The sequence below is a fragment of the Pleurodeles waltl genome, chromosome 8, assembly GCF_031143425.1.
Source record: "Pleurodeles waltl isolate 20211129_DDA chromosome 8, aPleWal1.hap1.20221129, whole genome shotgun sequence".
Taxonomy (NCBI): Eukaryota; Metazoa; Chordata; class Amphibia; order Caudata; family Salamandridae; genus Pleurodeles; species Pleurodeles waltl.
The window spans coordinates 1,091,287,846-1,091,359,934 of record NC_090447.1 but is presented as its reverse complement, the minus strand read 5'-3'; the positions used below and the strand labels follow the sequence as shown (position 1 = coordinate 1,091,359,934).

At 43.1% G+C, this 72,089-nt stretch overlaps 1 protein-coding gene across 1 annotated transcript; it reads right to left on the bottom strand.

Annotated features, from left to right (window-relative positions):
- Positions 1 to 34,131: 34,131 nt before the first annotated feature.
- On the bottom strand, positions 34,132 to 59,667 carry LOC138249188 (E3 ubiquitin-protein ligase TRIM56-like). The gene is made up of 2 exons (XM_069203180.1): positions 59,594 to 59,667; positions 34,132 to 37,144 (listed from the first exon to the last, which is right to left on the bottom strand). Exon 2 carries the CDS (start codon positions 37,138 to 37,140, stop codon positions 34,732 to 34,734), a length of 2,409 nt encoding a protein of 802 aa, XP_069059281.1. The 5' UTR covers positions 37,141 to 37,144; positions 59,594 to 59,667; the 3' UTR covers positions 34,132 to 34,731.
- Positions 59,668 to 72,089: the final 12,422 nt, after the last annotated feature.

The window sequence follows — 72,089 nt, the reverse complement described above, 5'->3', positions numbered from 1 at the left end:
TCATAAAACAGAACTATACTAAGACATTACTGTAAAATTAACTCTGAATGGACAGCTTAGACAGTAGCAAAGAACTACCATACACATACATTAGCAAGAGACATGTATCAGTGTAGAGGCTAGTCTACTGATAAATAGTACATCTGCTTTAAAAACAATTCTAGATCAGATGGCATATGTCAGAAACAGTAATGCTCAGTAAAACAGAAAGAATAGTAATTTAACTTGTGCATTAGCTTAGTGTATATCTTTAAGGCTCTGAAACTTTTACAAAACACTCAATCGATGATGACATCAACGAAGTCACTGACCATGTCACGACTTATATAAAATGTGAGGTCATAAGCAGTGCATTGCGGGGGCATAAGTTACAGTTAGCTTAGATAGTTATAACTGCTGAATTTCTATGATTTTATATGTGTGAAATCTGAGCCTAAGTATAACTTCCCTGTAACCTTTGTTTTTTTTCAGTGCATTTATAAAATATATATATCCCAACTGCACAAAACAAATGCTCACTCAGAACACAGATCAGTAGTCAAAAGATGATTGGGTTTCGAGTTTTGAGCAGTAAAACTATCACCTACCGATCTGTGCCCTGAGCAAGCATTTCTTTTGTGCAGTTGGAATTGACCCACTGCCATGGTCAGCCAGCATCATGTGCCACCCCTCACGGGTCCAGGGCATCAGTAGGAGCTTCTTTTGTTTTGGATAGAGATATATATGTATATGAACACATACATAAAAAAGCCATAAACTTACCTTACCTGTGATCATGATGTTGTTTGAAAGAAAGAAAAAAAAACTAGAATTTTTAGAAAACAAAAATATTATTTACTCACAAGTCCCACAACCTTAATCCCAGTCAGTCGAGCAGGTCTTGCTCCCGGTTTATGGCATCTGCCCAGTGGTGCATCATCTGCTGCTGGGTGCCCGTGATTCCAGTGTGATAGCGCACACAGCTCCACACTCGCCCCCAGAGGACCTGATGCTCCCACAAGGAATAATCCTTGCTAGCCCTCCTGCCAGGGTGCAGGGGAGGTGGTACTGCACTCAGAAATTGAGTGTGGCCGCCTCCACCTCACTGAACATTTAGTAGAGTCTCACTGCATAACCTGCATAGGCTGCTGGTGGCATTCCTGCTGCCTGATTCTGCCATCAGAAGGAGAAAGACTGGAGTCAAGGGGGAATTAAGAAAAAACAGGAGAAGGTCTGATAGAAGACAGGCCAGGAAAGGAAAACAAAAAAACCTAATAAAAAAGTCACCAAAATACAAAATACCCACAAAAATAAAAACAGAGAAAATAACACACTTAGTACAAAAACGATGGGATTGGAAATAGGGGGTTGGATAGATGAAAAAGGCAGTCAGCAAGAAGAGTGAAACAGAAGCAGGCACAACAAAATGGTCACACCCCTGTGCACCATGTGGTGCCATCCACACTGATTCTTCTGTGTGGAATGCACTACTGGCCTGAAAAAACAGCACAAAAAGCTAGTCAAGCATTTTTACACCTCTTCGCAAAGTTCTGCAGAATTTTGATGAGTTTTGTTTTTTTTAAACTCTGATATTCTGGGGAGTAAACTCTGCGAGTTCCGTCCAGGCCTACTAATGTGTTGCTCCAATGTCACACTTTACAAATCCAAATTCCATGATTATCTATCTAAAAACTTAGACAGACTTAGAAAAACTTACAACCAGATAGGACCAGAGTACGTACAAAGAATGTAAATGTGGGGGAAAAAAAAAACAACTTACATCAAACAATTGGAAAGCTCTCCTGCAGAATAATAACAAACCCCTGCAGGCTAGACTTCTTTTCGCACTTTGTATATTATATTAACTTTTTCTAGGTTTAGAGTACACTAAGCATGTCAATATTTTAATAGAAAATACGTTGATTAACTTTGTTAATTGTATAGTTTTTTTTAGAAGAGCTTAAGAAATGTTACATTTACAAATATGTGATAGTTATTGTGTTATGCACGTTTAGCAGTTACAGAACTGACGAAGCAGTTGTTGTGCAAAAAAACACGTGTTGGCTGCATCTACTTATCAAGAATAAATTAATGCTGTGGATTTATTGTTTTATCACAATTTTATTCATAAGACCTAAATTTTTGGTTCTAAGAGAAGGTATTTTTGCTCTTTAAAGGACCAAACGGTTTTCAATGTAAAGTATTTTTGTGTATGCAATTAGCTGGTTTGAAAACCATAAAGAAGTTCTTTGAAGGAATATTGGATTTGAAGAAATATTTCATAATAAAGGAAAATGGAAAACTAGTGAAGCTATATGTATGAATTAATGTGTAGTAAGCAGGCTGTGACTTTTCCGTTGAGATGTTAAATTGATTTATATAAATTACCTGTCAATTGGGTTACTGATACAGTGGGTAGTAGCCTAGATCATAGCCATTTAGCAATTTAACCTGTAAGAGAAGGGTGAAAAAAGTGTATTGTGTCTTTATTTTTATGTCAAAACACTACCCAAGTTAATGTGAAGTAGTGGTATAAATCCACATTTGGATCAATCTGGGTCCCTCGGTGGTTCACTTTAGTGACACAGTGTCCTACATTTAAAAGACATGTCTGACGCTGTACTTCTTTCTCTTATTAGCCTGCATATGCCTGAGCATCAAGGAAAGGCTTCTTTACCCACAAACAGGGAAGATTATAATGAGGGGGAGGGGATTTTGTAAATATTGAGGTACAAGAAGACTTTTGTCTTATATGGATGGTTCTCAAAGTATTTTTTTTCCACCATGTCATCAGGTATTAATTATAGAGTTTTGCATTTTGTACAGTGGACAAAGCCATGGGAATTCCCTAAACTTGAGGGATGGATCATTTATGACTAATTTCAGAACTATGGTGCTATTAAATGTGATGGGAGTCAGATTATAGTATATAATACACATGCTGTATTAAATATTTCAGACACAACGGCCCCTCCCAGGGTAAATCTGGTGGGTGAATTCAGAGAAGAAAATACTTTAAATGGCTTTTCAACACAATATTCTTTTTTAAAAGAAAGTGAGCAAGTAAAGTCAGGTTGATGTTTAAGAGCTAGATATAAAAATGTGCATTTAGTAAAACACTAATTTATTTGCATTAGTTTGGTGAGCACACTATTTATATTTTTCTCCAGAGCATGAACGACCTTGGGATGAAGTCAGCTGTGTGAAATGATAAAGGTAATGACATTAATACATATGACTATATACATACTGTTAAGGAGTCCCTATCAACACTCTGTTTAAGAACTAAACCATAGCAAGAGTTTGCTTAGTGTTTGGATAAAAATGTTAATAGCCATAACATGAATGATTATACATATGCATAAAAGAGTCTCTTTGAAGAAGAGTCATGAGATGTAAAGATATGATTTAAGATGTGTATGCTGGGGGCTCTTTTATGACTAAATCACAAAGAACCTTGTCAACTGGTGCATAAAGTTTTCTTTAGAAGTTTGTTAGAAATGTTTGAACATTTTTATAGAGTTGTTTAAAAGTTTTGTAGCTGCATTTCAAGATACCTACACATATGTGTGAAAACAAATGGGTAGTAGAGTCCTGCCATATGAGCCCTTGTAGTTTAATGACTATTTTACCCAAATTAGACTTAATTAAGAGGGCAGGGGTATTTTGCGTCCTTTCCTTGATCTACTCATATTTTTTGCATGTGCAACCTACAGTAGGGAATGTAGGACCATAGTGTTAAATGTGCAAAATGTGTTTGTATGCAAATACATTGATGTAGGTAATGTAGATTTGTAGTTTGTCATATTTCTGTTTTCTTTTAGACACGTGTATGCCCTTCGATCATTGTACGTATTTAGAAATGTGAGTAAGAATTTTAATATGGGTGTCCAAAAGAAGGCTGTATTAAGTATATCTACCTAAACGCTTTGACAAGAATTGTGGACTCAGTTCTTGCTGCATATTAAGATCTTGGAATGACACATCAATACTCTTCTATTGCAATCAGATGAAGAATAACAAAGTAATAAAACAATATAGAAGCATGTTTTTTGTCTGTAATCTTCCAACTGTTTATTTATTGTTTTTATTCATGTAGAATTTTTAATTAAAGAATTTAATTGATTTATTAAATGATATACTTATATATAGATTTAATTTATGCACAACAGATCATCTAGTTTTTGATATTACAAGGGAATTCATACTTTCCTTTCTCTAACAGGCACTGTCCTCCTGGTTTTGAGGCATTATTCTCTCTATTTTAGTGTATTTAAACTATGTGCCAACAAGACTATTAATTGAATAGCACTCTCTGAAAAGGGCCCAGAATCAACAATGGAACAGCAAAGAGCTACAAGATGAGCCCTCTACTTTGAGAAGCCTAATCTTTTTTGTAGAGCCTCACATTTTTAATGTATGCCTTGGTCAGCTAGGGCATCGAAGCAGGTGCCAGCAGAATGTTTTCTTCCCCAAAAACCTTTGCATTTCCATATTTGACACTTCTGTAAGAGTATTACAGACACATTGTTCCTCGGAGCTCAAACAGCTGATGCCTGTCAGTTTTGATTTTAGGAAATTCTTATAAAGCACCTCTGAGTCATGGTGTTTTCAATTGTGAACAGTTGGTTTGGGTTACGGAACAGAATGTTTGTTCTTTGTAACATCCATGTCACACTGGATGCACAGTAGCACCCTCAAGCAATTCTACATTTAGGACACTGAACACACTTTAGTTAGCATTATTACAACATACTTGCATCCTGCCCAGCATTACTCACTTTTCTTTACCCTTATTTGAGTAGTCCATTGTTCTTTATTCCACATAAAAATGCTACAACTTCAAATTCCTAGCACATGGGTAAATATATATGACATAAAATAAATAAAAAAGTAATAGATGTGTTACTAAAACTTGCCCTTACTGCAGGGTCATGTGTGTTTGTCTTTTAATTGAACTCCAATTTTGATGGCTGTAGCACTGTACTATTGCTTATTAGTGGTAAAAGGCTGCACTCTTCCTGCTAAACAGGTTAAAATTGACATGTTCATAAGGGCAAAACGTAATTTACTTGTAAATCCTCATGAATGGTACCACATGTGCCCAGGGCCTGTAAATTAAATGCTACTAGTGGCACAACAAAACAGTTCTCTGGTTGTGCAACTGCACCCATGATGTACAAATTTAAAAAGCCATTCTGACCTGGCATAATAAACCTTTTATCAAGCCTAAACCATCAGTATTTATGCTTACAAGTCACCAATAAGCCAGACCTTAAACACTCATAGGACAGGGTGCATGATAAAAATAAGAAGTGTTTTTTACGTTTTAAATGTGCTGGCAATATAACATTTCAAAGCCATTTTTCACTGTGGAGATTGTGGCTCTCCTATAGTTTAATCACTGGTTTTCCCAATTACTGGTTCACACAATTACCTTCAATAAGTACTAAATTCAGTTTGTGACTAGCTAGAAAATAGTTCAAAACTCAGTTAACAATTTAGAATTGAACCCAATGGTCAAGTTGGATTCTCTATTACTATTGTGGAAACAACAATTTTAGAAAATGGTAATTTTCCTGCCTAAAACTAAAAGGCTTTCCTGTCAGTCTCAAAATATCACTGGACCCCTGATGGTTTTTTAGTGGGGATATGTTTATTGCTTGCAGATAAGGGGAAGCTCTGGGTATTGGGAGGGGTACTCCTCTCTTGACAGATTAGCCTAAGGAATCTGTGCACTGCCCCTTACTTAGCTTGAAAGGCTGCCTAACTTTTTACTGGCAGATGAAGCTCACTCCTAGGCCTGTCTCCTATCTGTCTTTCTGCCCAGGTTGGCACTAATTCCAGAGATAGTAGAGAAACTGATCAGAACTGGTTTAATGGGTTTCTAAACATTTACCCTGCAGGCTGACGTAGGACCTCATCTTAGAATACTGCTAGACCTGTTAATATCAGGAAGACTATGCTGCAGTCTGAAACCTGAAGGAAGATTGAACTCACTTGTCTTGAACATAGGACATGAGTTGACTCCAAAGGTCAGTTGGCTGGCCTCCTGTTTGAGCTACAGGAACACAATAAGCATCCACAATCATCTATCCCTGCTACTGCTCAGCTGACCAGTTTCAGATGGACATGCCCTGGACCATGCTTCTGGCCTCCATTGGAGAGCATCCTAAACCCCAACTGGTGACCCCCCCACCCCAAAGTTCAGGACCTTTGGATGATGTTAGAATGTACTATTCATGTCCCACAAAGCACAAGAAGTGGGACTTAGAAACTTTTAGTCAACTTTCTGCCGAGAGAACTGATAGAGACCAGGATTGCCATAGCCGTCAACATCAATTTGGTGCCTTGCCCTTCTGATGGAGATCCGACTGCCAGGAAAGTTTCCAAGTCTGAACGTCGAGGGCTTTATCAGGACTGGACACAAAGTAGCATTCAGTTGATATTCAAGCCTTCCATGGCACGGATTTGACCCACTCTAAGCTTTCCCACCTTAATCTGGGAGTGTGCCAGGACCCCGCTCTCCTACAGCCTGTCATCATTGAACCCCAAATTCGGATCCAGCTTGTCCTGCCGATGACTTGTCAATGACTACTTTTTCTCCATAGAACATTTTAAGTCCTTAGGTTAACTATCCATGGGGATAAACCTGGTGCCTATAACTGACAGCTCACCCATCACAGTAAGTCTCAACTTTGGGCTTAGACCCAGTGTAGTGCAACAGATACATGCAGGTAGCACTTTGTGCTTTTTGGTACTAGAAATATATAAATCTTTGTAAAATCATATCTCCAGTTTCTTATATTTGATCTGTCACTTTAGTATCTATTTTTTTAATTACAAATGCTCTCTATTTTTATAAGTTGGGATTTTTTTATTTTATTTGTATTGCATTTTTAACTTGCAAGAAATAGGGCTACTGTTTGAGAGAGGTGGAAATCTCACTCAAACAATCCTTGTCAGGGTGAACCACAAAAATTCACTAAATTAACTTGTGCTTAACCCTCTAATAGAGGCAATGTGTGAAATATTTATGCAGCACACAAACAAAAATACAGTGATAACAGAAGAAAAATCTCACACCACGTTCTCCACTGATACAGTGAAAAGCAGCACACACCTGGCAATGCTTGGAGAAATTCTAAGCACAAGTTGCTTGTGAAACTTATTTTTCACCCTCAAAGGACACCTTTTGGAACGATACTTTAAAGCCATTTAAATGGGTTCCTGACATTATCAAAGAGCATTTCCTTTTAAGCATTTGTGGTATCAGACCCTCAATGCACCTGAACAATTATCTGCAGCAGTAGTCCTTGTTAAGCGACACTTCTGTAAAGGAGTTTGCGATGAAAAAGAGCATTCAAACATACTAAATACCAGGTTTACCATAGCATTCATTCTTTACCACACTGAACAAACTGCTTTTCCTTTTGGCATTCATTGCTTTAGGTCTTGGACAGTGTAAAATTTTCACTCAGTTTCCTGGGTTATATCATATGGCTATCTTCAGGAAATCTACTGCACTGTCAGGAAATTAATCACAAATGCCAAAAACTATATGCTTCCAGTTGGTAACATATCAGCCAGTGACTTAGCAAGGATGAATGGAATCAGTAAGTCTTTCATACCTCTCATTGCTCAACTACCTATCAGCGTGAGTGATGCATGATTATGGCTGCTCCATTTTTTGTGTCCATAAAGAAACCAATCAAATGTGCAGCTGAAAACATGAGAAACCACACTTCAAATGAAAGACTGAAAGAATTCTCATCTGCATGTGTGATAGTAAGTATTTCTGAAAGATAAAAATGACTCTATATGCAGAGGTAACTGCTCAAACACAAATAAATCTAACATGGACTACTGTGATGCATATCAGTGGTCCATTTAGATGCCAATCTTAAGAACGCATACCATAAAAAGGATGACAGTTTTCCACTGGCGGAGCACCCGGACAGATTCAAAACTTCTGCACCCCTAAGTCACCATGTTGGTGCTGTGAAGCAGCAGCAGACCAACTATGAAACAATGTACATGTACTCACACGTTAAAGTGAGTTCAATTGTGCACAGTCACACTGAGTGAAACTATAACAAGCTCATATGCTCGTAAACAACTGCTATATATAAGTGACTGCTTGCTCAGATGGGTCTCAAGTGAAGTGACAGTTTGTTGTCCCAGTTAAGAAACAGTGAATGTACGCATTTGCATCACTACACCCAAATTCTGGAAAGTGAAGTAAAGCTCAGTAAATAAAGGGAATTTTATATGATTTCCTATATCAATAGAGGTTTGATCAAATTGACCGGACAATACCAAAAGGCTGAAAATATGAACAAGAAAAAACACACACACATACACACACCTTACAAGACATCTTTTGTGCCTTGAGTAAACCACAAGTTATTTTGTAAGAGACACAATTGTGAAAGAGGAGTAATCGAGATCTAGATTCAAACCAGAGAGACTTTAGCTCATTGACAGGGCCTTGCTGTATCTTTAATCTGAGGAGTTTTGAGTTTGTGAGCTGAATAAATATATATATATATATATATATATATTCACAATTGTACTAGAAGCTATTTATATTGTACATTTCATAACAGATTATAAGTAGAATTTAGGTTTAAACCTATACTAACTGAAAACTTTACCAAAAGGGAAAATAACCCTATTCCTTGTGAGCATATACACACATACCCAAACTAAAATACCATTTGGAAGGAGAATGAAGCAGCCAACCCAATACAAGAGAGCAGTTAGAAAGATTGGTTGAAGATTATTTGATTTTTATTGTGTATTAATAATTAATAATTAATATTAATGTCACTAAAATATTGTTTCTGTCTCCTACTTCCTCCAGTTTAGTGTGCTTTGATTTAAGGTGCAGGATGTAAAAGCATAATTTATGTCTGTTCATATTTTTACATACATGGATAATATCTGGTAACATGAAAATCATTTTTGATCTTTTGGCAGCGTTGAATTTTTTCATTGATTGGTGAAATGGTGGGTTTATAAGAATCTTTGCCAATATAAGCTACCACATTTACCCACAGATAAAAAATGGGTGAAGCCCTTTCATAATTCACCCTCCTTTTCTAACATGTCAGTATTGATAGTAGGTCACCTGCTAAATATCACAAGCCTAAAACTTTAAATGCAAGCTTAAGTGGTAGGTACCTGCTAAAATAATTCCATTACGATCAACATAGGCTAGTTTTGAAATCATGCCAAGGCTTTTCACATACCATACAATTCATAACTGCAATGTGCCCCATCGCTATGTGTGATGCCTTTTTGCTATTCCTGGTTACTCAACTGCTGGGGGTTTTGAGGTCATACTTACAATGTTATCAGCAATATTACTGGTTCCAGGATGCTAGGTGATGTACGTTAACAGGACTGTCCTAAAGAGAGGTATTTGCCATGGTGGTACTTGGCAGCTATGGCTGCCAGCACAACAGCAACACTCCCTCAATGCAGTCAGGTAAACAGTGGTGAGAAAGCCTAAAACATCACATTTCATGTACCTTAAATGCAGGGTTAAAACTTAAACTGGTAATTCAAAGTTCTAACTGTTTCACACGGTACTATGCTGTTGGGAGGGTTGAACACCCTACAATGTCATAATATCCAGTAAGGAGTAGGTGACCGATCCCTTAACGTGTTGAAGACTTTGTTTATTATAACATTTGAATATAACACTCTTACAAACCATTAATATTCCTCTAAACCAGAGTCTGACATAGGGAGTGTGAGAAGTGAAGAGATTTTAGAGACGGTGATGTGAGTGTGTATAATTCACCAACATTATACTTAAAACGGTCCAACATAAGCCCACTGGACACACCACCAATGAGAGGACCTTACATACACTGCATTACCTCCTTGGAAATAAATATGTGTAATATAGTAATCAGTTTAAAAAAGCAACTTGCTTTATAGACAAGGTTTTTGTCTATTTTGGAAGGTAGGCAGCTGAATAAACAGATTTGAAACAGTTTGGAAACTACCACTTAAATACACAAAAAAAAACTGAAAACAGGACATGGAAATAATATACTTATGATCACAAATTATTAAGGATACCAATTGTGCCTTAGAGACACTATTTAAATCTATCCAAGTACATATTAAAAAGTGGGTCTCCATAGGGGTCTGATAAAATTATTATTCAAGTTGATATAGTAGCCCCTAGACGTAGTGTAAGCTTGTGGTCACTTAGTTGATGCTTGTGTTTATTTCAAACAGAGATTGTAGTGTGCGTCCAGCCATACTTTGTAAGCACTCACAGAACTTTCTACCATATTTCCCCTGTACGCCACCCTCAATCTGGATATTTCAGGATGGGAACCACTTTGTACCCATCAGGATGTTGGGAAAATAGGACATGACCATTTAATTATTAAAGTAAACTATACATGTGAAACTTGTCATGTAGCTGCTTTTTTTTTTTTTTTTTTAAATACAATTATTATTTCTCCTCATCAAAATAAGAGCTATTCTCCAATGCATTTCAAGTTTGAATGAACTATTCTTCAGGAGATATTGAATCTTCAAAGAAGGCAAGCAGTCATATCACAGAATATGTACAGTCTGTTATGGTAAATGGACTCACTGAGAGTTAGCCTTTTAGGATAAGGCTACTGCTTCACAGCTAGGGTGAGAGGCTCTCGGCTGGTTATTTGTTAACAAGTATGTGACTGTGCATGTGAGAATACAGTCTTGTGCAGCCCAGTATCTGTGCACCGGTAGCCTGTCGCAAAGACATTCAGTGCTCCTTGAGTCTTTGCAAAAGCCCAGATAAACTGAATCGCCATATTGTTCACGATTTTAAACCAGTAATCATCAAATTTAAGGGGGGGGACAAATAAATAAATCACCTTTATGATATTGCTATGGTTGTGCCAGCAACTGTAAGCCGGAAGTATAATTCTGGTTTTAAGGACAGGAACATATTTGGGCCAGAGAGGCCGTATAAAGCCCAGTCTGCCAATCATGTTAAGGGCCTTCGGGGGACTATTGGTACCCAGGTGCAGGCTGGAACAACTATCTCCTCTACTGATTTTATTAAGCTATCTGATGATGCTTTATATCGGGCTGGAACGAGTCGACCTGTTGTTAAGAACCAGGGTCGAGGTTTGTGGAGCAAAGGAGGTACTATTTACATGGTGGGGGGAACCAAAGCTGCCCATTGGCTCTCTGGAAACCCAGGATTCCCTCATAAATAAGGTCATCTATTGGTTACGAGTCCAGCGAAACTGCCTCTCTGTTATCCGTGCAGATATTCTTGAGGTGGGCAGACACAGTCAGCTTGGTTCAAACTTTGATTTAATCTTTATTTGTTTTGTAGACAGGCTGCTGGGAGATAACCTCATTGATTTCAAACTGCGCACTTGTTTTCTCAGGAATTCCAGAGGGGTTGGTATTAGATTTAAACTCTACCCACTCTCTGGTAGGTCACCAATTTTATGTGATGGCCCAGTGGGTGGGGAATGTGATGCTGGTCAAAAGTGTGCTTTGGTCCCGCTAGCAAATCATTTTCATACACTATCGGAAGTAGATTGAGTACTTACTGAGCCTCACCTAATGTCCCCAACTGAGACTCCTGGGACTAGTTTTGGAGAGGGGTCCGGAAATCATAGGAAAGCCCAGTGCTCTAGGCCTAGTGTTTTGATAACCAGTTCAGAACTTTCTATCATGTCTTGGAATCTGGCTGGGTTAGGCAGAAAGTTGGGAGACCCCGAGTGGGTCAATTATATAAATAAGCAGGGCATATGCCTATTCCAGGAAACTTGGGCTGAGGACCCAGTTTACCTGGTTGGGTTTCTGACATATTTTTCCATGGCCCAGCCAGCAGTGGGAGGCTTTGGCCATGCTAAGGGGGGGGGATCATGATACTGTTAAACAAGAAATTACAGTGTGATCATTTTGCATTAAATATAGACTCCCCCGACCTATTGGGTGTCCAGCTTGTATTTGACCACGATTTTAAGATGATTATAATTAACGTATATGCCAGGTCTGTCTCCCGGGGATTAGAGTCTCAGACACTGGCTCAGCTGTCCGAATATATGGACACCCTGCATTCTTCAACCAAATTAGTGGTTGTAGGGGATATGAATTGTACTTTTGAACCTCTATGTTTAAGTACTGATCTGACGGCCGAAGAGGATGAATTCTGGGGCATTCCTCAATTGATGAATAAGCCACAGTGTATTCGCTCACGTGCTGCCTTACAGTTGACTTCCCTATACTTTAAATATGGACTTAGGGCCTGCAATGGATGCACCTGTTCTGATTTGAATATTGCACCTACTTTTAAGCGAGGTTTGTTCTCCAGCGTTATCGACTATTTTTTAGTGGATGTTAGGCTTTGGTCATTATTAAAAGACATGAAGGTGGATTTTCATCACAAGAGTGACCATAATCCCCTGCTTCTTACCATACATAGTAACGTATTTAGGAGATCGCAGAACATCCATCTCACTGTGGTTCCAGGGCCTCTTTTGAACAATAGTCATACTCGTGTCAGCTGGCCAAAAGTAATCCTTATTTGATCAACAAAATGTATCAACTGTTTATTGATGTTATGGCTGACTATGAGGAAGGAGAGGTCAGTGACATTCCAATCCTCAGCATTCATGAAGAAAGATGAGGAATCTACAGGATATTTTCCATAGGAACTCTACTACTAAGCAATCTCTTGATAATTACAAAACTATGGAGTGGTTTATTAAGGATTGTTCTAACGCCAAATCAGCTCTAAAATCAGCCATTTTGACTCGCTCACAGGGGGTGATTAGAACAGCTAGATTTGCCTATAATAAAACCCTAGTAGAGGTAAAGAAAAGCTGGGAAGACATAATGTGGCAGAAATTGCTTGATGCTATTAAATACAATGATAATGTGACATTCTGGAAGCTGTTGTCCAATAGACAGAAGGGGCAAAGGCATAATCCACACTTATATCCAACCCAAACGTTGGGTGGAAAATTTTCCAAACTTTATGCCCCACCTAGTACTTTCGTGATGCAGGAGTCCCCCCCCCCCGCAGCCGGCTAAAACGTGCTATCTGCCCAACGTCAAGGAAAGGACATTTCTAGTTATGATTATTTTATTGTTTTTACGCTGACGGAAACCACAGCTGCTATTAACTCTCTAAACTTTGCCAAAGCACCAGGCCCTGACAAGATACCAGGGGATCTTTCTAAATCTGAACCAGTAATTTGGTCCAGGTACATAAATATGATCTCAAATGCCATAGCTGCAGGAGGCTAAATTCCTAACACCTGGAAAGGGGCCGAAATAATCCCCATTTTCAAAAAGGGGGACTCGAGCTCCTCTGCCAACTACAGACCAATTAGCCTTATTGACAACCTTCAGAAAATCTTTGCCAAACAGCTTTTGTATAGGCTATTGGACTGGGCACAAGACCGTCAGGTGCTATCGCCACTTCAGGAGGGCTTTCGCCCGAAAACCAGAACGGTGGACCAGGTTTTTAGGCTGGCCCTCCTATATTGGAAATATGTAGTCCTGGCGAAGCAAAACTTATATGTTGTTTTTGTGGATCTTCGGTCTGTCTTCGACATGGTCCCAAGAGAAAGCCTATGGGATGTTCTGCACAGAATAGGTGCCCCTGCCAACATAATTTATCTACTACAACGGTTGCATGAGAACACATATGCCCATGTGAGATGGGTTAGTCTGGGAGAATTAACTGACCATATAGCCATTCAGAGGGGGTTCGTCAAGGATGTGCTCTTGCACCAACTATTTACTTAATTTATAAATGAGGTGGTGCATGCTGTGTCCTCCTGTCAAAATGACGCCCCCTCCCTTAATGTGCAGAAAATTCCCATATTACTTTTTGCAGATGACTCCCTCCTCATCTCTAAAACCTCTATGGGTCTTCAGATTCTTGTTGACAGGTTCAATGCTTTCTGTGTAGGCTCTGGCCTGGAACTCAATGTTAGTAAAACCAAACTGATGGTACTTAGTTCAGGACCAGTTAGGAGATGTACCATTACTTTAGACGGGGCCCCCTTCAGTAAGGTTTGCTCAATAGAATATTTTGGAGTAATAATTACAAACAACTTACCTTGGGAGGATCAGATCAGTAAAAGTGTGTCACTTCTTCAGCATAGGTCAGGCGCCATTCTGTGCTTTTATAAAAGCACTGCCATGAAAGCTGTTTCTCTGGCTATCAAGATCTAGGTGGCAAAAACACAGAGTACTGCAGCCTATGGTGCTGCGGTGTGGTGCTTCTCTAATACTAACAAATTGTCTATGGGTGAAAACAACTTCACCAGAGCTCTACTTGCATATCCAAGTAGTACACCCTTAATTTCGGTCTTTCTGTATCTTGGGCTTAATCACATCTCTGATGTGATAGCTCTGAGACCCTTACTGTTCTGGGTGAGGATCTGGACCACACCAGTGCTTTAAGCCTCCGTGGGACACAGTATTCCAACTGCCACATCGTCTGCACAAGGACTTTGATGTCCCAACCCTGAAAATGCTGAGGTGGAATTTAGGGATTTTGTTCCAATATCATAATAAAAGATATTGATATTTAATGAAAATAATAAACAAGAGTAATGGCATCCCTGCCTAATCCTTCACTGTACATAAATTACACCTAATGTTTCCAAGCCCCCTAAAAAGAAAAGAAATAAAAGAAAAAAAAAAATAGCAGTCGATCTAGGATATAGCACTCATAGCTTTTACAAAACATGGCCGGGTTCCATAGTGGCACAACATTAACCAAAGAAATTCCAGGAACCCCGATCAAACATTTCGGTTTCCAATAGTATCCTCTCCATAAGGTTTCTGGAGACTATTGTCACATCGAAAAGCGCATAAACACACCAAGTGGGGTCTGTAGTAACCCTCCCATGGTTAATTCTCTGCTGCCAGTTGGAAACTAATTTATCATTCACCTGACTCAAATGAGATGCTAAAATCTTGGCATAAATTTTGGCATCCTATTAATGAGGGTTATAGGCCTATATTACCCCGGATCCTGTGTGGAGTTATTTTTTTTTAAAGAAAATATTATAATATTAGCCAGTGACCATGTATCTGAAGCAGATTGGGCCTTCTGAATCTGCTCCAGAGAAAAATGCAGACCTGGTCTCAGATTATAAGAAAAAATACTTTATAAAAAATCTAGCAGAATCCTATTTCTCCCTCCTCCACCCTTTTCACAGACTGCAGTTACTTGATGGCAGTTTCTAATTCCACCAATGTAAAGGGAGCATCTAACCAGTCCTGTTCTTCCATAGACAGTTTCTGAAAGGGAATACAGTCTTCAAAAATAAAACAAAAAAAGAGCCATATGTCCTCCTCTATTTTATCCCGTAGCTCCCTGCTTATACAAGTTCTCATAGAATCCAAAAACATCCTAGCAAATTCCATCAACATCTGAAACTAAGTTGCCACAGTAGTCCAAAATCTCCCTTATTTTAAACAAAGTTACTTTTGCCTAGTGCGGGGTGCCAGATGGTGACCAACACGTTCAGTAAATTCATAACTTTTCCATACTGTATATTTCTCGGCTGCCTTTTTGCTTGATATGTCTGTTATGGCAGTCTTAATCGTGACTACCATTGCTTGTACACCCCAGATATCTGCTCCAAGAGAAGCCACAGCAATTAACAGGGATTCTGATCACTCAAGAGCCATATACACCTCAGCGAGCCACCGCTTTTCCTGGCTTTGCAGGTAAATCAAAACTGGAGGGTTCTCCACAGACAAGCCCTAAAGACATCCCCCCCCACACAGACTGAGGCAGATCCTAAATTAATACCCCAATATTCTTGAACGCAGCAACTCAATGAGTTTTATATCCATTGTTAAGTAACAACGTCCAATTAAAACTCCAGTCCTGGACCTTAGGCTGGAAACTGATTCCAGATAGCTGTAACACTAAAGGATTATAATTGGACATAACCCTGGGAAATGTTCAATCCTGGTCCCTTGCAAGAGAGTATGTGACATTACGATGTAACCCAAGCAGGCATGGGATTTATGTGGCGCGGAGTAATAGGTATACCCAAGATCTGATTTTTGGAATTCGTTAGGCAAACCACAACCACTACCCAATTGAATTAAAGCCTCAACAATCTTTGGCCTGAATACCACTCTACCCTAGCCACCCACCTTCAGCATTAACATTAAACTCCCCAGAGGATAATTTAAGTGGACCAAAGATCCAGTCTAGTGTTTAACCAGTTAATCAGTGTCAGATCATCAAGTACTGACCCTTAACTGATGCTAAGGGGACTGTCCATTCCTACATAAGCATTCCGTGATCACCTGTCTGCCATTCTTATCAGATTTCAAACATCTACAGCTGAGCAGGTTACCGCTGGCCAAAATGGCCCCTCTCATCCTTAAGATCTGTGAAGTGCTCCCAACAAGTTTAAAGCCAATGGGCTCAAATAGATGTTTCCTGACTTCCTCAATATAGGTCTCTTGTAAACATAGTATATTAGCCTGGAGTGCTTTCAAATTGTGAGCAACTCTTCTTTGTTTTCCATTATCGTTCAACCCATGCATATATTAACCGAGACGATTCGCAGTTCACTCACACAATAACTAAAATTATGAATAATGAAATGAAAATAAAAAGCCTGGTGCAGCAAAAAAACTACCAAGACAAACCAGAATAGCTCCAGGTCTGTCCAATTCACCAGTGTATGATTTTCTTAATGCGAGAGAAAAGTGATGACCATGCTGTACCTCCAAGTCCCAGTTCCACATGGTTTATATCAAGGAAAGCATTTCAAGAGATTCACCACGAACGCCCGGGTGTCATCACTTCCCACTCCCTCTGCCAATTCCAAAAATCTTAAATGCTTTCTACTTTGTTTATTTTCCATATCTTTAATTTTCCACATCAAATTTATCATCTGAGCTTGTTGTGATTTAGATTGTCCACAGAGCAAACCTTTATCCTGCTCAAGTATTGTGACACGCTCTTCCACCACAGAAATCCTGTTGTCAAGCTCCAAACAGATCTTATTTGCCTTCTGAATAGCCCCTTCAAGCTTCTTAGGACCCGATATATACTTTTTGATGCAAAACTGAGCTAACGCATTTTTGCGTAAAACTTTTTGACATGGGCTAGTGCCATTTCTTAGCACCACTCTTGCATCAAATGTATACTTTGACGCACAGTGGTGCTAAGAAAAGGTTTGATTTTTTTTTTTTTTAGGCTAACCATTGCACTTTGTCATAAGGCAAAATGACGTTAATGCAGGAAAAATCCCCTTCAATCCCTATCCAAGTGCAACTCCTGTCAATTGCTCATGTCTATAGACTCAATAAACATCAGGCACTGTCACATACATTATGAAGTACACAGCAGTAATCTCATACCCATGCTGCACATTCCAGGGTATGCCCCTGTGCCTGTGTCACAATTGCTGCAATGCGACCATGCAACATCTCAAGTGTCATAGTGCTAAGACCACAGCATTGGGGGGGTAGGAAATGTGTGTAGCTAGGGAAACACACCTGTGCAGTTATAAGAGGAACTGGAACTATGCCAGGCCCATCAGTGCAATCCAATGTAGCATACACACGCAAACATCAACATGTGAAACTACCAATGCTGACAACTGTATTGTGTCATGCCAATGCAATACATGGTATGGTGCTAGGTCTCAGCACTGTATAGGTGTATGTGAAAAATGACAGACTGGGGCAGGGCCATATTGTTATGTGTGGAGCATGTGGCATCAATACACCAACAAGCATTGCCAGGCCTCACCATGCTAATGGAAGCAGAGGGAGCGTTGATTAGGACAAGAAGGTGGCAAACCACAATTTCAACAGAACCTACACCTAGAGGGTGTGATGCAGACAACTCCCCAAACTGTCCACACTACATGTGACATGCAGTTGGGGCATAGGCCTGAGAGAATGCAAACATTATCGACAGGAACAATGAACAGGAACTCAGATTACAATGTTCCACCAATAGGAAGTCAATGACGTCACATTCCAACTGCCACAACAAAGACACACTAATTGTACAATATCTCATTGCAGAGGACGATGGCTCTCCTGTGGATCTGCCGGTCCGGACTACTCTGATGACAAGGATGACGAGCTGACAACCATCAGCCAGGAAGCCTTCCAAGATGTCTTGGGAACCCTCCAGACACCACCTCCAGACACAAGGAGGAACACACATGTAGCAGTCATCCCAGAGGACCCACCCACCACCCCAGTAGTACGAACTGACAGCTCCAACACAGCTGAGGACTCTGATGACACTGGGACCACCTTTGAGGGGACAGTTGTGGGAATACAGCGGGAACTGGCCAAGGTGATGCGGGTGGGGATGCAAACTATGGCAGCTAGCCTTGAGGGGACGTGCATGTGCATGATGACATCCGTAGAACAGTCAGCAGCCACACAAGACCAACAATCACTACTGCAAGGACTCCAACAGTGTGTGAGGGACCTCACCACTGCAATGAGGGAGTTGCCACAACACCTGGCCTCCCAATCTTGCAGCTGCATGCATGACAACAAGCTGGACTCCCTCAGGGCAGACATGGCTGCCTACCACAGGGATGTTGCTGCAATACTCTATAATCAGGAGCTCATCCTTGCTGCAGTTATGCCCTATACAGTTCCACAGTTGGCATCTTCAGGGAATTCAAAGTCCACTTCTCCAACCACTGAAGTCTGTGTTGCTCCCTCAAACCCACCACCACCATCAAGGGCAGAGGAGATGACACACACATCAGAGGATGAATACGTGGAAGAGATCACCTTCGCCCGTAGGAGTACCCGGAAGCACCAGCCCATGCCACATGGGCACTGATCTTTCTTTGTCCTGTGCTTGACAACATGCCAGTCTTTCTACAGTTGGTGACATGCACTCTTCTCCGACACACTGTTAACCTTACCACTATGGACTGCAATTTCTCTCACTACCCAATTGCCAATTAATGTTCCTCTGCACTGAATGACACTATCTCAGCATGTCCAATGCCATCTCCCTCAACCTTGCACTTGTGTTGCATCACAATAGAATGCCTCACACTAATGGACTCACAAACCTGGACTATGTAAATATTGCACTACAATACTTTCAAATAAACAGCACCTACACACCCACTTTGTCTCTGTGTAATGTGACACATCTACTCTGCTGGAGATTTACGATGCATGTAACATGTCAATGGTCACAGAGTATCAATACAAGAGCGCAGAAATAATGTGGGCTGATATTTATACACAAGGGTGTGGATTTTTTAATCACCTGTGCTGCCTGTGGCTCATTTCTGAAGTAAAAGCAGCACAAACTTAAAAAATATTGTTGTAATTTGTAAGTTTGTGCTGCTGTTGGGTTAAAAAATAAAAAGAGGTAAATGCTGTGTAAAAATAGTATATGTCAGGTCCAAGGTATCTACAAGATTAAACTCAATGCTGGCCACATCCACTACAAGACAAATCATTGTGTATGTGACATTTTACTCAAAACATACATGCCACTCCCACAACATACAGCAGGAATGGCTGTGTAAGAGTGTTTGGCCAATAACGTCACCTGGGAGTACAATTTAAACCCATAAGCGTGAATTTTGTATACTTAACCTCATAAGAAATTGACACCACTCAGTTTTTCATGGTTCACATAAACATCAGGCTGCAAGCAGACGTCCCACAGTGGCCAAGATTCCAACACAGGACCCAAACAATGACAGCTTTAAAATCACACCTACCTGTCCAATACATGGGAACCATAGTCACCTTGAGTGGTGGGTACAATGGATGACAGATGCATAGAGATGTAGATTTGTTGTGGCTGCCAATGTAACAGCTCAGTTAGAAGTGGGAATTAACATGTCAAGAGTGGGATGTGGATGCAGGACGGAATACACAGGCCAACACAAATTTGGCACTGTACACTCATGCAAAGGCCCAGATCCCCAAGCATATGACACATGCCGTAAAGGAGTACCTAAAACTTTATCAACTATGTATAAAAGAGAACTTAAAACTATGTCACACACCTATACTAACCTGACCTATCCTAACTATACATTACCCACAAATGGCCCTAGCTACACTATGCTAAACTTACCACATTTAACTAAACACTCTAAACATTTACCCCCATCCTCATTATATGACAGAACACATGTGGGACAACATATACTAACATAAACAGATACTAACTAATACTAAACAAATATATATTTTTTTGTGTTTTTTTTACATTTTATTTATTTGTTCTAATTATACAATACACAAAAGCCCCAACATCAACCCCAACCCACCCTCCCACAAACTAACATGTAATAATATAACCTCCCCACACCCCATTCTACTTATCCTAGCTAAACTACTAGCCTACTCTAACCTATCACTAAACCCCCTAAACCCACTAAACCCACTAATAAACAGGATAAGGAAGGAGGGGAGGGAATTGGGAGTGAGGCAGTGCAGGAGTTAGACGTTTGCCCTACTCAAAGTTTATTTAATGGATTTTAGCCTCCAGCTATTCCTATCAACGTCTCACTGGAGAATATCAATTTTCCTCAGGACCTTCAGCATGTCCCTCTGTAGCTGCCGGATTGCAGCCATGTCCAAAGCAGCTGCTGTGGTGGTGGCAACTGCAGGTGCAGTGGTTGGGGGTGCTGGAAGTGACGGTGCAGCAGGTTTTGGGGCTGTAGCTGCCAAGGTTGAGGGTGCAACGGGTGGGGCTGATATACTGGTAGCCACTGTGCCACTGCCTGCTGTTGTGGTGGTGGCGACAACTGTTGTGGCCAATGCTGGGCCCCCTTCAATAAAACCCGCCATGCTCCTGTGGCTCTCTCCCAACGATAGTGTCTTGCCATCATTCTAAAGCCAAACTCCACATCCAGGATATGCCTGTATCTCACTGCCTGTCTTTGGAACTCTCTAATATACTGCAGCATTCATGTTGGCAGCTGTACAAAAGAGACAAGTAAACATTAGTGTCGCCATTGTGTGATGCATGTACAGATGATAATCTAACTCTCTCCCTCAAATTGCACATTCAGTCCAAATCACAGTACAGTAAGTGCCACGTTAATGGAGCACAACATTTGGGACTAGATGCTAGGGGACAGTCACTCATACAGTCCTACATGTGCATTACAATACAGGGATGTGTAATTTTGTGTGGGAAACTGAAGCATCACTGTCTAGTGTAAATTAGGGTATGACTTGCTGGCAATATTCTGACACTGGACCACCTCCAAATCAAATGTGGGCCTACAAGTGGCTATCAATCACCTTGTTCACCTGCTGTTGCCTATTGCGCAGCACAAGACTCCCAAGATATGACTCTCTGCCAGTGAATGTCTACCCACACATGGAACACTATGTCAACCTCCAGTCAAGTCATATCAGATCACGTGCTAGCTCACCATATCTTGCAATGAGTCCAACACACAAGAGTCAATCACACAACAGCTGCAATCACAACACAGGACAGACATTTTCACACTTACTGGATACGTCTGGGTCCTCCAATGGTATAGGGGGCCGGCCCACCTGTAAGACATAGAAAAGAGATATATGCTTAATGTCTGATCACTGTACAAACGTGGGAACAACATTTTATATGATTGAGCTGCAGATCAGGCATGTAGACACTCCAACAGACATACCACTGCAAACTTGCATTGACATTGACACTCCAGTGAGTGATACACACATTTGCACACATGCACTGGCCCTAACAATCATGTGGTGCTAAACCCGACTACAAAGTTTTGTGGCTATTCCATTTCAGATGGTACTCCATGTCATGATTTGTAATTGGGTGACAATTGCAATGGCACTTCCCTGGTGCACTGTAATACAAGTGACTCAGGTATTGTGGCTTGTGCATCAAGGGACAATGATTAACTGTATGATGGACATGTGGATCAATTTTCTGTCAGCAATTATCATGCATTCAGTGGTCCATAACAGATGTGGCACAGTTGTACGTAGGTAACAAATTCCCCATTGGCAGTGTCCCCTAAGCCGTATATGCCCCCTATGCCAACATGGCAGGGATCATGTGTGTATAATGAGGACAATATAGCGCTAAACGTGGATTGCCCACTTTGCTGTCCAAAAAATTGGAAATATGGTAAGCTGACAGTATCTTAGCTGATCATCATTTACGGAATGCATAGGCACAAATGTAGTCATTGCACCTGAAATGTGTCACTCAGGGCCATGCGTATCTATATCAGGTTTTGTGATTCACACAATGCGAGACTTAGCAACTAGCAATTAGCAAGGTGGATGATCAGAGGTAGAACACTCAAAATTACACTGTTTGCAATTCACAGATGTGGTAGCAAGGAAGCTACCTCTTGAATAATGATGAGGTAGGTCTCATTTTGCAATTCCCATAGGAATGGCGGCACTCACAGGGTTGCTGGCCTGCTGGGCTTAGCAGACCACCATGCCTGTGACTGCTATCATATTGGGATGTAAATATTTGTGTAATTGCAGCCATATTTCAGCAGGGGTGAAAAGAAAGTATTTTAAAAATCTATTTTATCACTGAAAGAGATTTTTGGAAGCAGTCAGTGATCCGTGGCACAACGTCATGCTCAGAAGAATGTTTTGGCCATGCATCCACAAAGAGGAAGGGATCCCATGGGGACCACTCCCCTTTTGCAAATGGGTTAGCACCAGCTTGAAACGGATGGTAATTGCAATTGCTTAGCCTCAGCATTTGTGCCCAAGAAGAAAACTAATAGCCGCCTGTAACTCAATGATAGATTAGGAACGCCTATTCCTAAATGCCACTAGAAAACCCTGTTTTGTGATTGGCAAATTTTTGTTTGTGCATTTGAATGAATGTTTGTCCTTACGTAAACACAAAAATTCTGTAAACTAAGCAGTTTGTGAAAGTTATTAATAGCTTGGTACATATGGCCTTGAATAATAGTTGGACATGGCTCAACAAAACTCTGGACTGCCTTGTTGACATGTATAAACATGTGTAATGCATCTCAGTACTGGTACACTAACTGTTTGTTCAACTTGCATTCCACATGGCCACAAACATTGCATGCTGCACATCAAGACATCTGCTACTGTCACTCAGGAGCATTCTACTGTACACATTTGTCAATGTGATACTCACCAACAGGGCTACCGATCACCACACCCAGGTGGTCCAGCACGTCCTGTTCTCGGGCCACCTGGTCAGCCCAGCGATGCTTCAGCTGGTGCTCGTTCTGGGAGGTATTGAAGACTCATTTAGGGTTAAAGAGCACCTTCGCCCATCGCAGTTGTCTAGCCTCTGTGTGATACCCCTGTATCACACTGCCCCCTGCCTCCAGCATCATTTGAAGGAAGTGGCACACAGCCACACAAGCTCCTCCTCACCCATGCGCCCCAGCCTCGCCCTTCCCGACATGGTACACTACATTATTTCAACAAAAAAATAACAAATAAAAGACAAGAAAGTAGAAAAAAGGAAACTTACAGACCCAAATGACGGACCCCATCTAATCTAACCCACAAACAGACACCAGACAGTACAAATACAATTCAGACAACAATAAAAGACACAAAAACACTTACACAGGTACAAAATACAATAAGGATACACCAAAAGACAAAAGATAGACCACACAAGTGACAATATACACAATCCACAAGGTAGCAACACCAACACACAGCCACACAGTCAATACAAATTAGAGACTGAAAAGTGAAAGTACACCCACTGCACCAGGTCTGTAAAAAGGATTTCCTATTACATCACTTCCTGTCCCCTTTGTGCCCCATGGGTGGGGTGCACTGGTGGAATTAACACTAGGGACCCATTGTATGCATTTACGTCAACATTTCTGACTCAAACTGTGCTTGTGTGATTTTTCATTATTTAACATGCATGCAGCCTGTATCTAGATGAAGATAGGATGGTATAGCCTGCAGTGTGTGTTCTAGTGTTTGGCCACATGTGGTAGACCATGTAACTGCGGCCCACATTTCTACTATCTTTGCGTAGGATTTCCCTTTTTTTTTTCACACAAAAGCAGCGCACAGTTAGGAAATTTAAATGGAACTTGTAAGTTTGTGCTGATTTTGCATCAATAAATGACGGAAAGGCTGTGCTACAAAAGTATAAATCATGGCATGTGTGTTGTATGTGTGAATTGACTGTTACAACTATATGTGTGCTTCTGATGGAGTGGCATGCAATACATTTGGAGTAATGTTCATGTATGAATGCGTTACAAATGGGTATCAACATCAGATGGCAATCAATGAGGTGATATGTGTTTGTAATATGTGTTGACTCATTTGCTGTGTGTAGTTGTTTAACTTTAGACTTTTTCCCATTTCCCATGACAAGCAATACACAGGGAAGATCGAGGATGGCAGATGAAGGCTATGTCAGCTATGTTACCCCTCACATGTCATTAATTGTTGGCTACGACTTCATGGTGACTTTTGTGTAAACTACCCATTAGTCAGACATTTGAACATGTTTGGTAGGTACAGTATTTGCGACAAGGAGCATCAATTCCAATCATAAAATTGTTATGTACAAGTCAGTTTGACTAATGTAAATTATCTACATTCCTCCTGTGGCTTTGGTGGCCCAGCAGCCCTGGCTGCATGTGTTCACATATTTTCAGAGGTGCATTGCACAAAAGTGTCTAGTTCAAGTGTGTGGGCGTGTGTACCCCCCTGTGTCAGTATTGTGCTCCATGGTGTTATGGTTTCGTGCAGGTCTATTCAGTAGTCTGTTGGGGCAACCCTTGACTTACAGCAGATAACACAGAAGAGTGAAGACAGAGCAACCTTAGTCTGGACAAATATGTAAAGGATCAGTAATGGACAAACATGCAAGGCTCATCACTACGTTTGTACACAGGGTAGGGCTCGGAACTTCCCACAGCAAAAGGGAATGTCAGTGCCTCTGTGCAGATTAATCTCACAGCTAGTCACCATGCAAGTCCCATTGAATGGTGGAGGCAGAAGTGAATCTATGTCTGGACCCTCAGGGCACAAACATGGATTGTCCTTATATTCATAAGACTAGCCCTTGTTTGTTGGGCTGGAGACACAGTAACAAATCCAGGAATACAGCCAGAGCACACTGCACACTGTCACTGTTAGGCACTAATGAATACATGCAAAACTAGACAAAAGATGGGGGCTGGATTAGCCTCCTGGAAACCATGTGCCAGTACAAATACAAAATTAAACAATTCTATACAGTTGAGGAATGATAGTACACTTACCAGACACAATACTCCAAGAGGAAACAGAGGGCGAGGGAACCAACTAGGAGGCAAATGCAGGCACAGGGAACAGGCTCTGGTTGATGCAAAGACTGGAACAGATCAGGCTAACAGGAAGCAGGCCCTGTCAGGAACCAACATGAACAAGGCTGAAAAACAGGGAGCAAGGTCTGACTGGAACAAGCAGGAACAGCACTGTGGAAACAGAGAGCAGTTTCAGGCGTAATCAGGACTATAACACAATCCAACAACGGCTCTGGTACACAAAGGAATTATACTCCAATGCATGACGAGGAACTTCAGGGAATGGCAGCTTCTAAGGAGTTTCAGGCAGCCACAAGGCCAGGGCAGAGTCACATGGCTGGGCTGCACGAGAGAGCTCACAGGTGTGTGCAGCTTCAGTCTCTCTCACAAGTCCTGACGCAGAGAATCCAGTATAAGGGGACAACTGGACTTTTCCCATGGTAAGCTATGGACAGAAGATTACAGGTCTTACTGATTACCAGGCAGTACATTATGGGACCTGAAGTTCATGCAGTCTAATGTAGTCGTTCTATGACATGCCATGTACAAAAGGGAAGCAAACATGAGTCAGAATGGGAGTCTGGGTGAGTGTTAATGATGATTTCCAGGGTTCAGATAGTCCATTTATAGCACCCCATAGAGAAGGGAGGGCAGAGACTTAACACATGGCAGTGGCAGGAATTATTACCAGGGATGGACTGAGCACGGCACGTGTTGTCACCATTGCTTGTCATATCTTGGACACTCATGCTATCCATTTACAGGATTGATGCACCTCTTGTCACACAAGCACTTTGCAGAGTTAGCAAATGTCACAATTACTAATGTCAGGGGTCTGTTCATACATTCCTGTTACCAATAATATTTCACATCCACTGCCTCATGTATGATGCGCTTATTTACCTTATGATTGAAGATGTCATAGTTGTGTGTCATGTGCTACAGAAGACCATGTTGGCAACGTGGATGTCTGTCATATGCTGTGGTCCTATGATTTTGCCCTTCATATGTGAAATAGAAAATATTTTTTTGTTTTTACAAACTGTGTGTTATGTTTGCTGTACAATCATACGCATCACATGTGATGTGGCATCAGAAGTAGTCCAATTTGTCTTTGTGACATGCTCCCTGAGGTACTACTCACATTCCTAAAGAACATGTGATGCATAAATAAGTACCCAGAGCAGGATGGAGTGATGAAGTGAGGTGTTAATTCCGTATCGTAATAATATGTTTATAGTGACTATTTTTGAAAAAAAGTTTGGAACTATCTGCTGTCTGCGGCGCATTCCTGCAGCTGTGTTTGGATGTTCCCCCTCATTTTGCCTGGCACCATCCGCCTCCTCCTCGTCAGGCAGTTCTTGTTCGGGTTCATATAGGGGGCTGTTCCTCAAATACAAATGTTGTGCAGGATGGCACAAGTCAATATGATCTTGCAGACCATTTCTAGGGAATATAGGAGGCTGCCTCCGATGATGTCCAGGCACCTGAATCTGGACTTCAGGATACCAAAGGTCCGTTCCACAATGGTGCGTGTCCTCCGATGTGCCTCATTATAGGCATGCTCTGCTGCTGTGCTTGGGTTGGGGAATGGGATCCATGGCTGGATCCTGTAACCATGATCAGCTGAAAAAGAAAATAGGAGTAAATATTTTGTTGTTGCTTGCACCAGGAATGTCGTGTAGCATGGCAGTTGATATCTTGTGTTGTCTGTGACTCATATGTGTTTGTGGCATTGTGTGAGATCCTGGGCTTCTGTGAGGTTCTTTCTGCATTGGGTTGTTTGACTTGACAACTTGTGTTTAGCTCATTGACCTGATATCTATGGTTTAGTTTCCAAAATGCAGTTCAGTGTGTATTTACCAAGCGTTGTGTAGTGAGCTACATGTTTTAGTGTGCACTCACTGGAGGTGACCTGATACTTCCCCACACACAATAGATTCCAATGTGGTGGTAATATGGTTGCACTATATGGCCTGGACATCCATCCACTTGGACATATGTCATTGCAGCTGAAAACCAGAAGTGAGGAGGCCCTTTGAGTAGGCTTGGTGGCAATGCCCAACACATCTCCCCAAGTTGGCAGCACGGAGGTGTTCAGTATTGACAATGCACAATTGTCCCATGTGTGACTTGGTTCTATGTAGACCTTTGTGGTTCTCTCTGCCAGTGGCTCATGTGCAACCATGCACGTACACTAACTTGCTCCAGGTAACCTGGCTAACTGCCTTGTGGAGGTTGATGCATCTGTGCAGGAAGGGCCATCTCCCTATGCATCTGTTATTTAGATGGAGAATTGGTTCTTTCAGTATGTGCTTGTGTGTGTGGTTTGCATTAGTATCACATCAATTTGTGTTCATAGCACAGTCCACTTCCTTATTGCTAGCTGGCAATGTTACCCCAGGAGTGATGTGAAATCTTGGTACTGCACAGTATTTCCATGTCACCTACATGTGAGTCAGCATCATCATGCTATGTGCACACATTGCACACCCCTTCCACAGTACTTATTGCTTCGGGGGGGGGGGGGAGAAGACTGACTATGTGGCCTAATGCGATAGTAAATGGTTCATCTTTCAAGTTGTACTTCCAGTGCAGACCAATGCATTGTGTGGTTTGACATTGGTCCCTTGTAGCTCTAGAGTGGCATCTATTGTTATTTGCCGATCGGTGTGTATCCCATTGTGTGAGGCTGTCCAACATAACTACAGGTGTCACACCTCAGTGTCTTCCTGCCCACGTGTCAATGTAGTGGTGAATGTATTGTGTGCCCTACTGGGTTGCTGTGCTTTGTGTATATTGCCAGGTTTAGGGACTTACCAACAAGAAGGCCATTGTCATATCGTCCATCCTAGAAGTGATAATTGATGGTGCTGTGGCAAAAGATGAAGGAATCATGTACACTCCCAGGATACTTGGCCAAGTTGTTGGTAAACAATCCCTGGTGATCAACAATGGCTTGCACATTTATGGAGTGGGTGTAATTTCTGTTGCAGAATAGATACTCTGTTGCAGCAGGTGGTACAATCCAGACATGGGAGCAGTAAATAGCACCAAGCACATGCGGGAAGCCATGTATTTGGTAAAACCCCTGTTTGGTATCCTGCTGCTTCTGCTGTGTGTTGGGGAAGCTGATGTGGCGGGGTTAGAGGGAGATGATGGCATCAAGGACCTTGGGAAAGAAGGCAGAGAATGAAGGCTGTGATATTCCAGCAACCAGTGCACCAGTTGTTTGGAACAAGCCACTTACCAACATGTGCAGGACAGCTAGCAGCTTGGTAACAAGTGGAACATTGTGTGGTGTCTGTAGGCTGGCTGTTATCTGTGGCTCAATTTGGCACGGCAGCTGCTGTATGGCTTGTCAGTTGAGTCTGTACCTCTGGATGACATCCTGTTCCCTGAGGCCAAGGAGGGCTGGCGTGGTGCTGAAGACATTCCCTTGCCTTCTGCATTGCCTTTGTGGTCCACATTGGTGTTGTGGCAGCTGATGCTGTTGGGCCTGTGCTCTGCTTCTTCTGGCATGCTGCATGAGTAGCACCTCCCTACGGTCCTTCTTGAGCAATGATGTTGCTTGTGTGTGTTTTCCTCAAGTAGTGGTGCGTTTGCCCCATTTTAACACCTGCCCTGACCCAGGCGTCAAAATTTGATGCAAATCAGGCTTTGCATAATCTTTCAGGTCCACCTCCCACCCGTGCATAATTTTTGCCCTGTTGGATAAATATGGGGTATGGGGTTTTGAGTAATTTTTTTGACAGAAATGCTTACCTTGCATCTCATTGACGCAAGGTGGTTTCACTCATCCAGAAAATGACGCAAACGCAGATATTTTGACGCTAGGTGGGTCTAAAGTCAAAATAGAAATATGGTATTAAGTTTGCAGTGGATTTTCATAACAAAATGACACTAATCCAGTGCAAACATAGTATAAATATGGGCCTGAGTGTCCAAAGAAGCTCTACAGCTTTCTGCCTGGGTTTCATATTGCATGTTTAATAGAGCTGTTGAAGAGGTCCAGTGAGGGCTCGGGGACAGAAGCAATAGGAGGGAACTGACTTCCCTCCACTCGCAGGAGAAAGTTTGTCACCCTGAGGAGCTCCCATGTTCACGTGATTGGTGGCAGAATAATCCCATTTTAGAGCCCTGGTCACTAGAGACCTCTCCTGACAGTCAGTTCACCATTTGGAACGTCCTCACTTCTAACTCTTCTTCCCCACGACGGTGTTCTGTCTGATGGTCCTACACAAGTCATCATCCATTTCACTTGAACTAGTTCTTGAGTCCTTGGAGGAGTTTGGGGGGCACAGTAAATGGCCATTCCCCAATTCTCTCGTGAGCCTGCCCAGTCAGTGAGGGGGGGGAGGGAGAGGGGAAAAGGAGGGGTAGGGGGGCATAGGTGAGAGAAAAAAAAAAAGAAAGAAAAAAAAACACCCAACGAAACCCACTTGTAATGTTTCAGAGGGATGTTTCTCCACCCACTTCCCCACAAACATTCTTACTTCCCCTTTGCAGCCCCCTCCACCTTTTCCTCCTTTGCTGAACCACACAGGTAGTTTAGCAACCTGAAATCCAGAACAAAGTCAGTTGAATTTATGGTGGGCAGACCCCCTGTATTAGGATAGTTTATTCATGGTATTCCTAAACTCCTGACTTGAGTCAGACTCCGGGGCCTTTCCTACATCATCCGATAAGGCTTGAGGGGTGGAGAAATCATCTACAGCTGGTAAAGAATAAGAAACAGTTTGCCATGGTGAGCAGCTCCACTGAACACTGGTACATGCTTTCCATCATCTGGACATTTGTCAGGCATCTGCCTCGATCCACTCTGCAGCAGCCATCTGGGCTGAAACAAAGTATCCAACAATGACTGATGAGGGGGCGGTCTGGTTTGAGCTCTGCGTTTCCCTCCCTGGAAACTCAATTGTTTTATCTCCCATTACCTTAGGCTGATTACCTCCATCACAGAAAGCCTGGAAGGCCACATGAGGATTCAGCACTGCCTTCTTGGCCCCAAGGACCAGGTTACCACAGACAGTCTTTGCACGCGTCAGTCCTGAGATCCATGGTCCTTCCACTTTCTTACGCTGAGGTCGTCCTGTCTTGGGTGGCATACTTCCACTTCAAAAATACCACAGCAAAAGTCCCATGGCATGAACCACCTGCTGCACCACCACCACCGCCGCTGCTGCTGCTTTGCTAATCACCTGAGGTACCACCTCCAAAACCACTCACACTCCTCGAAGACTGCAGCTCAGGAAAGGGCTCCACAATGTCTGTAAGGTCGAATAACTGACCCAGATTATGCCACTTAAAGCTGCATGTTTTCAGAAACCAGGGTTTGGCGGTGCTGGGGGGGAAGAAGGGGAGTGTTAAGCACTGAGGCAAACAAGTTAGTCAAGGCAAAATGGCATTTAAGTATCCACAACAAACTCTTAAAACACCCAGATGGGTAGTAAATGGTGCTGACATGCAACACTAAGGTTTGGGGGGGGGGGGGGAAGTATAGGGATAAAAATCACTACTGTTTTCTGCACTGAAAAAGGTGAACTTCAAAATATTTTTTATCTTTTGTACCAGTGTAAAATGTGCAAAGAATGTACTGCTGCTTTTAGTGCAGCCTATGCTCTTGACCCATCCAATTTCTCAGAAGATTTTTATTTTAGGCCACACAGTTCTAAAACCCTTCTCATTGCATAATGGATCTCACTATAGAGACCTCCTCAGATTTCTACTAGGAGGTAGAATAGATCTTGCAAACAGAAACCCTAAAATAAAAACACATTCAAATAGACATTTCTTGTAGGACAGTTAAACTACAACCCATTCAACTGTCTTTATATCTGGTTCAATGCTGTTACAAGAGATTGCATTGAGCTACTGTTGGACTTGGTCCTGTCTGCAGGGTCACCCACAATTGTTTGCCCAGATAGCCCCACACGAAAGAGAGAGAAAGAAAGACTTAGAATGTTTTCTGCCCCCAAAAAAACAACACTCCTAGAACTGAGACGACCAGGCCCTACCTGCTGACCAATCCACCCAAGGCACATCACCACAGCAACAAATCGTGTTCTGTGGCTCCTCTCAGAAGGGGGAATCCAGCCTCGTGGAGATCTTGTCAGCTACTTCGTCCAGCAGCTCCCTGATATTTATTTCTATTCCTCCTCACTTTACCTTCTTCTGTTCTCTACTCCACCCAGTCATGCTGTGACCCTTGGAGGGTTATCTTCCCCTTTAAGATGCCCCGCTGAGACTTAGATTTTTTTCTTTAACATTTTTTGGAAGACTCGATCAAACTTTTGCTCACCTTAGTAAGTAGTTTACAGTTTGAGATGATCTTTTCTAAATTCTTTTTACCCTTTTCATCCACATGCGTTCCTCCCCACATGTTTTTCCCTGAAGTCGTCAACTGCAGGGATACCCAGTGCCCAGATAAAGTATGAGTGCTAAATTAAATAGAGGGATGATTGCTAGTCCTGTGCAATGCTTAATTTCTGGGCCTCAAATATTTCTATGGTTGCTTATAGGTATTATCCATCTTGAAGGCTTAGTTTTATTAATGTTAGTCCATCTGAACTTATTTTGCAGCCTTGGGCAATCATTGGTGATCTTGTATCTTTATTACCTTGTGTTGCGCATTGTCAACATGACTGAGTTCCAGCTAGTAATCAATCCCTTACCTTTATTTACAACTGGAGTTTTCCTTGCATGGCCAAGTGGGTGGTACTGTTTGAATTAATTGGCTTGTATTGAAATTCTGTTAGCGGTTCTACCACATCCTGGTCCAAATGTTCATCAACCTCAATGAGCATGGATTCCTGTTAAGGATAAAAAGACTCCAGCAGTGACTCTGTAGCTCACCCTGACAAAGATTGCGGCTGTTGCTGGAGCATGGTTTCATTCCCATCACCCAACCAAATTTCTCACAGCTTCGAAAGAAAACCGGCATGGGCAACTCCATAGCATAAGTTATCAAGTTGAAGTATTGGAACCACTTCTTGCAAAGATGGGTGAGAAAAGTTTGCCATCAATCTTATTGAGTTTGCCCAGGGTGTACTGTAGGCAGACAAATGACCGGTATTTGATGCTTCTAGGATGTCACTATAGAGATGTAATGCACGCCCAGAAGTGGCTTAAGCTTTCTTCACTAGTCCAGAGTCTAGCCTTCTTCTACCACTTAAGCAGTACATCTTTGCATATTTTAAGGACTATTATATGTGAACACCATTCTTAGAGACACTGCCTTTCATAACCTCTTGTTAAAAAGGTAGGCCAAAAAGGATAGCTATCTTCTTCACCACATTAGTCAAAAATAACTTCTACATTGCAAATATTTTAAAAAGCAACCTAATGCTGAGATTCAATCAATGTATTTGCAGAGTGCGGCTATTCACCCATTAGGGTCTCAAGGCATGGGGAGGGGGGGCAGAAGTGAAGGTCAGAGGGGAAATCAGGTGAAGAGCCAAGTTTTGAGGTCTTTTCTGAATTGTGTTAGAGTGGGAGATCTTCAGAGGTGGATTGGAAGGGAGTTCCAGGTCTTGGCAATGTGGTGGGAGAAGGACCTTCCTCTGGCTGTGGCCTTCTGGATGCATGGGATAGCGGCAAGGGTGAGGTCGGCAGGGCAGAGTTGCCTGGTGGGCATGTTGAAGTGGAATCTTTGGTTGAGGTATTCTGGTCCGGCATTGTATCCGTGGGTGAGAAGTTTGAATGTGCTTCTCTTGTCTATTGGGAGCCAGTGCAGGTCTCTCAGTAGGGCAGAGGTAAGGCTGTGTTTGGGGGCGCTCTTGATGAGATTGGCGTAGGCATTCTGGGTGTGTTGTAATCTATGCTGTACCTTGGTGGTGGTTCAAGCGTAGAGTGTATTGCCGCAATCCAAGCGGCTGCCGACGAAAGCATGGGTGACTGTTCTTTTGGATTCGGTTGGAATCCATTTGAAGATATTCCGGTGCATGCGCATGATGTTGAAACAGGTGGAGGAGACTGCGCTGACTTGACGGTTCAGCAAGAGTGCTGAGTCCAGGGTGAATGGGAGGTTGCGGGTGTGGTTGGTGGGGGCCAGAGCACTTCCAGGGGCAGTGGGCCACCAGGGTTCCATAATAAACCTGAAAGTCAGAATATGTTCTACCTACTGGGAGAATAATTTTTTTAAATCTTGAACTCTGAAACTTAGGAGAATGGATCTTTTTATGTTTATATTGCCTTTATTAAAAATATATATATATTTTTAAAAAAAACCTCCACCTATCCCCAGCTCCAGGATACTACCAGTTTTGATTATTGATTTACAGTAACAGTTCTTCTGGTGTGTGAACAGGCTGTAGATTCATTTGTGCCTTGATTGGTATTAATTTTACCTTTTGCATTGCCTAAAGGGAAAACTTATAATCAACTTTTATTTTTTACATTTTGCATTGTGCACAATACTAAATATAGTGCATTAACATTCATTATTGGGTTCAAGATGCTAAAAAAAATTAAATGGGACAGCTGACTGTCACGAATAGGAATGGCTTACTTTAAGCCAATGCAAATGGAAAAGACTCCTAGAGAGTGTGACCCGTGCAAATATATGTAGGTATGCTCTACCCATGTCACTTTGTAATGGCACTTCTTATGACAATATCAGGACTTTGGAAGTCACTTCCTAGGTCAGAAGTGTCAATTTTTCCATGCCACTGGCACCACATCTTAGTAATAGAAGACTGGTGGGCGGGAGTGGTAATATTTTTGCCAGAACGCTGGGCTTCATCTTATTTAGAATATTAATTTGTTCTAGACATAACTACAAAAGAACAATGCGGATTCTTGAGCATTATGAATCTCCATACAAGAGACACAAAGAAGCACACCAAAATCATGAGAAATGTTTTTATTGCTGTGGAAAACCATGCATGGTTGTATGCAATACAAGTGTCCTGTGAATCAATGCAAATCACCATGTCAGAAAAAGAAGCACACAACACACTCAATAATACAATTTTTAAAGTGCAATTTTTACAGGTCAGATGGAAAAATATAACAGAGAAAGTAAATATATTAATCTAGGAATATTTTAGAAATATATAGGTAAACAAAACCTTGACTTTTTTTGTACAAAAATAAATACAATTGCCAGGTCATTATAATGCATTGTAATAGTATATGGACATTGGTCACTGCACCCAGGTTCTTGGTACGCAGGTCCAAGCGGCTGCCATAACTATGCCCCTATTAGTTGGCAGTGAACCACCTTAACTATCAGTCCTATTTTCTTGCACAAATAAAAAAAAAAAAAAAAAAAGATTTGAAACAAGACTGCATAGTTATTGATATAGTTTGTGTAGATCAAAGTAAGTAGCTTCAGCAACATGCTCAAACACAAAACAGACTCTTATTAGGTTTCAGTTCCCCCGAACTGAAAGTTTCCTACAATCATTACTATTTTTCCAAATGCTACAGTTTCATATTGAATCATTTTCTTAGGATTTTAAAGGTGGAATATTTTTGCATGATTTTTCTTTTGGATAACAATGAGGTACCCATCATTATCTACAGCAATGACACGGGGGTATTCAGCCATTTTGTCTGCACGTAAAGCAACCCGGCCAAACACTCCATCAGGTGTGAACTCAAGAACCCTGTCCTGGTCTACTACAAATATATGATCATTCCCATCCACACAAACATGGAATGGCTCTCTCAACAATGGTGTGCAAGTATCCAAAACATTGACAATATCTCCAGACTTTCTAAAGAGCACTATAGTCTTGTTAAAAAAGTCTGAGACTATGAAAACTTCCTGACTATTGACAGCAACAAAGAGAAATTTTCCTCCATTGTAACCAGTAGGTTCAACTCTACCTAGGAAGTGGCCTGACACTTCATACAATGCAAGGGTGCAACAGGTCCCTTCACTAACTGCCACATAGTCAGATCTGTAGGATGTAATTGCATACTGCGACTGTTGGCCTCGCAGTTTGACATTATGAAGCTGTTTTCCCCTTAAAGTCATAAAGATGAGATAACATCCAGCAGAACAAACCAACGTATTTCCACAAATAGTGATGCCACATGGGGGAGGTTGACCACGCACTTCTGGCAAAATAATCCGTTTAGAAAGATTTCCATTCCTAGAGAATATTTTTACATCCTCATTCTTTTCATCAGCCATGATAACACACCCAGAATCTAAAACTGCTATACCAGTGATTTTGGGAGTGCCTGAATTAGGCAACTGATTTACTCTAAAAGAACAAATAAACTCTGCCTCATAATTTATAGGTGGGGGCTTTCTGTTGACAACCCAATCATATTCATTTTTATAGGACCATTCTGATGAATCAGAGTCAAATATGTCTGATTCATCAAGTGAGTCATCAGAATCCAAATAATACACATCATCCCATTCATCCCACATATCGTCACTGAAATCATATCTGTCAGACTTAGAAAGCTGCTCAAATGTTCTGCTGAAACTGGGCACATCATTCTCACTGGGTTGTGTATTCTCAGTTTCTAAAGTGTTCCCAGGGGAACAAAGATCCCCGGTGGCCGAGGTCGCCCCAGATGATATTGAGTCCCCAGTGAACAAGGAATCCTCCATGGTTGAACAGTTACTTGTGGTCACAGTATCTACACCTTCCTCAGCAGGCAGGAGAGAGTCCAGGTTTACACCATCTTCAACAAGCAATGAGTCTCCAGTTTCGGTGCTACTGTCATTGGATGTGATATTAGCTGAGCTTACACTGTTTGCAAAGGAGTCTGTAGTTGAAACACTGCCCTCCTCAGAATATGACTCTTCAGCATCCTCTGACTGCAACTCTGAGTATTCTAGGTTGAAGAGGTTAATGCTAGAAATGTCCATTTCATCTATAAGAAGGGTCAGTTTAGGAATTTCTAAGTCCAGCTTTTCCGGAGTACAGAACTTTACATCCTGCACCCAACCTCTCAATATATCCTCCATAGACATTTTGTCATAACACTTTCCCATTTCCATCACTTTTAACACCAAGTCCTTAGTACTCATTGCTTGGTCACTTTGCCTTTGTAGAACCTTTTCCAAAGACCTATATTTTTCCATGTTCTGCTTCTTTACCATGTCCAATGTTTCACAAGCTGTAGACTGCATTTCTAGAAGGTGCACAGTTGCTTTCTTCACATATCTGCCAATATACAGGCGGATGCTTGAATCTGCTGTCTGACACATTTCCAATTCTTCATCCATTTTCTGCCTGCATTCACGGATATTATGTATATTTAATTCCAACCAATCAATATGTTTCTTCATTTCAGACTTACTCCTCTGGGCTGCCTCTCCCATTGCCACAATGTGATGCTGAATATGGCTTTGATGACAACACACCCTACAAATAGCGAAATTACATGTGTCACAGAAGAAATTCCTGGGTTCCTGCTGGTGTTCTTTACAGCACACCTCTTGGAGCTTTGCCCCTGCGGTATGATGTTTATTCATAACATCACGTGTGTCTACAATTTTGTGGTCTTGGGTAAGAAGTTCACCACTGTGACTTTGGGTACAAGTCTGACAGAGAAAGTTACAGCAATCTATGCAGTAAGACGAGGCAGGCAGTGACTTCTGGGTGGAAGAACACAAGGTGCAATCTCTGTTCTTTGTATGTTTTAATTTGAACACCTCAAGGAGGCTGTTAATAAAGAAGTTGCTCCTAAGGTTGGAAACATTTCCTTCTATATCCACCTTGAGCCGACATTCTGGGCAATGAATGGACCCATTCTTTACCAATAGCTGAAGACATTGCAGGCAGTAGCTATGCAAGCATGGCAGGAGCTTAGGAGATTTGTAAAGTTCAAAGCATACTTTACAAGTTAAGAAATCTTTTCGGATGGCATCTGGCAAAGAAATAACAGCAGGGTCCATTTCTCTGTGAAAAGAAAACACATATTCCTTTAACCTCATAACATGTAGATTCAGCAAAAGTAGGACAAACATTCTACTAAAACAATGAAAATGTTGAACCAGATTGTCAATATCTAAACACTCCTTTTAAGACAGGTTTTCTCTGGTCATTGATATTTTAAGTAATTGCATTTATTTATTTTAAAACTAGGCATGCAACAAAAAAACATGGTAAATAATGATTACATTACTGCATTTATGTTTTTATTTTTAAACAGACCACTTAACTAGAAGTATATATGGAAACCACATTATGAAATCTAAAGTACTGGATTTGCAGCACACATAAAAAGGAAAAAAACAAAGAAAATAAAAATATTTCTCATCATTGTGCCTCCCTAGGGAAAGTGCAAGATTTTGGTGCATCATCAGGTTTAAAACCTCTTGTCACTATAGGGACTATAGGGGGAACATCCACTGCAACACACATGGAAAGTCTCCCTTGTGCAGAGACATTTAACTTATCGATATGTGTGGCCTTGCCTTACTCCAGATCTATGGAGGCCATTCAAAGCCACACAAAGTGCCTTTGCATGGCCTCCTAGAAATGAGTTCAAGGTTTGCGCCACCACGTCACAAAAAGCAATATCAGCAGTGCTAGGGGCTCAAATATATGCACATTTCCTACATAAAAAAGTGAAAAATACTTCAGTCAGGTGGTTAATATGCCAGAATCTATTGTAGGTGTATTTAAAGGAATATTGCAAGTCTCTGTCAAGAAGATCCGCTACTTCCCTCAGCCCATGTTGAGCAGTAACAGATAGTAAAGAGGGGTGCTAGATGTGGAGGAGCAGGCAGGTTTGGATGTTCCAACTACCTCCGTGGAAAATAAACTAGCACTCAGCTCCCTAGCAATTGCTAAGGAAGCTGGACCAGATAAGAATTTGATACAGTTTGTTTATACAGTTTTGACGAAGGAATTGGCTAACAGTTTTCTTGATGCCCAGAGAGGACCCTCAACCCCACCCTCATTGACAGTTACTAACATTGTAGTATTCATGAAGAAAGGGAATTTCCCCCCCCCCCCCCATGCTCATATAGGCCCCTCATTGATTAATAGAGGCACAGATTTATTCCAATCTATTTGTGACAAGGCTGAGTAGGGTCATAGGCAAAATGATTTCTAATTGGCAGCATGGGCTTATACCGGGGAGAGGAACCACACATGTTAGATGTGCAATCACCTTGATAGACACAGCAGGGGTGTCAGACACCTATGACTATGAATCTGCTCTACACAGAGAAAGCTTTTGACCGGGTGGCTTGGGATTATATATGGGCAGTACCCAAGAGAAAGAGGATTGTCCCAGCTTCATCACAGCTATTAAGGAACTATATCATGAACTTATAGCAAGATTGCAAATAATGGGGGGGGGGGGGGGGAATGAGATACAATTCAGATTACGAGAAGGAGAAAGCTGGACACCCAAGTTCACCCCTCCTATCCAGCTCAGTTAAGCATGCTCAAGGAGACCATCTTAATCAGCCCTGTTGTGGTGAATGAAAATAAAACCAAGATTTTTGCATATGCATACAATATCGTATTAGTATCACTTGACCCCAAGAGTGCTATAAGGGAGGTAGAAACAGAGGTGTAAACATTTGGTAAAATAGTGGTCTATTACCTGAATAGCAGTAAGGCCGAATAGGCAAAAAAAAATTCAGATGTACGATGAGCATAGAGTCAACATTGTCACAAATTGGTGTGATTATAATGGCCAGAGTTGAAAACATTGTGGCATTAAAAATCTCTCCTATATTGACAAAAAGTAAAAAGGATCTGATGCGGATTAATAATTTGCAATTAACAATAATGTCGGTGTATTGTAGTTAAAGTCCATGGGACCAGTGCCTGCTCCTAAATATTTTTTTCCATGCTCTGGGAACCCCTTCCCATTTTCGGACGGGTTACCACCTATTTCAAGGAATCATCAAAAAGTGAATGTTTGACAACAGTAATTTGGTCAAACAATCATACATCTCATTCAGATTCAGTGTTTGGAAGAGATGCCCTCAACATGCCCCTTCAAAAATCACAATTTGTGCTGTACATACCTAAAAGCATGTTTGAAGTCAGAACATCCTGAATGTCCATTTCCCCAAAGCAAAAATGCTTTGTACATGTGGCCATAAATTTTCAAAATGCTACAGCATGAATAACTTCATTTTGAAGTAAATGGTTAGTGGAAATAAATTTTGCTCCTGAATTTTAAATTAAAGAAATATATTTCCAGCTAAACTGAAGTTTAAATTTGTATTATTAAAAGGCAATGTAAATAATTATTTACAAGTACATTTATAATTCTAAATTTTTTACATTAATTTTTATATTACAGTTATTTTTTAATTACATTAAAAAATAATTTTAAAAAATAGCACATATTTAACATTTAGGTTTGTTTTACTCCTTTAAATAATGTATTTCAAAATCAACATTATAACCCATGTATTTTATTTTGAGCCACCAACCATTATTTTCAAAAGGGAAATGGTTTCAATATCAGGGGTGAGTCATGTGCTGTGCTCCAGTTACTTTGTGGCTTTAGTATCTATTGAAGTGCAGTTTGTGAACGCCGATAGGCTTACTTTTTTGTAGGTGGGTAGCTGTCCCTCCCTGAGGCTTCTGAAACCTCTTTACTCTTCCCTAATCACATCCCCTTTATGCATTTTCCATTTTACACCCACTCCCCCCGTGTCCTACTAACATTTTTAACTAAAATATAGACTCACACTGCAGAAATTGTTGGTGTTGGGGAGGAGATCTTTGCACAAAGAAGTATAGATGAAGTGGAGACAGGTTTTCCCCATGCAAGTTTGTGGACAGCATTTTGAAATATGTTTTATAATATTAAAGAGTACTACAAAATACAATTTGTGAATACTGCCCTGAATTTTCCTATGCAATTGCAATGGTATTCATCATGATAAAGGAATTCATTGTAGAACAATGAAAGTATCTAAATCTCACCACAAATCATTTGGGAAGAGAAGCTGATGTATGAAGTTTGTTCAGAAGCAGACATACACATACTGTACCCAATGCACCAAAGGAAAGTAGCCCTTCATGGATGATATATAGAAAAAGGTACAATAATTACTGCAAGCATCCCAGTACACACATGGCAGAGAGGCCTAGATAATATTTTGTTCCACTGCAATTACGTCCGTGTCAAGAGCGCTTGTGTTGGAGAACAAATATGCTCCAGATCTTGCCATTCATTTATGGTGTTAAACCAAGATTTAACTAGGCCTGTAACTACATGGTTTTTATCCCCTCCCTTTTGTTTTGAATGGTTAATTCTAATATATATATATACAGTCTTCAGTCGAAGAGATTCTCAGAAATGAAAGACCACATCAGTATCTCTGAAAACATCTTACATATTCTTTTGAAGAAAGGGCAAGCTTTGAAGAATTTGCAGAATCTGGACTAAAAAAAAAAAAAAAAAAAAAAAAAAAAAAAAAAAAAAAAGAGTTCCAAAGAAAACAAACATCTCCACAGATCTTGAGCCTCTCATAAAATTGTGGTCACTAAGTACAAATCAACTGATTAATTAACATTAGCCACAGGCAGGAACTTGGAGCAAGTGGGTTGTCAAATTACCACCTGCATAATTGCACTTTCAGAAGACAACCTTGGTCAGAGCACCAGTTCACGTTGGGACCTCATGATAAATGTGCATTTATACGTGTGCACACCTTTATTTGCATGCGAGCAGCCACGTCATTAGCACGTTTCCATCTATTCAATTAGGCCACATGCAGCAGTTTGCGATTAGTGCAGATCCCCATATACATTTTCATTATTTGATGCACATTATGTCATCTGTACCCAGAAGTATGGCAATATGTTTAACATTCTTTGGTATGTTACATAATAAAAAAGGTGCATTCATTGATAAATGGGTTTTGCACATCTGCACTAACAAAAATAGCAAAAATATATTAGGTGCACAGACTGAGTTTTGACATAAACACTGGCTCAAACAGGTGTCCACAGATTCGGACAGACAGAAAAAATATCCAGAAACAAAAATAAAAGTAATCACCTAATAGTAAATTAGATATGTAAAAGGTGGCCATTATGTGCATACTGGAGCAGATTTGAACTTGTAAAGACACGCTGTGTAAATGTTTTCATAAGGAAGACTGCATGGATATGACCTTACTCCAGGCCGTGTTGGTTTCAAAATTAGGGAAATACAGAACCAGTCCATTGAAAAAAGAAAAAAAAAAAATATATATATATATATATATAACCTCAAACACAGGTGTACATTGTTAATGGTCCACCACAGAATTTTACTAACAAGTTTAACAAGATGTTTACATTTCAAGGAGAAATGTGTGTGTGGGGGGGGGGGATGATATTTTGACCTAGGGGCTTATGAGGGAAAAGCCCATCCACCGAAGTCCCAATGGGTAGGTTGCAGCCAGTATGACAGTCTCCCCGCCGGATCAGTGAGAAATGGCATACAGCACTGTACAAGCTCATAAGAGCCAGCAGCAATGCTTTAGTGGGTAGGGTGCACCAGAACCTGTCACAATGTTCACTGTCTGCAAAGCAGCCAGTGATCATTGCAAGGGGCCTGGCCAGGGGTGGAACCTGGCACCAAGTATCCTCCAGCCTTTTCATGGCAGGGTTACAGCCATGAAATTGCTGGCGGAGAAGGGGAGGCTGTAATCCACAGGGCAGCGCTGCCCTGGTGGATTAGGACCAGCACCGCCAGACCATCATGTAGATGAAATCTGGCAGTTCGACCGTGACGATATCACCGCAGTCATAATATGGCGTTCGGAATGCCACATTGGCAACGGTCCAAAGTGAACCCAATATTCTTTTTTATTTGAGCAACTTGAGAAAAACCCATAATCAAGTGAAATGGGAACAGAGGAATTAAAACACTATTTTGATCAAGTTGAAGTGGATAACAATTCTTATATAGATGGAAACATTGTATGTTTTGAAAATGCTAGCATCTTTACTTCATGTGAAATAAACCCTTCAGCAACTGCACTGAGCCTTCACATGAAGGGCATTCTGTAACAAATAAGCATTACAAAAGTGGTCCTTGGAGCAACAGTTTATAACTCTGAACTGCTTCAGACTCTTGGCACCATCTTCAGAAACCAATGGAATTTATACTAGAGCAATGTCACAGCTGTGTTATTCAACTGTTGCCCCCAAAAACATCTAAAAAGGTCACAGAAATAAGGGCATTTATTGTATGATTGCTACAAGTTTAATAAATGTGCTTCAGAAGTCTTTTGGATTAAACCATTACAGCATCAAGACACATGTTGATATCATCAGCCCATTACGATAGCTGTGGTTGGAGTAACTAGCCGAGTCCAACTTTCATTGAACAACATCAAGAACCTACATTATGACAATATTGGTTACACCGTTTTCTGTGACGCGGGATATCACCAGAAATAGCATAAAAGACATTCTCTAGTTGGGTAGAAAACATATGTGGCCAGTTCCAGTGATATGCTATACTAGTTCACAACTAAGGTCTATGTTTATTGGAATGACTTGATAATAAACTAAACTCACCTCTAGACGTTTAAGAAAGGTATACAGTCCTTTGCTTTAAGTACAGAAGATACCCAGAGCACTTAATGATCACTGCCAGTGACTTTGACAAGTAGGCACAGGGCTGGACATTTATTAACAACCTGCACCATTATGACCATAGACTACAAAGCTTTCCCTTTAGGTGTAGCCGGTGTGTTACCAGTTAAAGGAAAGGTCCCACTTCAGACACACCGATTGATCTGCCATGCTCAGCAGACTCGGTTAATAGGGTGAGAGATTGATACATTGTCCAGTGTTTTAGTTGCTCAGGAACCTTAACTTTTGTCCACCATAAATACAAACGAGGTTTAGGGATTATGAACATTGGTAAATTCCATAGACTTGGGAGCAATCAGCCATACTCCGGTGAATAGACCCAGAGGGGGTGGGATGAAAAACCAAAATGGATTTCAATCAAAGCATCTGCTTGACACATTACTGTAAATGTATGCTTGAACTGTTAGATCATGGAAAGCTCTATTCAGATTGATGGTGGGCAAGAATTATCAATGAAGTTTCAAAGCTTGCATTTCCTGATAAAATTCCCCATAGTGATTTATCCTGGGTTTTACAGTAAACTGATCTGGACATTGTAAACAGAAGATAAACTGGGCCTCATTATGGTTTGTCATAAATCAGTCTAGTACTTTTTAAATTTGAATTAAAATATGATTAAAAAAAAAATAAAAAAAATCGTATACACAATAGTGCTGCGGCTATCTGAAAGATAGCAGACTGCTCTTTGCTAAAGGAAGCAAATGGGGCCATCTTACATTTTGAGCGTGACAAACTTAGAAAGAAAATCAACTCCAAGAGCCATGGAATCTACATCTCAAACCCAAGGAGAAGTGTAGGACACGGTGCACATCCACCACCACAAAACAAAGAAGTTAACACAAGTGTCACAGCCCGCCGACTTTAAAGTATTGTGTGTTTACTATTGACAACTTTGCTTGGCAAAGAAGCATTTTACCATGCAAAATTAAAATTTTGCGGTATCAAAAAATTAAATATTTCCTGATGCATAATGTAAGGTTTTGAACTGCTCAGGAGGCCTCGCTTTACAAACAACCTTTAGCAGGTTCCAACTACCCAAGGACCTATGAAAGCAACTGCATGACAGTGAATTATTAATTGAATAAGATGAGTCCACCACAAGCAATAAGATCACCAACTTTTTAGGTCCAGCAAAAGCAGGTTTCAATAGTTTAAATTTGAGCCCAACCCATGATATCTATGGTACAGAGCAGATACACCTTACAAACTTAGGCAAAATGTGTAAAGCATTTAGAAGTATCATATTGGTTAGTTAAAAAGCACAATAAAGTTTCTACTCCAATCAATAAAGATATATTTAATACAGTGACACCAAAATAATAAAACTAGAATGAGAGGGAACCAGAGATAAATATTTAAACTCCTAACACACCAATTAAAAGTTAAGTGCCAATAGAAAGTACTGGCCACATATACCCAGGATCTCTATGAGAAGTCAGGCTGACTGTGATGGAGTGAGGGGCAGCTTTACCATGCAGATTCAACCTGGGCAGTTTTACTTTCCGAAATAATCTCCGTAATTAGTCAAGGCCAAACAGGGGCAAAGCAGCACGCTCTATCTGACAAAGTCCCTTCAAAGTAGGATAGATATTAAATGAGGTCCTGCTGAAGCACTGGTTTTGGCAGGAAAAACTGGAGGATAAAAAGTCGATATTTTGTCCCCAGGGAAGTCTGCTTTTCAGCTGGATAATTATTCCTTCTGACTTAGGGACTTATTAAGAGTACAGCAGTCCACGGACCGCCATGCTCATACTAGCAGTCCGACAGCAGCATTCTTGGTGGCCCAACCTCCAGATTAGGATACTGGGGGTCGTACTGCTACAGGACCACCATCAGGATCCTGACGAGTTAGCAGCAGTGCAGGTTATAGTCAAGCACAGCGGTGCCAATGTTGGCACCACCATGCTATTCACAACTTGTCTTTCCACCTGCCTTTGCATGGCAAGGCCGGCAGCAAAAGCAGATGGGACCATTGAGGATGCCCTGCACCACCTGTAACCATGTCGTGGACAGTGGAGAGACTCCCCTTCAGTACACTCGGAATATGCATGGCCTGCCATGGCAGACCATGCCCATTCCGAGTGTGCTGGTGGCACCAACAGTGAGGTGGCATTGGCCTTGGCTCTCAGGGAGAGCCAATGCTGCTGCACTGGCCAGCCCGAAAGCATGATCATAGTACAGCAGTGGGGAGGCAGCCGGCATCCTCTGTACCGCTTTATTGGCAATCTGGCTGTAGAACCGCCATTATTGTAATATGGCCCATAGACTTTATTGGAGCTAAGAATTTTCTTAGAATCTTGGCAAAGAGCATGCTGTATCTAGGAAAGTCACACTAAAGTCAAATGAGGTTGCCTAAGGGTCCAAAGAACTGGATTTTCACGTGGCAGAAAGCTCAGAGTGGTGCCAACCTTACTTTCTTGCCATCTGAGGTCACCCCTTGGGTGGAATTACTTTGGCAGTTTATCTATGTCCTCTACAGTCCAGAAGTCCACCATTTTTCAGAATAAGGGCCCGATTACAAGTTTGGTGGTCAGAAAACTCGACCGCCAGACTCACTGGCCCTATTACAACTTTCCCACTTGGCTGACAGGCGGGAACAGTTCCTGCCCATTAGTCCAGTGGGAAAGATGGAGCAGCATTGTTCCCGTGCAGACAGTGTGCATTTCAAAGGTGCTGGGCAAGGACCCACCTGTGGCCCCCTGCATATGTTCTCTGCCAGCCTTTTCATGGTGGTCAGACAGCCATGAAAAGGCTGGCGGAGAACAAGGTTGTAATCAGCAGGGTGACGTAGAGTTTAGCGCCACCCTGGCTGATTAAAGCCAGGACTGCCATTGGCCTGTTGGGACCACGGATCCTGACGGGGCGGTGGTAGGTTGGGGGGGGTCTGCTTGTCAACCTCATAATATGGCAGTCAGACATCCATGGCAGCCGACCACCACCAGGAGGCTGGTGGTGGTGAGGCTGCCATCCTCGTAATCCTGCCCCAAGTCCTCCTGGACGCCATTAAAGCTCCCGGCACCTCAGGGAGAGAAATGAGGGGTCAGGGCTCACTCCGGGGATCAAGTTCTCATGCAGCTGTAGGCAGTCACTGGTCACTCTTAGATAAAGGCCTCTTGCCATTTTTGAGGTCCCTGTAGCTATTCAGCAGGTCAGCCAACGGACCTTAGAATCAGTGTCTGCTTAGATAGCAGTGAGAGCAGTTTTCGCCCCTACAGGTCTCCTCATAGGTTTTAGACAGTGTGTTCTGTCCTCTTCCATTCTTCTAGAGGTCATGTATTCTGATGAACTGTGGGAAAGATGCCAGCCTTACAGGGTTCGCTTGTGATTGTAGGGAGAGTTAGCACTCCTAGACACAGCCTAAACAGTAAGGAAATAGCTCTGGTGGTGGTGGAGGAGGGGGGGGTTATCCTGCACACATGTTCCACCCTATCGCATTTCTTTCCTGCAAACTATCCCACATTGCACCAGGTTAGGGGAAATACAAGATGGAACAAGCCTTCTGCCACCATAGGGAGCCTATGTGCCAGTCAGCTGCATGCCTAAGTGTTGGACCTGGCTTTTTGACAGGGTCATCCCCAAACCTTTTGCCTTCCTCCTTTTCTTTTTCTGACCTCATTTTTGCTGGTTTTTAGACTCTGCGCGCTTTACCACTGCTAACCAGTGCTAAAGTGCATATGCTCTCTCCCTTAAAACATGGTAACCTTGAATCATACCTGATTGGACTATTAATTTACTTATAAGTGCCTAGTAAGGTGCACTTTATGTGCATAGGGCTGGTAAATTAAATGCTACTAGTGGGCCAGCAGCACTGGTTGTGCCACCCACTTAAGTAGCCCCTTTTCCTTGTCTCAGGCCTGCCATTGCAAGGCCTGTGTGTACAGTTTCACTGCCACCTCGACTTGGCATTTAAAAGTACTTGTCAAGCCTAGAACTCCCCTTTTTCTACATATAAGTCACCCTTAATGTATGCCCTAGGTAACCCCTAGAGCAGGGTGCTGTGTAGGTAAAAGGCAGGACATGTACCTGTGTAGTTATATGTCCTGGTAGTGTAAAACTCCTAAATTCGTGTTTACACTACTGTGAGGCCTGCTCCCTTCATAGGCTAACATTGGGACTGCCCTCATACACTGTTGAAGTGGCAGCTGCTGATCTGAACGGAGCAGGAAGGTCATATTTAGTATGGCCAGAATGGTAATACAAAATCCTGCTGACTGGTGAAGTCGGATTTAATATTACTATTCTAGAAATGCCACTTTTAGAAAGTGAGCATTTCTTTGCACTTAAATCCTTCTGTGCCTTACAATCCACGTCTGGCTGGGCTTGGTTGACAGCTCCTTGTGCATTCACTCAGACACACCCCAAACACAGGGTACTCAGCCTCACTTGCATACATCTGAATTTTTAATGGGTCTTCCTGGGCTGGGAGGGTGGAGGGCCTGCTCTCACACAAAGGACTGCCACACCCCCTACTGGGACCCTGGCAGACAGGATTGAACTGAAAGGGGACCTGGTGCACTTCTTAGCCACTCTTTGAAGTCTCCCCCACTTCTAAGGCACATTTGGGTATAAAACAGGGCCTCTGCCCTACCTCATCAGACACTTGCTGGAGAAGAAACCTGAACCAGAAACTACATCCTGCCAAGAAGAACTGCCTGGCTGCTCAAAGGACTCACCTGTCTGCTTTCTACAAAGGACTGCTGCCTTGCTGTTGCCCTGCTGCCTTGCTGAACTCTTGTCGGTCTGTGAAAGTGCTCTCCAAGGGCTTGGATAGAGCTTGCCTCCTGTTCCTTGAAGTCTCAGGACCAAAAAGACTTCTCTCTTTTACTTGGACGCTCCGTGCGCTGAAAATTTCGACGCACAGCTTGTTTCGCGGCGAGAAAAACACCGCACTCCGATGCTGACCGACGCGACGCTCTGGGGACGATCGAAAATCCGACGCACGGCTTCGCAAGGATAACGCCGCCCGACCTCTAGAGGAGAAATCGACGCGACGCCTGCCGTGAGATCGTAATTTCAACGTGCAGCCCCGCAGACCGACGCGCAGCCGGAGAACAAGCAGGAAAATCCACGCACAGACCCGGGACATCTGGTAATCCCCGCGATCCACAGAAAGACTGTCCGCGCGCCGGAAAACGACGCACGACTTCCCCGCGTGTAAAATAACGACGCGAGTCCGTGTGTGTTGGGGAGAAATCGACGCACACACCCTTTTTCCACGCACCTCTTCCTTTGTGGCCCTCTGAGGAGATTTTTCCACGCTAAACCAGGTACTTGTGCTTGAAAGAGACTGTTTATATTCTAAAGACTTTAAGACACTTCATATCACTTTTCTGTTATATTTCTACAATTTTCCATTGCAACTTTATACTTTTTGACCTACAATTATCCTGATCAATATTATATATTTTTCTAAACACTGTGTGGTGTATTTTTGTGGTGCTATATGGTGGTATTGTATGATTTATTGCACAAATACTTTACACATTGCCTTCTAAGTTAAGCCTGACTGCTCGTGCCAAGCTACCAGAGGGTGGGCACAGGATAATCTTAGATTGTGTGTGACTTACCCTGACTAGAGTGAGGGCTTTTGTTTGGACAGGGGGTAACCTGACTGCAGACCAAAAACCCCATTTCTAACACTAAGTAAATAAGTAGTCCCATCCTCCTCAACTTCACAAAACTGTTTCTGGCATCAGCTTCCCCTCACTGAAATGGTGGTCAATTAGCTACATATTGAAAGATTCCCCTTACATGTGATTGTGAATGGACTGGTCTCACCCTTGTTTGCTTTAAGTAAAATAATATCCTGAAATCCTCCAGGTTATTTCTTTTCTGAATGGTATTGCATACATCACCTCCAGTTGATCCAGTCATCAGATCTAAGCCATCAACACTGCCCTGGAGGCAATTTTGACACATCAGTAAGATATAACACTGGCAGGGGCAGCTGCTAGCAAGCTACTTCAAATTAGACCCCAGGACCTTCAAGCAGGGAATGGTATCTAAAAGTAACTTTCCCTTTATTTAATCAAAAACATACTAGAAGAAATGTGGTTACTGGTTGAGGGGGTAAAACCCTATTCCAGCAGCAACCACCATCCTCGACAGGGAGAAGTCAAAAGCAAGCTTTGCATTAGTCTGTTTTCAACCTTTTTGTAGCTTGGCACAGAGCAATCAGGCTTAATGTACAGGCAATGTCTAGATATGTATGCAGCAATTCAAACAGTAGTAAAGTGAAAACACAAGAACAACTGTCACCATAAAAGAAATAAAAAAGCACAAAGTGACAATTGGGGTTATCTTGTTGCATTAGACTGGGACAATGTCACAAGGTCAAGCCGAACATAATGGCACTCAGACTGGTTACATGGACCCAAGTAGGCCACTTTACAAAGTACCTTAAATCCTGGTAGCAGAGTGATGTGGCGTACCGCATTGAAGACGTGCCTCGCAGCCCAAGTAATGAGAGGTCCTGGTGTGATGTATTGCACAATAGCAGTTTGAGGAAGCTGTGATGCACGGTCCTGCATCAGGGATGTATTGTGCAGCAGTTTAGATGTGGAGGTTTGAAGGCCCCTGCCTCATCATTAGTGGGATCTGTGTGGCTATTGCTGGGTTGGCAGAGCACAATCAGGCCCACTTCCAAGGGCTCTGGACTGGGGCAACAGCATTTGGAAAGGCAAGGCTTCCTTGGCACAGTCCAGGTAATGGGAATCAAAGTTTCTGAAGCTGGTCTGTCCCTGAAGCGCTAATCAGGAAACCAGCAAGCTAGCCCTTGAATTCACTCAGGTAGTCCCAAGTTCAAGATGTAGGTTCAGCCCTTCTCACTCAGGCAGGTGGACAGCAGAGTGGCAGTCCTTATTACAGCAAAGCAGTCCTGAGCCTACACAGGTCCAGATGTATAGTGAAGAGCTGGGTCTAAGGGTCCATTATTTATACCTGGCATCCAGTTTGAAGTAGGACAAGGTTCCTAAGGTTTCCTCCCCCCGCCCACGTGTGAGGCACCCCACTGCTCCCTGGCCACATCTAGCCTGGGGGATCACCAAAAGACTAACCTTTGTGTGTATAGGCAAGGTCTTTGTGATGTACAAGTATGGTAGGTGACAGCTCTGTCCCCTCATTGAGTGAGAGTGGCCCATCCTGCCAACACCTATGTTCCCTTTGTCTCACTGTCTGGAAGCAGACACAAAGACCAACTGCCAGCTACACCTAGTCATATTGCCCATGGCCAGGACAAGAAAATGGCAATATTTAAAAAGGTGCCATTTTCAGAATTAGGACAACCATCAAACACTGCTTGTAATTATAATTCTGTATGAACCAAACTCACCCAGTCTACCTGCTTCCAAATGAAAATGATGATGTATTAAATGTAAAAGGAAACACAATGTTATCTTAGGGGAGAGGTAGGCCTTGCAGCTGTGAAAAGTGGATTTAAGAGTTTCATTGCCAGGACAGGTACAAGTAATAAAGTACATGGCCAGCCTCTATCGCCAAGCCCACTTAGCTGTTCAGGAAGACCCTAGGGGTGACATCTGTATTAAAAAGGAAGGGTTGAGCCTGGCAAAGTTTACTTTACCAAGTTGAAATGACAATTTAAAAGTGCCCAATCAGGCTGCCATGGCACGCCTGGGACATGGTTTACAGGGCTACATAATTGGACTGCATAATCAGTGCTGCAGGGTGAACTGTAGCATATAATTTAAAGCCCCTGGGTACATGTAGTAGCACTCTAGAGACCTACATGTAAATCAAATAAACCAATTAGTTGTAAGGCAATTCTACTATGTTTAAAGGAGAAAGCACAAGAACTGGTTAGCAGTGGTAGAGTATGCAGAGTCCTAAAAGCTAACAAAAATAGGTTTAGAAAACAGGAGGATCATGGAAAGAGTTAATGGATGGCCCTGCAGAAAGGGCAAAGTCCAACTCCCACCTTCAAAGTGTAATTGGACTTTTTAATAAATATCAAAAAAGGAGAAACGGTGGCTGAAAACTTTATACCTTGGCACAAACCATTGTAAGCAAAATTAATATATTCAGCTTTACACTACTTTTCTTCATAGGAGACATGTTCCACAGTGAAATTAGCTTTTGGGAAACTTTTCAATGCAAGGACATTTCGACCTAAAAAGGTCTACATACCCAACTTTAAATAATAGGCACCCTACCTTGTTGCCTACTTAGGGTTGACATTCAGTAATTAAAAGAAGTTGTTTTTTTCCTCTGACAAAAGGGTTATTTTGACAGGTCAGAATGCAGCAATCAGGCTCCCTTGGTAGGCCTGTGGCCACGGATTACTTGGTAAAACTCAAAGGCACAAAAGTGCAGCAGTTCACAGGTGACATTGAACTTTCCATGACATGGGTGTAGTTTTCACACCATGTAATATGATATTACAGGAGAGTTGAATATGCTAACAGGGGAGATTAGCCAGTAATCCTCAGTAAATATCAGCTAAAAAGGGGGATGGGGTGACCAGCAAAAAGGAGCATTTTCTCACAACATTACCACATGACACATCAATGAACAATGGAAGAAAGGGTCCTGGGCTCGGCAAATCCTTGCTTTCTAAAGGCCAATGGGTGGAGCAAGGGTCAAATTCTTATCACAAAGTGTGGAGAGAGAGAGAAAAAGAGAGAGAGAAAAAGAAAGAGAAAGAGCTTCAGTAAAAAGCCTTGGTTTTTTAGCCTATTTAGTTTTCCTGGCTGCACTCCAAACCAGGGAACCCATAGATAATTACTGGACTTTGTTTAGTTACCCTGCCCTTTCATAGGATGTCAATTTCTTGTGTCCGGCAAAAAAAAGGTTACAAATTAACTACGATTAAGATTTTTTTCCCCACATTTCTTGCTGCTATGCCTTATGCACAACACACACCGGGCATGTTTAAAAACCATTGCATCAGCTTCTTAACAACATTATATACACTTCACAGCCAAGCAGTGCTGCATACAATTACATTTCATGTCCAATGTTGCTATAGCTTCACAAATCAAACTAGAGGGACAATAAATGCATGAGTTGACAAGTAATAGAAGGCGGGTTGTTTTATAGGAACCATGCACTCATAGAATATACAAACAGTCGCAGTAAAATCAATATCTTCAAAAGTGATGCACTTAAATGGGAAGATACACCCAACTCCCAACTGAAATCGGTGGATTGGCAAGCAAACAGACAGCTTAGGGCACATGCCAATACAATATACAGTCTTTAAGCAGTCTTGTATTTTTGTTGAAAGTTTGTTCCTGGCCAATTCAGCCCCTTCTTTTGACCAGCAATCTCAGCCAACACGTGTTTCGTCATCTCGGGGTATCCCTATGACATTTGGTGTCCTCTCTTCAAGCCCTGTGACCACTGCTTTGAAAAATGAAACAGTGACAGTTAAATGTCTCATTTTATGCAAAAGGGATGATTTGTAAGGGCACTGCAAAGACCAGAGGTCTTCAAACCGAGGGAGAGGGGCAAAACAAAGTGTTGTTGGGCCATTCCGGGGTCCAAGAGAACATTTTTTGTCATTCTTCTCCTGGCTGGGAGTACGTGTCAAAGGGGCTGGCTCCAAATAACGCTCAATACCACCCCTCCTACACTTTTGGATAAAGGCTCACTCTAGATATCCCACCTCCAATCAGGCTGGTTATAGCACATTTGCAGGTGTGTTTTTTTTTTTTTTCTTTCTTTTTTTTTTTAAACTTCGATAGGTTCACAGCATTAGAACTGTGAAAAGGATAGACAAATCCAAGCATGAAAACAGGTGCATAATGTAAATGCAAGGGGTGTTTTTGATCAGGTAAAGAGCCACCTGAAATTATTCTATGACAACAAAGAATTGTGTCAAAACGTACACTTAAGAAGTGAACTGTGTAAAGGAGCTGGCTGACTTAACTAAAATTAAGCACTCAAAGAACCATGATGAGTTTTATGTACACAAATTTTAAATCTGTGAGTCTTGCTCAAAAACATTTCTGCAGCTTTGGTGGTGGAACAGGAGGTAAAAACAGGGCGAGTTCTTTACATCCGACACGGTTTTTACTTTTATGGAGGTCAGATTTTGGTTCCATGTTCTGGTCGGCTGCTCTAGAAGTTCTTTGTATACAGGGTTGATGGAAGCAAATATAACACACAGCAATAGGACTATTTCGATCCCTTGGTTTGTTTAGCAGTCTTTTGTGGGCTCGGGACTTGGAAAATAAAGTCAGCAGACCGTACACAGCAGCTACTTTGTAGAAAGGAATAATCTCTGAATGCTACATTTGCCTAGAGGGCATGGCTGCAAGCAGTGCCCCATAGGTGGAGGTACTAGACCTCAGACACATGATATGAAACATGGCTATTGCCACTGCCCTTTTGGAGTACTTTATGAAGGGATATAAACCAAAGAAAATGCATTTAAACTATAGATATTTTATTAAATTATGTAATGTTTATTAAAATCACATGCTACCCTAGGTTTAAAAAGCATGCTCAATCTTTCTGAAACCCTCACTGGATTTAAATGCGATGGGATGGCTGTAGTCCTGCAGTATAAATCCATAAAGAGCTCCTTGTGTGCATTTTAAGTTTATAAATAAAAAAACAAAGGTGCGCCAAACTGCATTTAAACCTTTTCAAACATGACCACTTGAAACCAGCTCTGAAAGCACTTCACTGATATACAGCGAAATGGAGTATCAGATCTAAAATGTAAAAAAAAAAAAAAAAAAAAAAAAAAAATTATATATATATATATATTTGCAGCATGCATAAGAGCTCACTGTAACAAAAGCATTGTCTAACTGCAAATGATGCTGCAACTATACTCCATTGAACAATTATGACAACAAAATAGGGGCATTTGAAATTCAGTTATATTAAGCACATTAACTTCTGCTGGAAGCTTTCAGCCTCTCAAGCTAGTACGTGCGCACAGTATCAACGTGTAACTGTAGGAAAGTACCATCTTGCCTGGCATATTACCCATAGTTTTACATGTATGTAAGTTTGTTTTTGCCGGTCTCACTGGGATCCTGCTAGCCAGGACCCCAGTGCTCATAGTTTGTGGCCTGAATGTGTGTATCTATATAGTGACTAACTGTGTCACTGAGGCTCTGCTAAACAGAACCTCAGTGCTTATGCTCTCTCTGCCTTTAAAATTCTCACTATAGGCTAGTTACCATTTTCACCAATTCTAATTGGCACACTGGAACACCCTTATAATCCCCTAGTATATGGTACCTAGGTACCCAGGGTGTTGGGGTTCCATGGGATCCCTATGGGCTGCAGCATTTCTTTTGCCACCCAAAGGGAGCTCAGACAAATCTTACACAGGACTGCCACCTGAGTGAAATAATGCACACGTTATTTCACAGCCATTTTACACTGCACTTAAGTAACTTATAAGTCACCTATATTTCTAACCTTCACTTAGTAACTTTGCACCCAGCCTTCACTAAGTGTGAGGGCACCCTGGCACTAGCCAAGGTGCCCCCACATAGTTCAGGGCCATTTCCCCGGAATTTGTGATTGCGGGGACACCATTACACACGTGCACTACATATAGGTATTGACCTATATGTAGCTTCACAATGGTAACTCCGAATATGGCCATGTAACATGTCTAAGATCATGGAATTGTCCCCCTCCCCATGCCAAATCTGGTATTGGGGTGCCGATCCCATGCATCCCCGGGGCTCCAGCATGGACCCCGGGTACTGCCAAACCAGCTCTCTGGTGTTTTCTCTGCAGCTGCTGCCACCCCACAGACAGGGTTCTGCCCTCCCGGTGTCTGGGCTGCCCAGTCCCAGGAAGGCAGAACAAAGGATTTCCTCAGAGAGAGAGTGTTACACCCTCTCTCTTTGGAAATAGGTGATAAGGGCTGGGGAGGAGTAGCCTTTCCCAGCCTCTGGAAATGCTTTGAAGGGCACAGATGGTGCCCTCCTTGCATAAGCCAGTCTACACCGGTTCAGGGAACCCCCAGTCCCTGCTCTAGCGCAAAACTGGACAAAGGAAAGGGAGTGACCACTCCCCTGTCCATCACCACCCCAGGGGTGATGCCCAGAGCTCCTCCAATGTGTCCCAGACCTCTGCCATCTTGAATCCAGATGTGTGAGGGCACAATTGAGGCCTCGGAGTTGCCAGTGCCAGCAGGTGACGTCAGAGACCCCTCCTGATAGGTGTTTACCTCACTAGGTGGTAATTCCTCCTCTGAGGGCTATTTAGGTTCTCTCCTGTGGGCTTTTCCTCAGGTGACTTGCAAGAACTCTCCGGAGTTCCTTTGCACCCCTCTTTGACTTCTGCCAAGGATCAACCACTGACTGCTCCAGGACGCCTGAAAAACTGCAACAAAAGTAGCAAGAAGATGACAAGCAACATTGTAGCACCTAATCCTGACAGCTTTCTTGACGGTTTTCTGGTGGTGCATGCGCTGTGGCTGTCTGCCTTCATCCTGCACTGGAAGCCACGAAGAAGTGTCCTGTGGGTCGATGGAATCTTCCCCCTGGTCAAGCAGGCACCAAACTTCAATGTCACCGGTACTCTGGGACTCCTCTCATCCTGAGAAGCATGGCCCCTGGAACACAGGTGGTGGACCCAAGTGACCCAGACTGTCCAGTGGTCCAACTGTCCAAATTTGGAGGAGGTAAGGTCCTGCCTCCCCTCTCCAGACAGTAATCCTGGGCACTGCGTGAACTGCAGCTGCTAGGGCTTCGGTGCACTTTTGAAGGAATCCTTTGTGCACAACATAGCCCAGGTCCCCAGCACTCCATCCTGCATTGCTCAACTCGCTGAGTTGAGCACCAGCTTCGTGGGACCGTCTTTTGTAGTGTTGAGATGACCATCATGCTCAGTCTTCTTGAACCTGTGTTTAAGGACTTCTGCGGGTGCTGCCTTCTTGTGCATGGGCTCTGTGTTGCTGAGCCCCCCCCCCCCCTGTCTCCTCTCCCAAGTGGCGACATCCTGGTCCTTCCGGGCAGCACCCTTTTCCTTCAACTGCAACCTTTGCAGCTAGCAAGGCTTATTTGTAGTCTTTCTCCAAGGAAAGAATGCTGCATCCTCCAGTACTCTGTGTGACAACTTCTGCACAAAAGGAGAAGTTCCTAGCTCCTTTCGTTGTTGCAGAAACTTCAGCTTCTTCCATTCAGAGGGAGACATTTTGCACCTTCATCCGGGGTTTAGTGGGTTCCTGCCCCCCCCCCCCAGACACTTTCATGACTCTTTGACTAAGTCCCCTTCCTTTGCAGGTCCTCAGGTCCAGGAATCCATCTTCAGTGCTTTGCAGTCTGTTGTGGTCTTTGCAGAATCCTCTATCACAAGCTTAGTGTGTTTCTGGGGAAGTAGTATCACTTTACTCCTACTTTTCAGGGTCTTGGGGTGGGGTATCTTTGACACCCTTAGTGCTTTCTTACACTCCCAGCGACCCTCTACACACTACACTAGCCTAGGGGTCCGTTTGTGGTTCGCATTCCACTTTTGGAGTATATGGTTTGTGTTGCCCCTAGGACTATTGCATCCTACTGTATTCTACAGTGTTTGCACTACTTTCTGACTGTTTTACTTACCTGATTTTGGTTTGTGTGTATATTTTTCTGTATTTTACTTACCTCCTAAGGGAGTATATCCTCAGATATTTTTGGCACATTGTCACTAAAATAAAGTACCTTTATTTTTACTAACCCGGAGTATTATGTTTCTTATGATATAGTACCTATATGATATAAGTGGTATAATAGGAGCTTTGCATGTCTCCCAGTTCAGCCTAAGCTTCTCTGCTATAGCTACCTCTATCAGCCTAAGTTGTATAACACTACTAATAAGGGATAAATGGACCTGGCACAAGGTGTAAGTACCATCAGGTACCCACTATAAGCCAGGCCAGCCTCCTACAGTAACGCTCAGTAAAACTTCAAATACTTAAGTGAAAATGTATACAAATCCCAGATATTGCATGACAAAAGTGCATCTATTCAAACTAGAGAATAGAAACTAAAAACTCTACTATACCCACACATTTCGTCCTTAAAAATCTGGACTGTTCCAAATATTCCTGAAAGTCCATCAATTACTAAAAAATAGAATTCCTGTTATGCCAAGTTCCATTAACATAAGTGTTGAAATATTTGATCCATGACGAAGAACGAACCACTTCAACTGAGGTTGTGAAATCCTACAAATTAAGCTGAAGGGTCCTCATAGGGTGTCAGCCACAACTTGAGACCAAGAAATACCAGTGAAGCTGCAGTCTGGCTGAATTTCAATCTTAATATGATAATTGATTTTACCTTCAAAATTAGAGCATGTTGTGGAGGAAAAGTCTGTCCAGAAGGCGGAATCTAAAGTCTGTATTGGAGTGGAGTATTTGAAGTACTATTACTTCAAATACTGAAACGCCATTGTGAATTACCCCCGAAGTGTTAAGCTCCCCAATAATAAAAGCGCAAATAGGATATAGTTATTTCACTTTGTACTAAATGGGCCACATTCTACTCTTATTCGTTATTCACAAACAAACGATTTAACAGAAACATTATGACTGCAGTGACTCCATCCACACACAGTCCAGGCGGAGAACGCCTCACATAAAAAGATATGCCTCTCCTATTTTTTTAAGTGCAACATTCTCCACCTGAGTGTGGAGTCTACAGCAAAGTTATAAACAAATGATTTGTGAATACTGGAAAGGACTATGCTTACACACATAAAAGTTTGTTTGTTAATCTGGCCCACAATATATGTATAGCCCTGAATAATCATTTTGTAATTTTAGGGGCATCTCCCAGAGGCATTTACGTGAACCCGAAGAATTACTGCACGAGTAGTACTTAATCCACTCCAGTGGATTAGAGAGTCAGTGCCCACATTTATGCCTTCCCAAAGCGAGTTGAGGAGTTCACTGCTTAGACGATGCAATGACAGTTCGCAGTTTAAAACTGCCAATGGGAAACACCGTCATTTAATATTCTGTTTGAGACCAATTGATTCCAAACACGACTGCATCTCCCAGAATGCATTAGAATTGCTACATTTAAGACCGAAGCAAAATCATTGCGTCTCCGGTGATCAAGAGTCGTGTAATTTTGTTAGTGTGGAGAACAACAGGTATACCTACAATTTGTGTGATTAAGCACCAAAGAGTGCTCAGCATACATACGACGATGGGTCACGATGTAATCTCAAATGAAATTAAATGTCTAGTTAGCAGGAGAGCGGTTAGCAGTAGTAAGTAAGCCATATTTTTTTGTTTTACTTGCCATTGTAAGTGATTTAAAGCCACAATTAATCATTATGATAAAACTATGTTAGAAACTCGATGACAACAGTAATCGAAATAGTTACAATTAAGCACATTTTATACATAAATAGAAGGAACCATACTAGATTGGTAAAGGTGCTGAAGTTATATGAAAGAAAGGGGGTATGCGCGAAATAAGAGGTCTTTCATGAATATGTGTAGACATTCGTCTGTTAGGTGTGCAAGATTATCAATATATGTTCATTAGTAGACTAAAAGACATGCTAGACAATGAGGCGAGCATTCCAGTGAGAGAAAAACTTAAATGCTACTAAAAACCAGTAAACGTTGGTCAGTAAAGCACTACGATATTGGGGTTTTAAATGCATTTAAACTGGATTTTTTTGTGCTAAATTTGATTTTGGTTTGAAGGTGAAAAAGTGTAAGGCTAAGGGATGACTCAGCAGGGAGACCATTTTCCAAACCTAAACTTTTCTTCAACAACCGAATGCACACGAATGAAAGCAATCCTTTGTTAAGAAAAGACGGGGCCAGAACATGTTGCTCAGTGACAGAATCATCTGATAATTTTTAGTCAATCCAATTATGAAATGACAGGCCTTTCATTTCAGCAGAAACAGACAACAAGAAACTGCCTTCTCACTGCAATTTCCCGAACTGGTATTACTGCACTAGGGGTGTTCTTAATTGAGGACAAGGAGACATCCTTTCACTGATCACGCCAAAAAACAGGCGAGGGGTGGAAGGAAGCTCTTGGTGCTCGGATTTCATATACACCCAGAAAAGAACACCATGAGCACGGTTCACACCTCGTTTCCTGTGTACAGTTTACAAATCATAACAAAGCTGAACGAAATCCTTTATGAGTCTGGGAATAGCACACCCAGGAGGTCATAAAACGTAGCTACCAAGATAAAAGCTTTGTAAATTAGGCTTGGATTTTTCAGTTGCAAAACACGGCTAAACATGGTGTAAGACACGCCCATAGGACATGGTTTGTCAATTGGGTATAAGCAGTCTCGCGCGCACTGAACCAAGCGAAAGAATATACACGTTTGCATAATCACTCCTTTCATTATCCGGCTAATGATGTTTTTTCACCAAAAGTCACTGCGAAGAACAGTACGACGGTAGGTGCTGGGTGTTGAAATAAGAACACTGACATTCTGAAAGCATTTACTACGAATTGTTTCGAATTACATTTTAGTTTAGTGAAAAGTCATAAAGGAAAATACTACAGTAAAGTAAAGATGCTCTTTAGGTTTCTCTGAATGATAAGAACTTGTAAATAGTGTTCAGTGGACAGAAAGGGACAATGAGGGGTCGTATAAAATGTAGCAGAACACAGCACGTCTGTTTTTCGGAATCGAACAAGTAAGTATCCAGCAACTGCTCTGCGGCCAAGCGCAGCCGTCCGCCCTGGAAGCATACAAGAAACGATAGGTGCCTTCTGCCATAATATCCGTCAGAACAAACCAAGGGCGGCCACCCAGTTAGCTCGGAAGATATCGGGAGACAAATACAAAAGACATAAATAAATGTTAACTTACAAGCACACTTATGTAATAATGTGTTCAGCAGCAGCAAACCATAGCTTGAAAAACAAACACCACTGAGATTGTGGAAGACCTGCCCAATTAGTGTCCGTCCTCCTCTTTATAAGTGGGCACAGCTGAGCAGCAGAGGAAGGGGGTAAACTCTCATCGAGCTGCAGGTGTGAGCATGACAGCCGAGCAAACAGAGACGTATGAAAAAACGAATACATTTTAGGAATGTTAGCAGATAACTCCTTGTTCCCTAGAACATCATATTTATATAGTGAAAGAAAAAGCGAGAAAAACATTTCTAACTGGTTACTTGGAATCAGTCACCTTCAACTAACCGGCGACTGTTAACGAAGAACGCACTGGATTTGTAGATTTGTGATTTACTTTATAAGGAAGCTCCCCCCCCCCCCAACCAGCGAATGATGTAAATTGCTGTCCGTTAAAAAAAAAAAAAAAAAAACAAGATTGGTGGAAAGTTTATCTACTCTGAGTTTTCATATGGCAATTGGCAGCTAAGAAGTTATCTGATAATCAGCCAAGTAGCCCCATGTAATGCGTGACATTTTTAGCTAGTTCTTGTATTTCAGACAGCAACGTTTTACAATATAGAAATTGTAGGCTCATAAATATATTAAGGACGTTTAACATTGAAGAGAAACTGCTTCTGGATGAAAGTGATGTCTGGCTGCCTGCATCACGCTTTACATATGTGTCAGTTATGAATTCTCCTGTTTCCCAGGTACGTGTTGTAAAGAAATGGCTCCCTGTTGCAGTTACCCCCCACTTTTTGCCTGATACTGATGCTGACTTGACTGAGAAGTGTGCTGGGACCCTGCTAACCAGGCCCCAGCACCAGTGTTCTTTCACCTAAAATGTACCATTGTCTCCACAATTGGCACAACCCTGGCAACCAGGTAAGTCCCTTGTAACTGGCACCCCTGGTACCAAGGGCCCTGATGCCAGGGAAGGTCTCTAAGGGCTGCAGCATGACTTATGTCACCCTAGGGACCCCTCACTCAGCACAGACACACTGCTTGCCAGCTTGTGTGTGCTGGTGGGGAGAAAATGACTAAGTCGACATGGCACTCCCCTCAGGGTGCCATGCCAACCTCACACTGCCTGTGGCATAGGTCAGTCACCCCTCTAGCAGGCCTTACAGCCCTAAGGCAGGGTGCACTATACCACAGGTGAGGGCATATGTGCATGAGCACTATGCCCCTACAGTGTCTAAGCAAAACCTTATACATTGTAAGTGCAGGGTAGCCATAAGAATATATGGTCTGGGAGTCTGTCAAAAACGAACTCCACAGCTCCATAATGGCTACACTGAATACTGGGAAGTTTAGTATCAAACTTCTCAGAATAATAAACCCACACTGATGCCAGTGTTGGATTTATTAAAAAATGCACACAGAGTGCATCTTAGTGATGCCCCCTGTATTTTACCCAATTGTTCAGTGCAAGACTGACTGGTCTCTGCCAGCCTGCTGCTGAGAGACGAGTTTCTGACCCCATGCGGTGAGAGCCTTTGTGCTCTCTGAGGACAGAAACAAGGCCTGCTCTGGGTGGAGGTGCTTCACACCTCCCCCCTGCAGGAACTGTAACACCTAGCAGTGAGCTTCAAAGGCTCAAGCTTCATGTTACAATGCCCCAGGGCACTCCAGCTAGTGGAGATGCCCGCCCCTTGGACCCAGCCCCCACTTTTGGCGGCAAGTCCAGGAGAGATAATGAGAAAAACAAGGAGTCGTCACTGGCCAGTCAGGACAGCCCCTAAGGTGTCCTGAGCTGAGGTGACTCTGACTTTTAGAAATCCTCCATCTTGTAGAAGGAGGATTCCCCCAATAGGATTAGGGATGTGCCCCCCTCCCCTCAGGGAGGAGGCACAAGGAGGGTGTACCCACCCTCAGGGCTAGTAGCCATTGGCTACTAACCCCCCAGACCTAAACACGCCCTTAAATTTAGTATTTAAGGGCTCCCCTGAACCTATGAATTTAGATTCCTGCAACTACAAGAAGAAGAGGACTGCTGAGCTGAAAAACCCCTGCAGAAGAAGAAAGAAGACACCAACTGCTTTGGCCCCAGTCCTACCGGCCTGTCTCCTGCCTTCTAAAGAAACCTGCTCCAGCGATGCTTTCCCCAGGACCAGCGACCTCTGAATCCTCAGAGGACTGCCCTGCTTCAAGAAAAACAAGAAACTCCCGAGGACAGCGGCCCTGCTCCAAAAAGACTGCACTTTGTTACAGAGGAGCAGATTTAAAGACCCCTGCAATCCCCGCAAGAAGCGTGAGACTTTCAACACTGCACCCGGCGACCCCGACTCGACTGGTGGAGAAACAACGCTACAGGGAGGACCCTCCGGTGACTCCAAGACTGTGAGTAACCAAAGTTGTCCCCCCTGAGCCCCCACAGCGACTGCCTGACTCTAAAATCCCGACGGCTGGAAAAGACCCTGCACCCGCAGCCCCCAGCCTCTGAAGGAACGGAACTTCAGTGCAGGAGTGACCCCCAGGAGGCCCTCTCCCTTGCCCAGGTGGTGGCTACCCCGAGGAGCCCCCCCCCCTTGCCTGCCTGCACCGCTGAAGAGACCCCTTGGTCTCCCATTGACTCCCATTGGAAACCCGACGCGTGTTTGCACACTGCACCCGGCCGCCCCAGTGCCGCTGAGGGTATACTTTTTGTGTGAGCTTGTGTCCCCCCCGGTGCCCTACAAAACCCCCCTGGACTGCCCTCCGAAGACGCATGTACTTACCTCCTGGCAGACCGGAACCAGGGCACCCCCTTCTCTCCATTGAAGCCTATGCGCTTTGGGCACCACTTTGAACTCTGCACCTGACCGGCCCTGAGCTGCTGGTGTGGTGACTTTGGGGTTGCTCTGAACCCCCAAGGGTGAGCTACCTTGGACCCAAACTTGAACCCCGTAGGTGGTGTACTTACCTGCAAAACCTAACAATACTTTACCTCCCCCAGGAACTGTGAAAATTGCACTGTGTCCACTTTTAAAACAGCTAAATGTGTTTTATGTGAAAAGTATATATGCTACTGTGATTATGCAAAGTTCCTAAAGTACTTACCTGCAATACCTTTCAAATGAGATATTACATGTAGAATTTGAACCTGTGGTTCTTAAAATAAACTAAGAAAATATATTTTTCTATAACAAAAACCTATTGGCCTGGAATTGTTTCTGAGTGTGTGTTCCTCATTTATTGCCTGTGTGTATGTACAACAAATGCTTAACACTACTCGTTTGATAAGCCTACTGCTCGACCACACTCCCACAAAATAGACCATTAGTATTATCTCTTTTTGCCACTATCTTACCTCTAAGGGGAACCCTTGGACTCTGTGCATGCTATTCCTTACTTTGAAATAGCACATACAGAGCCAACTTCCTACATTGGTGGATCAGCTGTGGGGTACAAGACTTTGCATTTGCTGGACTACTCAGCCAATACCTAATCACAAGACAAATTCCAAAAATTGTCATTAGAAATTGATTTTTGCAATTTGAACTATTTTTCTAAATTCTTAAAAGTCCTGCTAGGGCCTTGTGTTAGTCCCTGTTAGCATTTCTTTTAGAGTTTAAAAGTTTTGTGAAAGTTTGAATTAGAACCTAGAACTAGTTTTAGATTTTTAAAAAGTATTCCAACTTTTAGAAGCATAATGTCTAGTACAGATGTGAATGTGGTGGAACTCGACACCACCCCTTACCTCCATCTTAAGATGAGGGAGCTAAGGTCACTCTGTAAATTAAAGAAAATAACAATGGGCCCCAGACCTTCCAAACTACAGTTCCAGGAGCTTTTGGCAGAGTTTGAAAGAGTCAACCCCTCTGAGGATGGCAACACAGAGGATGAAGATAGTGACTTGGAGGAAAGTTCCCCCCTACCAGTCCTATTTAGGGAGAACAGGGCCTCTCAAGCCCTGTCTCCAAACATAATAGTCAGAGATGCTGTTTCCCTCACAGGAGGGACCAACAACTCTGAAATCACTGAGGATAACTCCAGTGAAGAGGACATCCAGTTAGCCAGGATGGCCAAAAGATTGGCTTTGGAAAGACAGATCCTAGCCATAGAAAGGGAAAGACAAGAGATGGGCCTAGGACCCATCAATGGTGGCAGCAACATAACTAGGGTCAGAGATTCTCCTGACATGTTGAAAATCCCTAAAGGGATTGTAACTAAATATGAAGATGGTGATGACATCACCAAATGGTTCACAGCTTTTGAGAGGGCTTGTGTAACCAGAAAAGTGAACAAATCTCACTGGGGTGCTCTCCTTTGGGAAATGTTCACTGGAAAGTGTAGGGATAGACTCCTCACACTCTCTGGAAAAGATGCAGAATCTTATGACCTCATGAAGGGTACCCTGATTGAGGGCTTTGGATTCTCCACTGAGGAGTACAGGATTAGGTTCAGGGGGGCTCAAAAATCCTCGAGCCAGACCTGGGTTGATTTTGTTGACTACTCAGTGAAAACAATGGATGGTTGGGTAACTGGAAATGAAGTGCATGACTATGTTGGGCTTTATAATTTGTTTATGAAAGAACACATTTTAAGTAACTGCTTCAATGAAAAGTTGCATCAGTATCTGGTAGACCTAGGTCCAATTTCTCCCCAAGAATTGGGAAAGAAGGCAGACCACTGGGTCAAGACTAGGGTAACCAAAACTTCCACTGGGGGTGACCAAAAGAAAGGGGTTTCAAAGCCTCCCCAGGAGAAAGTGGGTGACACTAGAAACAAAGAAAAAGAGTCATCTGTAGGCCCCCAAAAACCAGAACAGGTGGGTGGGCCCCAAGACACAACCCAAAACAAAGGTGGGTACCAGGGTAAGAACTGGGATGCCACTAAGGCACGGTGCCATAACTGTAGACAGACAGGGCACCACACCAAGGACACTTCTTGTCCCAAAAACAAACCCCCTAGCAAAATCCCAGGGGTTACCAGTGTAGCCATTGGGGACGACTCCTCAGATGAGGAGGTCTTCATAGCCTTCAACTGGAAAAAGGGCCCAACAGGTGAGTTGGAGATTCCAGAGGGAAGTAGACACTTCCACCACCTACTGGTGAATGGAATCCCAGCCACTGCCCTGAGAGACACTTGTGCCAGTAACACTATTGTGCATGACCGGCTGGTGTTCTCAAACCAGTACATCCCAGGTGAGATGGCCAGAGTAAGAGTTAGCCCAGACAGGGTCACTGATAGGCCTGTGGCTTTTGTGCCCATAGAAGTGGGTGGGACTTTTAGCTGGAGAAGGGTGGTAGTCAGTACAGACCTCCCCCTTGATTGTCTCCTTGGAAATGACTACCCAGAGGTTAGTCAGAGCCCAAGAGAGGAACTGGTCCAGTGCCAGTCCTCTCCCAAGGATTCTGGAGGTGCTACCCCCGCAGTAACTGCAAGTAGCCCCCAAAAGAAAAAGAAAAGAAAACAGAGTAGGAAAGGTGGACAACCTTTAGCCAAGGTTCCAGCAAGCCAAGGAGATTCTGCTCCAGTAGGGGAGAACTCCAAAAATGGCACTGGTAAAGTTCAGCCTGACCCACAAGAAGTCCTGGCTAGTCAGGCAACTGTTAAGCCTGAGTGGGTGGCTCCTCAGCTAACAGAAGAAAGAGTGGAAGAAGGGTGTTTACTACAAGATGTGGTAACCCCCCACTCTAATACAGCAGACAGGCACCCTGAACCCAAAGAAGCCTATAACTTAGCCCCTTCCCTTGTAGGTGAAGAGCTAAAGGTGTGGTTCTGGGCACTGACAGCTGTTAATGGCCTGTGCAGGGTGTTAGCCTTTATGGCTGCACTATCCTTGGCATGGTGGTCTGACCCCATGCCATATAGCAAGTTAGGCCCCCTGACCCTGTTGGTCATGGCGGGGTTACTCCAGCTCTGGGTAACCTCTTTGGGTAAGCTAGGGGTGACCCTGGCTAAGATAAGATTAGCAGAGGTGGATACCTCTAACCCCAAAATAGAGAAAATGGGTGGAGACATTAAAAGCACAGACAAGAGGCAGTTCAGATTAGGTCCTATCACTGTGGAAGTGGGTCAGTTCCCCAGAGGGAATGACCTGAACAGGAGGTTGTAAGGCACAGTAGGCCCTGCAACAAACCAGCCTATTTCCTCTACTGTTCCTCGCCTGACATACTAGGAAGACTCTCCCAGCTTTGGCTGAGTCTCCTGGCCTGTGGGCTGGGGGGGGGCTTGTGTAAAGAAATGGCTCCCTGTTGCAGTTACCCCCCACTTTTTGCCTGATACTGATGCTGACTTGACTGAGAAGTGTGCTGGGACCCTGCTAACCAGGCCCCAGCACCAGTGTTCTTTCACCTAAAATGTACCATTGTCTCCACAATTGGCACAACCCTGGCAACCAGGTAAGTCCCTTGTAACTGGTACCCCTGGTACCAAGGGCCCTGATGCCAGGGAAGGTCTCTAAGGGCTGCAGCATGACTTATGTCACCCTAGGGACCCCTCACTCAGCACAGACACACTGCTTGCCAGCTTGTGTGTGCTGGTGGGGAGAAAATGACTAAGTCGACATGGCACTCCCCTCAGGGTGCCATGCCAACCTCACACTGCCTGTGGCATAGGTCAGTCACCCCTCTAGCAGGCCTTACAGCCCTAAGGCAGGGTGCACTATACCACAGGTTAGGGCATATGTGCATGAGCACTATGCCCCTACAGTGTCTAAGCAAAACCTTAGACATTGTAAGTGCAGGGTAGCCATAAGAATATATGGTCTGGGAGTCTGTCAAAAACGTACTCCACAGCTCCATAATGGCTACACTGAATACTGGGAAGTTTAGTATCAAACTTCTCAGAATAATAAACCTACACTGATGCCAGTGTTGGATTTATTAAAAAATGCACACAGAGTGCATCTTAGTGATGCCCCCTGTATTTTACCCAATTGTTCAGTGCAGGACTGACTGGTCTCTGCCAGCCTGCTGCTGAGAGACGAGTTTCTGACCCCATGCGGTGAGAGCCTTTGTGCTCTCTGAGGACAGAAACAAAGCCTGCTCTGGGTGCAGGTGCTTCACACCTCCCCCTTCAGGAACTGTAACACCTAGCAGTGAGCTTCAAAGGCTCAAGCTTCGTGTTACAATGCCCCAGGGCACTCCAGCTAGTGGAGATGTCCGCCCCCTGGACCCAGCCCCCACTTTTGGCGGCAAGTCCAGGAGAGATAATGAGAAAAACAAGGAGGAGTCACTGGCCAGTCAGGACAGCCCCTAAGGTGTCCTGAGCTGAGGTGACTCTGACTTTTAGAAATCCTCCAACTTGTAGAAGGAGGATTCCCCCAATAGGATTAGGGATGTGCCCCCCTCCCCTCAGGGAGGAGGCACAAGGAGGGTGTACCCACCCTCAGGGCTAGTAGCCATTGGCTACTAACCCCCCAGACCTAAACACCCCCTTAAATTTAGTATTTAAGGGCTCCCCTGAACCTAAGAATTTAGATTCCTGCAACTACAAGAAGAAGAGGACTGCTGAGCTGAAAAACCCCTGCAGAAGAAGAAAGAAGACACCAACTGCTTTGGCCCCAGTCCTACCGGCCTGTCTCCTCCCTTCTAAAGAAACCTGCTCCAGCGACGCTTTCCCCAGGACCAGCGACCTCTGAATCCTCAGAGGACTGCCCTGCTTCAAGAAAGACAAGAAACTCCCGAGGACAGCGGACCTGCTCCAAAAAGACTGCACTTTCTTACAGAGGAGCAGATTTAAAGACCCCTGCAATCCCCGCAAGAAGCGTGAGACTTGCAACACTGCACCCGGCGACCCCGACTCGACTGGTGGAGAAACAATGCTACAGGGAGGACCCTCCGGCGACTCCAAGACTGTGAGTAACCAAAGTTGTCCCCCCTGAGCCCCCACAGCGACGCCTGCAGAGGGTATCCCGAGGCTCCCCCTGACCGCGACTGCCTGACTCTAAAATCCCGACGGCTGGAAAAGACCCTGCACCCGCAGCCCCCAGCCCCTGAAGGAACGGAACTTCAGTGCAGGAGTGACCCCCAGGAGGCCCTCTCCCTTGCCCAGGTGGTGGCTACCCCGAGGAGCCCCCCCTTGCCTGCCTGCACCGCTGAAGAGACCCCTTGGTCTCCCATTGACTCCCATTGGAAACCCGACGCGTGTTTGCACACTGCACCCGGCCGCCCCAGTGCCGCTGAGGGTGTACTTTTTGTGTGAGCTTGTGTCCCCCCCGGTGCCCTACAAAACCCCCCTGGTCTGCCCTCCGAAGACGCGGGTACTTTCCTGCTGGCAGACCGGAACCGGGGCGCCCCCTTCTCTCCATTGAAGCCTATGCGTTTTGGGCACCACTTTGAACTCTGCACCTGACCGGCCCTGAGCTGCTGGTGTGGTGACTTTGGGGTTGCTCTGAACCCCCAACGGTGAGCTACCTTGGACCCAAACTTGAACCCCGTAGGTGGTGTACTTACCTGCAAAACCTAACAATACTTTACCTCCCCCAAGAACTGTGAAAATTGCAGTGTCCACTTTTAAAACAGCTAAATGTGTTTTTTGTGTAAAGTATATATGCTACTGTGATTATGCAAAGTTCCTAAAGTACTTACCTGCAATACCTTGCAAATGAGATATTACATGTAGAATTTGAACCTGTGGTTCTTAAAATAAACTAAAAAAAGATATTCTTCTATAACAAAAACCTATTGGCCTGGAATTGTTTCTGAGTGTGTGTTCCTCATTTATTGCCTGTGTGTATGTACAACAAATGCTTAACACTACTCCTTTGATAAGCTTACTGCTCGACCACACTACCACAAAATAGAGCATTAGTATTATCTCTTTTTGCCACTATCTTACCTCTAAGGGGAACCCTTGGACTCTGTGCATGCTATTCCTTACTTTGAAATAGCACATACAGAGCCAACTTCCTACACGTGTGAATAGCTATTCGAGTCAAGTAATTTCCATTTCATTCAATAACTTGAAATCCTTAATTTCTGATGGATAAACGGGACTATAAGTCCCAGAATGCAAACAAAAAATGTAGACCTGCATGAATTACTCACACGTGGAACTGGAAAACTTGAGAGTTGTGGAATTGTTTCTCCATACCTGACATTTCATCTTGTTGCACTCTTTATTGGGTAGTCTTTGCAAAATTTCTGAATATAATTGATGGCTAGCATCTAGATATTCCCATCCATTACTGCAATAGTTCTTAACCTTTTGACTTCTGTGGACCCCCCCCCATATCATTGCTGGAACCCCCACTGAATCATTATTGTAATCTGGAGACCTCCACTGAGTCATTAGTGAAAGCTGGTGACTCATACCTAAGCATTTTCAATGATTTGAGCTGTAAAACATGCAAAAATGCAGAAACAAGCATCCATCAAACAAATGCACAGATGATTAAGGGCCTCTTCACAAGTTTGGTGGTCTCAGGACCGCCATATTGGCGGTGGTGATCGTACAGCCAACAGGCTGGAGGAGAAGACCGCCAAATTATGACCATGGTGGTATTCCCAACAGAATACAGCCAAAGCACCGCCGGCATCGCCACTGCAGTCAGACCTCAATGGATGACGGAAGGCACCTGCTGGGCAGCGGAGACCATGTTTACACTGGATAGATTGCGAGGCAGCACACTGCCAAGGTTTCCACCGCGGTCGCACCACCACGGAAACCCAGGCAGAAACAAACATTATAAAAGGAGATCCTCACCTTCAGGAAGCCATACTCGTCTGGAGCCACCATGAAACCAGAACTAGATGTCATCCCTCTGCTCCTGCTTGTGCAAAGACTTCGGAACCTTTGCCGCCGCTGACTACAGCAGCCATAAGTGCACACACTTACCTGTAACTGTTACATATTGTCAATATTTGTACACTCACACAACATACCATCAGGAAGGGGTTGCAAGGGCGACATCCACATGTAACTTCACATTGACACACACACTCACATAGAGCCACACACACACCGCACCTACACAGTACAAACACGACGGCCACCACACACACACATACACATAAAAAATACACACCTATGCATGGAAACACAGCAGAGGCCCACTCACACACAATCCCACACAACACCACAATAGTAGGAATAACTACACCATCGTCAATACATTGGAAGCACTCACAATAGAAACAACTCAGGGACACTTCATACATACAACACAATCTACAACCAAGAGGGAAGGAAGACACACAATCACACAACAATACAATTTACCAATTGGCACCCATATCACACACAGCACATCGTATCTATCATGCCATATACTAAACACGCACATATCAAAGCCACACAACACAGCAACAAACACTACTCAATACCATGTAGGTAAAATGTATTGAGCAGACACATGCCCATCACACAACACACACCCAATCACTGTACGACAAAAACACTGCACACAAGCTCACATACTGCCCAAAGGATGCAGGTAGCACAAACACCATACACACAAAAACTGACACACTACCAATGTCAGCCAGGAGCAACTTCTATACCATGTAAACAAATGCAGGACAAAAATGTAATATTAAAACAAACAACAGGTTGGTAATAATATATTAAATGAAGAGTAATGTAAAACTCAAAGGCCATAGGGCAATCCATAGTCTAAAGTCACTGTGCACACAATGCATATATGGGTGCCCCAAACTTGAGTCCTGACTGCCATGTAACCTCCACAGGTAGGGGCATCAAGAGGGCAGGAATGCCCCTTAGGCATTATTTTAGGGGTGGAGGGTAGCAGAGGGGTGGGGGTTTGGGCTTAGGCTTGGGAGGTGGGCCATTGGGATTTGGTTTGGGGGTGTTTAGGTTTAGAGCTAGGGTATGGTTGGGGTTTCTTGAGAGCGGTAGGCTTCTTGGCAGGGGGAGGTGCATGGGTACTTGCCGGGGTGTAGAAGCGGCCTTGGAGGTAGAAGAGACAGACTTGAGGATGGAAACAGAATGTTTAGGGGTCTCACGGGGAGAGGAGTAAGGAAAAGGGCACACTCCAAAAGGAAACCTTTTTTTGACACATGGGGACTGTCATAGGAAATGGGGTTGGGTGTGGAGGGACAGGGAGTGGTTGACTGAGTTGTTGGTGTGGATGTTTTGGGTGCATGTTTGTGGGAGACATGCTTGTGGGTAGTGGGTGTTTATTGGGTGGGTGAATGAGGGAGTTTATGTGTCTTGGGATGAGGGGTGGAGGTGCTAGGGGATGCCATGGTGGGTGGTTGACTGTCTGTTTGGGTGGTGCCTACAGGTATGGTGGATGCGCCTCATGTAGGAGTGTCAGTGGTTGTGGTGTATGTGGGTGTGGTGACTGGGGTAGATGTCTGAGGGTCTGCTGTGGTGCTGTCTGTGGGTAGGATAGGTGTAGTGGCTGGATCTGAGAATGTTGATGTGGTGTCTGCAGCTGTGTCAGGTGTGCTGTCTATGATGCTGGGGGTGGTGGACGTGTCGGGGCAGGTTGTGACTGTTGATGTGTGTGTATATGAATGTTGCTTTTGTGCATGCCAGTGGTGTGTCTTGTGGTGCTTATGTTTGTCTGAGCTACCCTTGGATGTTGAGGTGGATGCATGTCTGTCTGTTTGTGTGCTTTGGCTGGGTCTGGGAGAGGGGTTTGGGATTGGGAAGATGAAGGTGGAGGGGGGGTGGTAGACAAAGGGTGACTGACTGCTATCAATCTGGAGGCCAGAGCCTGAAACGATCTCAGTAAGCCATCCAGTGCACTGTGAAAGCCCCCCAGGAACGCATTACTTTGTTGGATTTGAGTTGCAAGTCCCTGGATGGCATTCATGATGGTCGATTGACCCACAGAGATTGACCTCAGGAGGTCAGTAGCCTCCCCACTAATGGCAGCAGGGCTAACAAGGCCTTGGGCAGAGGTGCCTGTGGCAAAGGAAATGACCACCCTCTTGGGTGAGTGGCACGGCCGACTGGGTGGGGAGTGTGGCGATAGAAAGGGGTTGGCAGACAGAGATGGTGCTGGAGTGTTCCCAGATGGGTCCGCCACTGCCTGGGAGTGTCCACTGGAGGACGATCCCGAAGATGACAACATGGATCTTGTCTACCCCGTTGTACTCCCCTCCAGATCACTTGGCCCCTTGGTGTCTGTGGTATCATAATTTGAGGTCCAGTGGCCAGCAGCTTCCCCACTCGGCTGTGCCCCATCTACCTTCAGCTGCAAAACAAAGAGAGGTAGGGTCATCATACGCTTTTCAAACACTAACATCACACTGTACACATCAATCACATTACAACCACTTGCACTACACCCCCAGGTAGAACCAGGTTAGTGTCAACATCATGTCATAGCTAGATACCATCTATACCCCTACATTACATCAATGCCACACACCAGCTAAGCCATCTATCACACATCTACTATACCATTGTTAGAAATGAGATCTTTGGTTGACAGTCAGGTTACCCCCTTTCCAAGCAAGTGCCCTCACTCTAGTCAGGATATGGGAGAATCACCCTCAGTTAACCCCCACTCACCCCCTTGATAGCTTGGCACGAGCATGCAGGCTTAACTTCAGAAGCAATGTGTA

Coding starts and splice junctions, on each gene's coding strand:
- LOC138249188 (XM_069203180.1), bottom strand. CDS start 37,140: ATGGACCCTGCTGTTATTTCTTTGCCAGATGCCATCCGAAAAGATTTC.